The following is a 72,089-nucleotide window of genomic DNA, read 5'->3' as shown; positions in this document are numbered from 1 at the left end:
GCAACCCTTACCTTCCCCTGCTCCTTTTCCTTGCACCTTTCCCCACTGCATTTCAACGGTATGCAGTGATTATATGGAATCCCAAAATAACGAATGCAAATGCAATTGCAACGAATCCAAAACAACGAAAACCAAAATAACGAATTAAGGGGAAAAACTAAAAATGGGGTTGGGAGTGGGAATAGTGGTTTTGGGGGAGAGGGACAAGTGTTAGGAGAAAGAAAGTGGGGTTTGGGTGAAAGCAACCCCCAAAAACAACGAAAAGGGAATTCGTTATTTTGATATTAGTTGTTTTGTATTCATTGTAATTGCATTAGTTATTTTGGGATTCCACATAATCACGTGTAACCCATTTCAACAGTCCAGGTGGGTTTGTGCTGAAATAAACGTACTGAGCACGCCTTTTCTCTTGTATTTCATATACATCTTGTGGTTGCCTTTCCTACTCATAAAAAAGCACTACTGGGCACATCTACACCAATCCTTTTGAGCTTCCTATCTATCCTTTTCCTACTCAGAAAAAAGGCGCTTCTATGCGCGCCTGTTTTCCTGAGCCATCGCGGGATCCTACTTTGCTCTGAGGCAGATAAAGCTGGGCAAACCAGTACTCTTAGCTTCTTAGAGCATATATAAACAGTTCCTAGGTTTCCTAAAAGTATGCTGTTCTCAGAGCTTGGAGGGTTCTGTCCTGATGTTTGCAAGTAGACCTGAAACTGGCCATTTTCAGGGAAATGTTTAAACTCTATATATGCTAAATAAAAAGTAGTCGCAAAGTCTGGCTGACAGGCTTACCGGAAGTATTTCCCTCTGTGCCACTCCCGCCCAAATATTAGTGGTACCTGTGTTGCCTTTACAGCTCGTTCCAGGCAGATCTGGATAACAAGAGGTGCTTGATGTCACATTGACGTATCCGGGGAAACCAGGGCGGGAGGAAAGGGAAGTGACGCTGGAGGGCGGGGATTAGGGAAGTTCCTGTTGGGTAACGAAATAAAGAATACGTTTGCAGTAGAGCTCAGTGTACGCCCTTTCTTGCCGCGCGGCGCTCCAGTCCCTCACGGGACATCACAATGGCGACGAAGGTGGGATGAGGAGCGGCGTGTCCCCCCCTTGTCGAGAGAGAGACACGTGCCGCCCACACGCCCACGACCAGGAGCATGGCACTCGCCGATGCGAAAGGCAGCCGCAGCACAACAAGGCACGTGAAGACGCCGAAGCCTGGGAGCCCCGCCCGACTCCAGCAGGCGCAGGCCATAGGGAGAAACACACAGCAAGAGCAGGAGCTCACCCGCGCCCCCCCCACACCTGATTGTGTCACGAAGCAGAGGCCCGGGCCGCAGCGGTGAATATGCGCGGAAGCGGAAAGCCCGCCCGCGCCTGGAGGCACACAATAATGTACGGCGCCCCTGCAAAGCACATGTCTTCACGTGTGCAACCGCTCCACGCCAGCAGAAGAAGAATCTGCATAGGCAAGGCCCACGGAGGAAGGGGAGAAAGCCCTCATTAAATCACCGCTCGGTGCTTAAGGCAAGAACAGGCACAAGCAAGGCCCATGTGGGGTTCCACACGGGGTGAAGAGAAGCAAAGTGAAGGGCACCTAGGACAACGCAAGTGGATGGTGCTTGTGCCTTAACAGGCAGCCATCGCACTGCAGCAGAAAGGTCCCCACACATAAGGAGGACACGCGCCCGCCATCATGTCAGATTAAGATACTGACCAAGGCGCACAGGCCCCAGGGAATGGGCCCCCAGCACCAACAAACCCGGCACACAATCACGTGCCATACCAATTGCCAGACACGCTGGCAGCACAGATGCCTGGAGCGTTTGATGTAACAGACACAAGCAATATGGGCCCGAGATGGACTAAATGGATCAGAGACTTCGACCTCTACATGGGGGCCACGGGACCCGTAGCGGATGCAAGGCAAGTGTGTCTTTTGAAGCTGGCTGTAGGCTCCGCCACACGTGACATCATAGACGAGATGCCCCAAGACTCTATAGATTCCATACAAGATCTCAAAGACGCCCTGGCAGCCTATTCTGCACCCCACACCAATGTGGACTATGAAAGGCACTTATTTCACACCATGAAGCAGGAAAAGGGGGAGACAATGGACGCATACGTGATGCGACTTCGCACCAAGCTCAAACACTGTGACTTTGCGAACTATTCAAACACTGAGACCCTCATATCCCAAATAATATCAGGGTGCGAGTCTCAAACCTTCCGCAGGAAACTCCTCCAGAAATCCCACAAGTTAGAGGAGATACTAGCGCTGGCCAGGGTTGAAAGAGCCGTTGACTCTCAGGTGGAAAGTTTTGGGAACACCCCAATAGGGGAAAACCTAAACAAATTACACCTAGAGAGGAAATCAGAAGAGCTGTTCTGTTACAAGTGTGGGTTCGAGTACCCACATGAAGGGACATGCCCTGCTGTAGGGCAACGCTGCACATCGTGTGGCGAGGAGGGCCACTTTAAGTCAGTGTGCACACTGTTCAGGGATCGAGGGAGAGAGCGGCCGAGAGACAACACCACCCGATCGAGGAGCCGCTATGGAGGGACGCCCAGCACCCACCCAACTCCAAGCACCTCCAACACCAAAAATCAAGCCCTGAGCGATCCGAGTGATAAGGACTTAGGTGACGACCGGCAGAAACGGAGAGAAAGGAGAAGATTCGTGATGCAAGCTAAACCAGAGAGAAGATCACGATGACACGTACGCTACTTGGTAGAGCAATCACCTACCGAGTCGGATCCCAGTTCATCAGGAAGTGACCAAAAAAAGAAGGCGTATGTCCCACGGCGATGGCTCATAGCCCCACACTCATCATTAAGCTGCAGGAAAGACCAACAGAATTCCTTATAGACACCGGCGCCACTGGCAATGTGGTGAGTGAACAAATATATGCCGAATTAACCCCAAAACCAAAGCTCCAGCCAGCCACTGTCGACATCTACGCTTATGGAGCCAAAACTCCCCTAAAGTGCATAGGACTGTTCAGCGGCCTTTGCCGCTACAAGGGACAAGAGATGAAAGTTCCGATTCACGTCCTGGCCACCGAAACAGACAGCGGCTGTGTTTTGGGCTTAAAGGCAGCCGCGGACATGGGCCTGATACACATACTTTACAATATCAAGGTCCACAAATACATAGACCCTGTCGACATGATCAACAACTTATATCCCAAGATATTCAGGGGAATAGGAAAACTCAGGAACCGACAAGTTAAACTACATGTAGACAACTCTATATGCCCAGTGGCTCAGCCATATCGGGGGATCCCGCTCAACATTCAGAAGAAGGTGGAGGATGAGCTAAAGAAATTGCTGGAGCAGGACATTATCGTAAAAGCCACGGGAGTAACCACCTGGGTCTCCCAATCATTCCCGTCCCGAAAAAGGGGTCCGAAGCCATCAGGCTATGTGTCGACATGCAGCGCCCAAACCAAGCAATCAGAAGGGAAAGATACCCTGCGCCAGGAATTACCGACATGATCCACTTGTTGAATGGGGCAAAAGTCTTTTCAAAACTAGACCTACAGAAAGGGTACCATCAGCTGGTACTACACCCCGAGAGCCGCAACATAACCATGTTCGTCACCCACGTTGGCTTGTTCAGATATAAGAGACTGAGCTTCGGGGTGTCGCCAGCCGCGGAAATCTTCCAAGCAGATGTCCACAACATAATAAAGCACATCCCGAACTGCCTCAACTATTCAGATGACGTCTTGGTGTTCGGAACTGACGTGAACAAGCTCGACGAAACCCTCATGAAAGTGCGTAAAGCCCTACATGATGCAAACCTCACATTAAATAGAGACAAATGCGAGTTCCAAAAGAACACATTAAAGTTCTTTGGCCATGTGTTCTTAGAGGCGGGGATGACCCCGGATCCGGACAAAGTGTCAGCCCTGAATGACACGGCAGCACCAACCAATGTATCTGAACTTCGATCATTTCTAGGCCTAGCCAGTTACTGTAGCAGATACATCAAGGACTTTGCCTCGGTCAGCGAGCCCCTAAGGAAACTGACACACCAGAACGAAAAATTTTAATGGAGCAGTGACTGTCAAGGGGCCTTCGAGACCATCAGAGAGAGGGTCGCAAAGGTGGAGAACATGGCTTACTACGACCCTAACCAGAGAACAGAACTGACAGTCGACGCCAGTCCCGTCGGCCTAGGCGCCATTCTGACTCAATTTGATCCAAAGGAACCGTTACAAAGACATGTCGTGGTTTATGCCAGTCGCAGCCTATCGACCACTGAACAAGCATAATCCCAAGCTGAAAAGGAGGGTCTGATGTCGTATAGGCATGCAAACCTTTCCATTTGTTCTTATACGGAAAGCCATTTCAAGTGGTTACGGATCACAAAGCTTTACTGTTTCTTTATGGCAACCCACAAGCTAAAATGCCTCCACGGATCGCCCGGTGGGGGCTAAGACTTCAAGATTACGCCTTTGCCATCATCCACAGGTCAGGCAAGGGTGAAAACCCCACCGACTTCCTGTCAAGGCGGCCAAGAGTTGAGAGCACGCCTGAACCATCAGTAGCAGACCGCTATCTCAGATACCTGGTCCATCAAACCACGCCGGATGGTGTCAACACGGAGGAACTAGCAAGGGAAACAGAGAATGATCCCGCATAATATGCGAAGGGTTAGAGTCCGGACAGTGGCGAAGGGCCAAAGAGTGAGGAAAAGCAGCAGGGGGACAAACGTGGGAAGACGTAGAAAGATTTCTCCTAGTGAAGGAAGAGCTGGCCGTGTCGGAAGATCACCTCCTGCTCAAGGACTGCAAACTAGTGATCCCAGCAGCCATGAGAACAAAAGTCATCAACCTCGCACATGAGACCCACAGAGGCATCGTCTCCACCCAGTGCATGCTGCGCCAAAAGGTCTGGTTCCCACACATGGATGCCTGGGTAGAGGCCGCACTAAGAGCATGTCCCACATGCTGCCTCATTACACCCAACCGACATCCCGAACCCCTGCGAATGTCAGAACTTCCACAGAACATATGGGAGGAGATGGCCGCGGACTTCTTTGGGCCCATCGAAGGAGGGAAGTACATCCTGGCAGTGATGGACGAATATTCACGATACCCAGAGGTGCAGCTGATCTCATCCACGGCGGCTCACCACGTCGTTCCAGCACTGGACCATATGTTCTCAGCATATGGCGTGCCCAAGGTGCTCAAGACGGATAATGGAGCTCCATTCTGTGGACATCAATTCGCTCAATTTGCGGAGTACTTAGGATTTCGACACAGAAAGGTCACACCGTTATGGCCCCAAGCCAATGGGATGATCGAACGGTTTATGGCTAATCTCAAACATGCCCTACAGGTCGCACGTCTCACGGAGCAACCGTATGAACAAGTACTGAATCAGTTGTTGCGGGACTATCGGGGGACGCCCCACAGCACAACAGGGAAGACACCTGCTGAGCTCATGTTCGGGTGGAACATGCAAACCCGACTTCCACAAGCAGAAGCAATTACACCACGACCAACATTGGACGCCGAGGTCAGGGGGCGAGATGATGCTGCCAAGAACAAAATGAAAGAGTATACTGACACGCGCAGGAGAGCTCAGCCATCCCAAATAGCAGCAGGTGACATAGTGACAGTTTGCCAGCCATCGACCCACAAGCACACGCCTGCATTTCAAGAAGAGCCCCTCCTCGTCACACAAAAGAAAGGGTCAATGATCACTGCCCAAGGATCAACGGGAGCGATAACCCGTAACTCGTTCCACTTCAAGGAGTTTCCACAAGCCGGGACAAGACGTCTGAGTGGTAGAGTGCAGGCCCCACCAGATGAGGAGCCCGGTGACCAGCTGGTGGATGATCCGTGGGAAGCGGATGAATCCGAGCAGGACAGAGTCAGAAACTGTCGAGAGCAGGACGCCACCCGGGGCCCGGACCGACACAACCACAGCGAGTCCGGAACAGACCTCTAAGGTGGATCGAGGAAATGGACTAGAGACTCACCAGACCGCCGGCTGTTGCAAAGAGTTTGGTAACTGTTTAAAAAGGGGGAGATGTCACGTTGACGTATCCGGGGCAACCAGGGTGGGAGGAAAGGGAAGTGACGCAGGAGGGCGGGGATTAGGGCAGTTCATGTTGGGTAACGAAATAAAGAATACGTTTGCAGCAGAGCTCCGTGTCCGCCCTTTCTTGCCACGCTGCGCGCCAGTCCCTCGCGGGACATCACACTTGTGTGCTCTCTTCAGTGCTCCTTTCACGAGGAATGGAGGCCCTGAGTCTGTGTGCTGGCAGGACCGCCTGCTCTTGTGAAGAAACTTGCTCTCTGGTCACTATGGTAACCTTGCAACTGCATGGCTAAAGTGACTGTGGTATGCCGGCTGGTTACCCTCTGCTACCCTATCGCAATGCATCTCAGGTTATCAAATTTGAACATCTTTCAATACTGGTAAAGGACTCCATTTTACAGGACAGAGGCAGTAGCTCGGGAGGTTAAGCAATTGTTAACAAATATGTATTCACTAGGCAGATAGCATTTTGAGCCTTTGCAGTGCTGGTCCTACCTTTCAACCTTCCTGAAACATAATCTGGTAGGGGATTAGTGGTCAGATTGCACGGATGTCAAAGTGATCTCGCTGTGCTGAGCCTGCCGACATAGGTTCGAATCCCAGCAGGGCCAAACTCAGCCTTTCATCCTTCCGAGGTCGGAGCAACGCACACTGTGGGTAATAATAAGCAGCGCTCAGATGCCTGAGGGTTCGGAGCCTATATAAAAAAATGTACACAAAAAAAAGTGGTGTTTGTAAGAGTGCTGTTTCAGATACGGATTTACTGGACTTGTGGGTGCCACACATGTTATGTCAGTGTGGCATGGTGTAAAATGCATGCCAGTTAAGCAGGTGCTGCTTCATACTAGTCATAGATCTATTAATGTGTTAAGGGCAGTGGTCGAAGTGAGCGGGAATGTTGCTCCTCTACTTTTTTAAATTACCTTTTACAGCTCCTATACTTTTATTTTAAAAAGAATCCGTTCCGGAATGGTTTTGTTTTAAAATAAAAGTGTAGGAAGAAGTTGAAACCTTCACTTTCAGTGCACTGCACTGAACGTTCCCTTAAACAACAGGTGCAAGTGTTTGGGGGGTGTATTGTATGTGGGCGGGGTTGTGGCAATGGAGTTTGTGGGGAGCGGGGTCAGGCCAACAGGGAACATAGTTCCACTACTTCTTTTCGTACACTTCGAAAACTGTTTAAGGGACCTTGTGTAGCTCCCTGTGCCAATGTTTTTATTGGCTACCAAATACTGCAAGTGCTTAGGGAGTGCAGAGTAGCAGTATCGTGCGCGTTGAATGTAAAACACAAAACACGCCATTGCTTGATCTGAGAGTATTTTTCAGATCTTAAACACCATTATGAAGACAATCTTCACTCTGCCATTCCAAATAGAAGGTGTATGACGGGTAATGTAAATCACTCGAATGTTCTGGGGAAGTGAATATCATTTACAATGGTCTGAGCTATTGGCTACTTTTCTTGAGTTTAATGTCAACAGTTGTAAAGTAGTTTTCCTTACTCTTAGGTTGTTCTGTTTCGTTAAAAAAATGTAAAAGCCGTCTGAAAACGATGCTTTGTAGGTAGTATGTGCAATGTATGCCAATGATACTAAATGGAGACAGAGTCTAGGAATCCATTCGTTTCGAGCCTCGGGGAAAATCTCACGCTTTAAGTGAGGAAAGCACGACAGAAATCTTTATTCCGCTTCATGACACTTTTCTGACTTCAAAATGACCCAGAGCAGTAAACGAAAGAGTATTGCAACTTGATTTTACTCCTTAGTCTGCCGCTCCACCGCCCCCGCCCCCATTAAAAGGACCTCCGAAGCCTGTCCCAAAGCACAGCTCCAATTAGACCAGTGGTAGTAACAGAGCAATGCCGCAGAGTGGCGCTCTAATATCGTTTCTGCCTGATCCTAAGGTCAACACTCGGTACGCTCCTTTTTGACGCCGGATGCTTTGGCGCAGCCAGATCGGCGCAAAAGCCAATTTTGCGCGAATTATTCGGTGTGAGTATTGTTTGAGCGCAAACTAAAGTGACACACAGAAAAGTGAGCGAGAAAGGAAAGACAGAAGCGAGGAGCAGCAGCTTGGCAAGTAATGGCGTTTGAGGGAACCCGGGGACAGAGGATCGAATGGTTACAGACACTCGCAATCAAGGAAGGTTTCCAATCCAAACAAATGAGGTTTTGGTATGTGATTGCGCCCAAGCATACCGACGACAAAAGCCCTACTGGCTCCACCACGCCAGCTCATCCAGCGCCAAATTGGTCGCGCCTAAACGTCCTGCTGCGTCAACACTAACGTTCAAATGCATATGTTAATTTGCGTAAATTACTATGTGCAGCAAAGTAGGGATTACAGAAAGGTATGTGTTTTACAGTTCAGATATATTTTTACTTGCCTCAGAAAATACTGTTTGAGAATGCGAATCACTTTTTTACACCATAAAAAATGCTATTACTCCAACTTCAAAATCTGAACTGGATCCCTGGACTTAGACCCATCCGATGTATTTGTTACTGAGTGTCTTTGAAGTCCCTCTCCTATCTCTGTCCTCAGAGTCCTGTTTTAAGAAATTACCCCTTTGCATCCCATTTCACCCCAAGTACTTTACCATTTCACCCCAAGTATTTTACTGCATTTTACTGCAAATATGTAGATGTGGGTGGGTTTAATTATTTAGAAACATGGGGTGTGTGGGTTGTTGGGGGGGAGGGGCGGGAGCAAAGCGGCACCACCCCGCTCTGTAAAACGCGGTATAATTACGGAGACATCCCTGCAAGGAAATAACATAGACCCGCGATTTACTGTCCTGATGCACCAAGCTCAGGTCAGACTCCGCTGCCCCCTCGGGTGGAGCAGCCCAGGCGACTGTGTTTCGTGTTCCTCGCTAACTGTATCATGTGACATCTAAAGAAGCAATACAATATAGAAAATGAACCCTTAGATAGAGGATGACAATATACACAATCTTTTTTTTAATAAATAATCACAAATGATTCAATCTTTCTATTTCATTACCAAAAAATTATTTATTAGTAATATTTCTAAAATGCACTCAAAAAAGTGCAACAAACTTAAAACATGATATACAAATCACAATTCATTTAGATCCACAAAATCATTCACCCCTACGTTCCATTCATATCACTTTCTCACACTAACATTCATGCATAGATTTACTGTGACCACAAAGATCAGGTCACATTCCAAGTTCGAGTTGCCTACTGTTTACTGCTAATTCATCCTTGTACAATGTTCACATAAGTACCCATCTCTAAGTGGGCAGTGAGTCCACATGTGTTTCAGGTTGAGAAAGGTGTGAGAAAGTGATATGAATGGAACGTAGGGGTGAATGATTTTGTGGATCTAAATGAATTGTGATTTGTATATCATGTTTTAAGTTTGTTGCACATTTTTTTGAGTGCATTTTAGAAATATTACTAATAAATAATTTTTTGGTACTGAAATAGAAAGATTGAATCATTTGTGTTTATAAAAAAAAGACGAATGTGTATATTGCCATCCTCTAACTAAGGGTTCATTTTCTGTATTGTATTGTATATTTAGCCCGTAGGACCCTAGATTTTTGGGCTACCCCTTATTATTAAAAGACATCTAAAGAAGCACCACCTTGCTGCACGCAGACCGTTTCCCGCCACTGCAGGATGCCCATATAGGGCCAGATTGTCTAACATTTGCACCAGTGCTAGAACGTGAGCAAATGCTTTGATAATAGGCGATGGAACAAACATGTTTTATCACAATCCCTATAATCGTAAAACTTTGCACTAAGGTAAAATAAGGCAGGCTGTTTTTGTGCTAGAAAGGAATCTGTTCACTACATTCTTTTCATGTTGGTCAGTTCCATTTTTCCCCTTGTGAAAACATGTTTAGATAATAAACTGTTGGGCTTAACCTGGTTGCTCCAGTTCGTATTATATAAGCAGCCATATTGGTGCTAAATTACATTGCTGTTTCCATAGCTCTGCCATACCGCTCCCACTGAAAAGATCCCTACCATGTTACACTACTGCCATGCTCTACCTTACTGGTCACAGCCCATTGATCTCTAGGCTGCCAGCCTGTGTAGCCTGCTTACCCTTAGCTGGACCAGTTTGCCAGCACATTGCCTTAAACCCACTAGACGCTTAAGTGCCAATGACGAGTATGCTCGTCCTTTTTGCATAGACTTGCATAATAGCCTGGCACTTAAGGGATCCATTTATGTTTGATGTCTGTTCTTGGTTATCTGTTTCTAGCATTATCTCTTGTTCACTTTCTTCACTAAACATTTCAAAATAATTTTTCAAACAAGACTATTTTATTTGTTCCTTATGATGTATTCATAGGAAGCACATGTTCGTTTTTGGCCATTGACGATTAATTAAACAAGGTTGAACTTGCTTTAGTAAGCATACAACATATCAATTTGATGGTAAGGTTTTAAAACTTTACATCTGCTTTCTTGGAACCCAAGATTAACCCACGTAATGCCTACAATGTTACTATGAAGGGGTGTTCTAGTAAATCTACTAAGTGCCACATTTACAATGAGAAAGTGTTTTACTCTTAAACTAATTAAATGGGCTGAGAGTGACTTTTCACTTGTAATTTCACAAAGATCTTGAAGTTGACATTTTTCAGCTTTTGTTATGTATGACATTGTGTATCTACTCACTGCCATTGAATTGTCTGCTACAAATTGGATATCAATATTTGCATTCCACATACGTACAATATTAGGACAGAAGTCATTCATGTTAATGCTCTAAACATCTTGCTTTAATTAATATGACATTTTTGGAGTTTTATTTTTAACATGGTGTCTAATAGCTGAAATGTGATAATTAATGGCTGTTTCTACTTGTTCCTTTCTATGAAAGCCAAATTGACATATTTCACAAAAGCAGGAATTTGATTTGTATGTTCTTTTACAGTAAGATGTGCATTTGTGATTTTAGAAAAGTATTACTTTATCATCTAATACCTTGGCTTTTACTAGGGTTGGGTATTGTTCATGTAAGATACTCTTCAATAAAGTTACTTCATTTTTTTGAAGTATTTTCTTCAAACCTTGGAGCATCTTCAACACATATAACCATGTATATGTGAGGTGCACCTGAGTCTTGATATTCTTTTTTCCAAAAGTAATGGGTAACTTTATCTAATGGTGAGGACTGTGGGTTTAAAATAAAGTTGCACATGGTAAGGAAGTGATGATGAAAATGCATTTGCTTCTTTTAAAAAGTCGAATACGTTTTGCCACGCTTCTCCTGCATGTTCTGCACAACTTAAAGTTACAAACCATGTCGGTGGGACAAGGTTTCACAACATACAATTTAATTCTGATAAACGCCTATACCAATATTTTCTTGTTCCTTCCATCCGAAGCCGCATCGAGGCGAAGGCCAGAGGACAAGGCCAACGGCGCTCTCTGCAGCTCCGCTGCGAGAGCCAACTTCAGGATCCCACAGTCCCCACTTGTCCACCTGGGAGCTCGCCCCCCCTGCTGCCGCCATTAAGGCACACGCGGCCCCGATGCCCGCACTCAGCTGCACACCGAAGGAGCAGCGCCCCGCCCACTCACAGCGCCGCCGAATTCCAGCTGAATCTGAATCAGCTGTTCAGCCTGCCAGCCCCTCCTCTCCCGCTTTAAAGGGATAGGAGGCAGACCGGCAGGCGAAGCCGCATCGAGGCGAAGGCCAGAGGACAAGGCCAACAGCGCTCTCTGCAGCTCCACTGCGAGAGCCAACTTCAGGATCCCACAGTCCCCACTTGTCCACCTGGGAGCTCGCCCCCCCTGCTGCCGCCATTAAGGCACACGCGGCCCCGATGCCCGCACTCAGCTGCACACCGAAGGAGCAGCGCCCCGCCCACTCACAGCGCTGCCGAATTCCAGCTGAATCTGAATCAGCTGTTCAGCCTGCCAGCCCCTCCTCTCCCGCTTTAAAGGGAGAGGAGGCAGACCGGCAGGCGAAGCCGCATCGAGGCGAAGGCCAGAGGACAAGGCCAACGGCGCTCTCTGCAGCTCCGCTACGAGAGCCAACTTCAGGATCCCACAGTCCCCACTTGTCCACCTACCTGGGTACTCGCCCCCCCTGCTACCGCCGTTAAGGCACACGCGGCCCCGATGTCCGCACTCAGCTGCACACCGAAGGAGCAGCGCCCCGCCCACTCACAGCGCCACCGAATTCCAGCTGAATCTGAATCAGCTGTTCAGCCTGCCAGCCCCTCCTCTCCCGCTTTAAAGGGAGAGGAGGCAGACCGGCAGGCGAAGCCGCATCGAGGCGAAGGCCAAAGGACAAGGCCAACGGCGCTCTCTGCAGCTCTCCGCTGCTCGACGGCGCGCAAGGCGCAACTATGCTGTCCTACTCAAGGTAAGGCCACTTGCCTTAATATCTGCATGTCCCACCCATCAGGGGGGAAGGCCCTCCCTACTACTTTGCGCACAGTGCCATGCAGCTTCAGGAACGCACGACTCCGGTCGCGCACCCGCCCCACTATCACCTACACCCCGAATATAGTAGACCATAACCTAAAGGTAGGTCTCAGATGTATGCCGCCGTCACGCAGGCACAATTCCATCCCGACTTACCCGGATGACACTCTTGTGCCCCACAGGCCTGCCTGGCACCATTGTACACTGAAGCCGTTGCACCTCATCTCCACCCAAACTCATCAGACGCCCAAATCAAAATGCCCATTACTAACACTGTCGCGGAACTACCATCCTCGCCCAGGCCAAGTGATGCTTACAAGCCCATTGTTGCTACTACTGTCTTTGCTGCACTTATACCTCATGTGGATTATGCACCGCCTGTTATGCCGAGTGATGCCCCCATGCCTAATGCTGATATTGTTGACATTGTCGATACTGCTGCCCTTATGCCCAATGTTGTTGCTGCATTGCCTGTTTTGCCTAGTGTTGACACCACGACCAAGTCCAAAAACATACTACCCCCTATCCCTGACCCACACACTACCCCCCAGACCACCCACTTCCATCAAATCTCCAATGGTCCACACCCTTAGTTGCGCCCTGCTCAACGCTCGCTCCGTACCTGCCCACGCCCTCGACATGAACGACCTGATCATCAAGGACAATCTTGACCTCCTATTCCTTACCGAAACCTGGCTTAATGAAAGTTCAGGCCCGGCACTATCTCTGGCTATTCCGTCTGGGTACTCCATATTCAGGAAGGACCGCACCTCTCAGAGAGGTGGTGGCATGGCCCTCATCGCCAGGGAAACCTTTGCTATTAGGGAAGTGGCAGGGCAACTCGACCACAATAGTGACTACCTCCCACTCAAAATTAATGTTTCTCCTAACTGCACCATAACTGTGCACATTGTCTACAGACCTCCGGGTCCTTGCACTGACTTCCATGACACCCTCATTTTCGCACTGTCCAACAACATCAAAAAGACCTCCCAAGTCATACTCTTGGGCGACCTCAACCTGGGGCTCAATGACCCTAAGGACCCCCATGCCAAAACCCTCAAGAATGCCCTATCCACCCTGGGCTTTGCGCCAATCTATCTCTGACTCCACCCACATCAAAGGGCGCACCCTCGACTGGATCAGTCAACATAGCTGCTCACTACTTGTCATGGAAAACACGCCCATCCCATGGTCTGACCACCATTACATCCAATTCAACCTTCGCACCAAAAAAGAGACCAACTCACCTCCCGCCCCTTGCCCAGCTACTCTCGCCAGGAGCTCCCGCCAGCTCACAGTCGAGAATTTAGCACCCTACCTCCGCAACCCGGCCTTACAGGCCCCATTCTCCAACAACCCAGAAACCCTAGCCAACACATTCAAAGAAGTCATCACCCAAGCAGTTGACGCCGTTGCGCCACTGTCCCTCAAAAAAGCCAAGAAAACCATACACGCTAATTCATGGTTCTCCAAAGAACTCCTTGTACAACGTGCGCAGAAGAGGACTGCCCTCTCCACCTGGAAAGCTAACCCATCTGAAACCACCAAAAATGCGTTCAAAGCCATCTCTAAATCCTACAAAACCAACATCACCCTAGCTAAAGCTGCCTCCTTCAACGCGAGGATCTATGACGCCAAATCGGGGTCAAAGGAAATCTTCACCATATTCAGGGAACTGGAAAAACCATCCTCTCCTCCTCCCACTCTCATCAAAGATGACAACTGGTGCAATAGCATTCAATCCGCAATGCTAGACAAGCTTAACACTCTACAAACTAAAATCCATGGCCACCAAAAAGCCCTTTCCCGCCTCATAGCTAACCTGCATAGTCACCCCACCATACCCCCCACCACTAATCCTTCCCCATCTTTTGACATCAAAGATATTATTGAGCACGAGGTCATCGCCCTGCTCAAGTCCATCAAACCGTCCAACTGTAAGGGAGATGCCTGTCCAGCTAGTCTCATTAAAGACTCAGCACAGATCCTTTTGTTTTACAAAGGTAGCGGGCGCCCCTCTCTCGCAAGAACAGACATGATAACCTGTTCAGTGGTTATTAACCACTTGAGAGTTCGCAGCCACTGCTTTTACTAACTGTGCCTTTCACAGATGGGAAATATCCATTTGCATATCAGTCTTTGTCCTGCCCAGGGGCAGTCCAGCACCGAAATACAATGGCAATTCCAATCTGAACGAGAGTACCACCAGCAACCCCATACACGTGTTTCACCCTTGTTGGGGATCATCAGTGAGGTGAAGCTGATGCCTCTCTAAGCACAGTGAGAGGGAGACCACGTCTGGTTGCCCCCAGGAGACCTAGGGTTACCAATCCCAGGTTCCTTAAAAAATAGTTTTACAAAGGTAGCGGGCGCCCCTCTCTCGCAAGAACAGACATGATAACCTGTTCAGTGGTTATTAACCACTTGAGAGTTCGCAGCCACTGCTTTTACTCACTGTGCCTTTCACAGATGGGAAATATCCATTTGCATATCAGTCTTTGTCCTGCCCAGGGGCAGTCCAGCACCGAAATACAATGGCAATTCCAATCTGAACGAGAGTACCACCAGCAACCCCATACACGTGTTTCACCCTTGTTGGGGATCATCAGTGAGGTGAAGCTGATGCCTCTCTAAGCACAGTGAGAGGGAGACCACGTCTGGTTGCCCCCAGGAGACCTAGGGTTACCAATCCCAGGTTCCTTAAAAAACAGTTTTACAAAGGTAGCGGGCGCCCCTCTCTCGCAAGAACAGACATGATAACCTGTTCAGTGGTTATTAACCACTTGAGAGTTCGCAGCCACTGCTTTTACTCACTGTGCCTTTCACAGATGGGAAATATCCATTTGCATATCAGTCTTTGTCCTGCCCAGGGGCAGTCCAGCACCGAAATACAATGGCAATTCCAATCTGAACGAGAGTACCACCAGCAACCCCATACACGTGTTTCACCCTTGTTGGGGATCATCAGTGAGGTGAAGATGATGCCTCTCTAAGCACAGTGAGAGGGAGACCACGTCTGGTTGCCCCCAGGAGACCTAGGGTTACCAATCCCAGGTTCCTTAAAAAATAGTTTTACAAAGGTAGCGGGCGCCCCTCTCTCGCAAGAACAGACATGATAACCTGTTCAGTGGTTATCAGCACAGATCCTAGCTCCATTCCTCACAGCATTCATTAATTCATCCTTCCGGTCTGGCCATGTTCCAACTGGATTTAAGGAGGCCTGGGTACACCCACTCCTCAAAAAACGCTTGCTGGACCCAACGATCCCGGGGAACTATCGACCTATCACCACTGTACCCTTCCTGCTGAAAATTCTGGACAAAGCAGCTTACCTGCAAGTTCAAAAGTTCCTTGAAGAAAACCGTCTCCTCCGCCTGCGGCAATCTGGCTTCCGCCCACGACACGGTACCGAAACGGCTCTCCTGGACCTAAAGAACCAAATGGACGATCTAAGAGACGCAGGGAAACCTGCTCTCCTTCTGCTCCTTGATCTATCCGCCGCCTTTGACCTGGTGGACCACAACACCTTGTGCCACCATCTAGCTACCCAAGCTAGCTTTTCCCCCAAAGCTTGCGAATGGATTACCTCCTTCCTCCAAGAAAGGGCCATGAAAGTCTTCTCTGACTCAGCCTGTGCCACCCCTAGCCACATCACCTGCGGTGTGCCTCAGGGCTCATGTATCGCGCCCACACTTTACAACCTCTTCACGAGGCCACTGTTCAGCATCCTTGACTCGCTGGGCATCTCGTATACAAACTATGCGGATGACACCCAGGTCCTCATCCCACTCACAGGCGATTACCTTGCGGATACTAAAACTCTTACCACCATCTACTCCACTATCCAATCATGGATGGCAGATAACTGGCTATGCCTCAATAGTGAAAAAACCAAACTCCTCCTCATAGGAGCACCCTCCACGCTGGGGAACCTCGGTGAACAGTACACTTCCTTCACTATTGACAACATTCCCATCAAGGTCTCCAATCACGTGAAGACACTCGGAGTCTACCTAGACTCCGACCTGTCAATGGATAGACAGGTCAATGCCATTGCCTCCTCCTCAGCCTATTACTCGAAAGTCCTCAACGCGGCCAGACCTTTCCTGTCACGCCAGAATTGCCTCACCATTGCTAGGGCAATAATTGGATCTAGGCTGGACTACTGTAATGCACTACTCGCTGGGACCTCCAATAAGAACCTGGCCAAACTTCAGCGAGTTCAAAATAATGCACTTAGGGCGGCCACAGGCACCGCGAGAAAAGACCACATCTCCGAAGTCAGAAGACAGGCACACTGGCTTCCGGTGAAAGAGAGGATTGTTTTTAAAACACTCGCCCTCATCCACAAATGCCTCCATGAACTTGCTCCACCCTACTTGACCCAAAGAATCACCAAGCACTCTGCCACCAGACCATTAAGAATGTGCTATTCCAACACGATTGTCACGGCCAAATCACGCAAGGTGCGCGCCGGTGGTGCCAGCTTCCCCACTCGGGCCGCCACCCACTGGAACGCACTGCCACCTCACATCAGAATGATTGAATCCCACCAAGCCTTCCGCAAAGCTGTTAAAACCAAGCTCTTTGTATGAAATGTACCTGACTGCATTCTGTTACTGTATTACGAATATCATGCCTCACCTGCAACTATGCCTGTAATTGTGTATCCATAAGACCTCTGGTCTCATGCATATCTGCTGAATTAAGAATCCAACACTTACTTGTAACAGCGCCTCAATGTCCATGGGCTGCTAGTGCGCTATACAAATGTGAATAAGTAAATAAATAAATATTTACTAAAATGTTTGTTTTTCTACTTTCTCAAACTTGATCTTAAGCTTCAACTTTTATTTTAACTTGTGTAGTTTCGGTCATATTTCAATAACATTTTCCGGTATTAAGCATATGGGAAACTTCATAACATAGTATTGACAATTCACTTTCATAGAGCAAATGAAACATATATTAATGATTAAGTCTAAATCTAGGATCTGTTGAATATATGCGGCTTGTTCTATATTCTGAAACTGATATTTGTACCAGTTTGTCATCTAATCTTCTCCCTGTTCTGTTGGGATCAATTGAGAAAAGCATATTTCTTCTAATCATTTATCCAATGCACTTAGCAATGTGCCTACGCTTGCCTCATTTGAAATAATTCTAACCTTTTTGGAATGTAAAGGGTGGATTGTATGTTCTTGTCATGCCCCAGGAGCATCTCACAACTCCCTACTGACCACGGAAGCCGAATGGTATTCAACCCTTCCGCCGTGGTTGACATGGGTTCCTGTTTTTTGAGATAACTGCTAACCTCAAGACAGCTAATGGGGGGAAGAGGGTGACAGGGAAGTTGTGGATAGGGAAGGGGGGTCAGGAAAACCAGATTGAGGGTTAGGGAACTCTGGTTGGATAGGGTATGGGGTGTTGAGGGCAGAGACATACAAAAACATATACCTTGTGTGTACTATTCTTGTAGGCACCCTATGCATAGACACTCCACACTTAGACAAGTGAACACCTGAGCATTAACAAAGAACATGCCCCCCTTGATCAAGGACACCTTACACCTCCAGAGCACACTCCTTCTTATTTAAGAGTGTGGAACACCATGGTACCTCAAAACAATGAAAGCAAACAAACAGTAAGCACATTGAGCAGACACATAGAACAAGCTTAGCGTGTGGCAGATCTTAACTCAGAACTGATATTGGCTGCATTAGAACATCGCATCACATACATGGAGGCATGAATAGTAAAAGTGTATTTCCCAACACACAGCAGTGTTCCAGGAAATGTAATCCAGTGTTAAGGGTTGCTACATGAACACGTGCACAAGTAAGTGTTCATGGTTGCCATTCATTGTGTGCTTCATTGTGTGCTTCGTGAAGCATTTAAAGTGACCAGCCTGTCTCCCCACACCCTGCCTAGTATTTAGTCTTTCACATATGCCCCCACCAGTATAACACCATAATATGCAACTTAACTGATGCTTGGGGAGTTCATCTGAAATCCCCCCAGGTGATGCAATGTGGGCGTTGATCTCTGTACTGTCGGTTAGCAAGCCCACTGCTCCAGCACGCCAGCAGGTGGAGCAGGTGGCTGGGAAGCGAGCAGGAATGGAACTTCCGGGTTCCCCACTCTGTGCTGCTGCGTCTCTTAGATCCCGGTCTTCACCAAATGAGAACGCTGCTCCTGACTCTCCAAGCCCGTGCCTCTATCCGCGAAAAATCACCAGCAAGTGGCACAGGTCGGGGAGGGAGCTTATCACAGCTCCCACGGCCTTGCGCACATTACGCACGCGTTCAGGACCAAAAGCCTCATGGATTTGTGGTTCAGAGCAGTCCGTGGTCCCAACACACCACACATTCAGGGCTTATTAGCCCGTGAGTTGTGACTCCTGCCACAACACTCCCCATGCAAGACACCAGCTCCTCATTTCCTCACAGTTCTTCATACAGGTTTTCTGCATTTTGTAATTCAACCTTTTCAAATTGTGTCTGTTTTTCATTTCCATTTTCAAGGTTTGAATTCATATGTTCTTGCATATTTATGTGTTCATAATGTTTATTATTAGCTCTTAACCATGATAAACACTGGTGGACTTTATGTAAATCAGCAATTTCTTGCCAGAATTGGTTTATTTTTAGTTGTGAACCTGTTTACCCAACACTAGGCCCTTTAAGACGGGGTAGCAATACTTTGAGATGGATGGGGATGCATAAAATACTCAAACATCAATAATCAGACTGACTCAGGAAGTTGGCAAAGTACATCTGTTTTATTTTCAATTATCTAAAACAGGGAGTATAACAAAAATCAGCGAACATCCGCTCGATCTTCTCACTCAACGAGTTTCATAAAAAATACAGTTTATATAGCAAAACCATGTCATCATTGACGTCAATCTACATGGCAAACAACAAAAACCTACTTGGGAAAGTGGTAGGCTTAAAGGGAACATCTCGGTCAGCGATCCCCAACGTGTACCTCGGGAGCAACATGTTGCTTGAAGCACCCTAAATTGTTGCTCGCCACTTGCTCAGGGCCATCGTGTGGAGGCCTAGAAGGTGGTGCTGAGGGTATGAGACTTCAGTCGCAATATAGCCAGGACGGAGTCTTGGACAGTGCAAGAATGTTGGCCAATGAGCGTGCTGTGGTTCGAGGTGGCTTATTTTTATACATGCAAGATTTGTGTTTGTTGCCACCATGCAAATCATTTTTCATTAAGTATGTTTACTTATTATAGCAGTGTCATTGTTAAGCCAAAACGTGTCCGGTGATGCTTGTGGTCTCATTTAGAATGGATGCAACCAAGCAGTTCGGGCTGGACTGCCCCTTTTGGGGTGGCACCAAGGCTGATTTGCATATGGTCTTTCCCCTTTTGTAATGGATTGGCAGGTAAAGAACGATGGTCTGGAGGTCGGCTATAGCAATGCCAGAGGTAAAGACTATTTCTAAAACTTCCAGTCATCACCCCTTTTGCTTTGCTATTGTTAAAACCCTGTCATCTTTAGATACTTTGCCCAACTAACAAAGGTATTAATGAGTAACAATATTGAACCATGTTTGTGTCCTGGAGAAAATTGTCATATGCTGTTCCTTTCTTTGTATAGCTAGCAGGAGCAAAATGGACAAATGTGTGGCATGTATACCCAACTTTCCTTTATTAAATCATTTGCTTGCATTATATTTATCAGAAAAAATGATGTCTTATTTACATGTCATAGTGGAAAAGTGGTCATCGTTTGATACTCTGCCCATCTGGCATGTGGATAATGGGCAGATAAGGTAAATGCATGTCATACTGTTCATAGTTAATTTGCCCTTTATTCAAATCCAATTAAGTTACTGTTAAGTTTAAATTAACAAGCCAATTAATTAATCTAAATACTTACTTAACAACACCACACCCCTCTATGAAGTGGTCATCAAATGCTCAAAGTTTTGACCAATGTTTGCCACTAAGTGTTGTGTAAAGAAACATTTTGGGTAGAGAAAAGTGGCTTCAAATCCTTCAGAAAAGTATTATTTTTATTCCTTACCACTTTTTCACCAATGTAGCGGTTCTCGGGAGTTTTAAAATGCACTATTTGCCATTACAGGCCAAAATAATTCTTAAGAGGTAACCTCCAGTAATCTCCGAAGTCCCAGTGAAGTGATCTTTAAAGCCTACCATGTAATGACCATTATTACTCAATCCATATTTATTGAATCATATTTCTCCATTAAGATAGCAACATTTAAAAACATGTATCATATTTCATAAAATGCACATAGAACAAGCTCTAAATAAATTAAAAAGCAGCTTTACCATATTCAAACAGGTTATACAGAATATCCTGATCATTACAATTCATTTGATAAAACAGCTCCAAGGCATGTCCATGCTTACGCAAAATAGAGAAGCAACAAATTACCAGAAAATTAACCAAACTTTCATCGATTGCTATTTTGCAGGCACACATTGTGCTTCCTCCTGCACAGCCACATTCTTAATTTAATGAGGGGTGGGTACATTTACTCGTACCATTAGTATCATCCTCCTGCATTCTGGGCATTTTATTTTACAGATTTCTCCTTGTCTTCTTAATGTGTACGTAAGCTAAAGAGGTTAGCATATGTTTATTTTGGACATCTGCCTCTCGGACAAGCTCTTGGTTTAAGAGCTATTTTGAGTTGACTTCATATGCCAAATTTTGTCATGATCTCTGCTTCCAAAGGGTCAGGACTTACCCAACTCCCTTGGAAGCAGACCCATAACCCCGGTTCCGGGTGCCGGCCAGTCCCAATTGGGACCTTTTGGACCCTGTCCTGGCGCCAGTGGCACCAGGCTCATAAATATGCCCAGTCCCAGCGCTGGAAGCGCCGGGCTCATAATGCTTGGGTGGACTTAACTGCAGCAGACCATGCTGCTTACTTACCTGCCAGTTGAGCCCCTGATCCTCTTCTGTTTGGGACTACTTTTCCTGTTGGGTAGGGCAGGAGCCACTCCCTAGGTTCAGAACACTGGAACTCTTCTGGAAAGCAGCAACTCTTTTCTTACCTAGGCGAGGCCGTGGAAGGAGACACCTAAGCACTACAGGAGGCTATTTAAACCACACCCGATGGATGAATCTTGCTTTGCGTTATTCTGCATTCTCTGCAGCAGAACGCTCACCGTGTCTTCTGATCCTGTGCCTAAGGGAACAAAGGCTTACCATCCTGGAATCCAGCCTTCAGCAGCACCTATAAAGACAAAGAAAGAACAGGTTAGCACTACGGTCTTCAGTGGCAGCGCATCTCTTACCTGGTCCAGCGGCTGTCACCAACGCCTCGCGCTGCATTCCGGCATCTGAAAGACAAAGGCTTACCGACTCTTTGCACGCTCCGGAGGTCTTCGCGCTGCATTCCGGCATCTGACAGACAAAAGCTTGCCGGCTCTTCGCACGCTCCGGAGGCCTTCAACGCTGCATCCCGCATCTGAAAGACAAAGGAAGGTGCGTTTAGAGACATTGGGCAACTTTACTACTCACGTGCCATCACTCCTTCCCACGCCGAAATCAGCGGGTATCCCAGCACCCTTCAGCTTCTCTAAAGCTCCGAACTTGTACCTGCAAGGTAAAAGAGACAGTTAGTGCGCATCGTGAAGCAGGCAACAAGCGCTCACTTACTTGCTTCCAAGCGCTTCTATTCCTCACGCGGGTTCGATCCTCAACTCTCTTCAGCCCGCCATCCGCCATCGCGGGAACCCTGCAAAACAAGAGGTATCATTACAAAAGAACTTTACATAAGTCAAAAGCCATACTCACGTGCTCCTCGGCACCGCTCCACAGCAGCCACGCCTTACGCACTTAAAGACTTTTAAGACATTTGAAGTGCCCAGAACTTACCGTTCGAGCAGTAAACGACGGACAGCAGTCCTCTGAGGTCAAGAGGCCTGCACCCTTATCCAGTGAAGAAACTGGTTACGGCACCCTGCCCCCGAGGCAGATGGAGAGCTCGGCGTTCACCTACCTAAGGTGAGATCGTTAACCTTTGGGGTCCTACAGGAGAAGAGAAAGGGAAGAGGAGAGAGGCACCCAATAACCCCAGTTCATTAATCCCATATTTTCTATCTGCAGACATCTTACTCTCCGAGTCAGACACACAGTGCACAGAGGTCCAGCCTGAGGAACCAACCGTGTGTTACACATCACCTTTGAAGACACAGCATTCACCCAGTCAAGACCGGCGCCTCTGCGGGAATCAGGTGAGCGTTACAGAACGCAAAGCCTACCGCAAAACTCCCACCCAGGCGCTATGGAAACCTCGGATACCGACCAGCTAGCCCAGTTGCTTGGGGAACTAAGAGCAGAAGTGCATGCAGCCCGCCAGGAAACGAATGCTCTAAGAAGGGAACTGATTATTTCCAAGGAGCGAACAGATGATCTCGCTAGACAATTGCTACAGTCACAAGCCGGACAAACTCAGTTGCCCGCATCAGGGGCAAATCATCCTTCAACATCCTCTACGAACCCAGTGCAGATCAACCTACCCGGGAATGTGCCTCTGGCTCCGCCCGAACGATTTTCTGGTGACCCAAAGAGGTTTGCAGTATTCATTAATCAGTGCCGCTTGCACTTCTTATGCCGGCCAGCAGCCTTCCCAACAGATCAAGCTAAGGTAGCTTTCGTGCTTTCGTACCTCAGTGGCAGTGCGGCAGATTGGTCGATCCCTCTAGTTAATCAGGATGATCCGGTTCTCCATGATTTTCAAGCTTTTCAGCTCAGCATGGAAAAACTGTTCGCAAGACATTCACTGGGGCAGGCCTTGGACAATGAGCTCCTTTCATTACGACAGGGTAATCAAGACCTTTTGGCTTATATTGCGTCTTTCAACAGACTGATAGTGGAAACCCAATGGCCTGAGGACAAAAGGATTACGCTGTTTTATAGAGGTCTACGTGGAGAGCTCAAAGATGTGTTAGCCCAAGTAGTGAATCCCCCGCAAGACTGCTCGGACTATATTGACTTAGTCGTTCAAATAGACCACAGACTACAGTACAGGAAGGCCGATCGTTCCAAGTTTGATGCTCGAGTGTTTTCCAAACCACCAACTCCTACCAAAGGAGCAGACTCCGGGGAACCCATGCAAATAGGGGGCCTGAAAGGACCACTAACCCAAAAGGAGCGGGAAAGGAGAAAACAGCTGCAATTATGCCTCTATTGCGGAAACTCGGGGCACTTTCTTCGAGACTGTCCGGTGAAACCAGCCAAGAAGGCAGTAGGAGCTGCAGTTACCAGGGTCACAAACTCTAAGCAGGGAAACGACCTCGCCCGACAAGAATAGAGGTCCTCTTGCCGAGCGTTAAAACCAGTTCCGTGACCTCGCATTTCGTGATACCTATGTTCCTCATTAGCCCTGAACGTCCGGATCGATTACATGCGATTGAAGCTTACGTCGACAGCGGTGCCATCGGCAATTATGTGGATCATGAAATGGTATTGAGGATGAATACCATCCTTTGTCCAAAGGCTGTAAAGGACGTCATTACTACGGTGGATGGTACGGAGATAGCTTCCGGACCAGTAACGCATACCACCCAAGAAGTGACGTTAGTAAGTCAAGATGGACACTATGAGAAGATCGTGTTCGATGTGATCAAGGCCCCTCAGTTCCAGATTATTCTAGGAATTCCTTGGTTAGAGAAGCACAATCCTCAGATCGATTGGCGAGCAAGAACGGTTCAGTTTCCAGAATGTGTCTCCATTTGTTACCCTCGACCTGATGTTGCACTGGCAGCAATTTCTTCGGAGGTTCCCCAGTTACCTCCCGAATACCTAGAATTCCAAGATGTCTTCCGGAAGGATCAAGCTAACTCTCTACCTCCTCATAGGTCTTATGACTGTCAGATAGACCTGATACCTGGATCTACCCCTCCTTGTAGTAGAATTTATGCCCTCACCGAGCCTGAGAATCTTCACCTCCGACAATACCTGGATCAATACCTAGCAAATGGGTTTATCCGTCCTTCCAAGTCCCCTGCTTCCTCAGCTTTGTTCTTCGTTCCAAAAAAAGAAGGGGACCTTAGAACTTGTATAGATTATCGCGCCCTGAACCAGATCACCGTTAAGAATAGATATCCGTTACCTTTGATCCCTGAACTCCTGGACCAAGTCAGAAAAGCATGCATATATACAAAGCTGGATCTTAGAGGAGCCTACCACTTGGTACGAGTAAAAGAGGGCGATGAATGGAAGACGGCCTTCCGCACCAAGTATGGGCTATTTGAATATCAGGTCATGCCCTTCGGACTTTGCAATGCCCCGGCCGCCTTTCAATATTTTATGAACGACGTCCTCAGAGAGCTCAGAGATGTGTGTGTCGTTGTCTATATTGACGACATCCTCGTTTATTCTTCATCGGAAACTGAACATCGGAAACACGTGAAAATGGTCCTCGAGAGGTTGCGTCAACACAAACCTTTCGCTAAATTGGAAAAATGTGTTTTCAACGTGACTGAAGTTGAATTCTTGGGATTCATATTATCACCTAGCGGAGTGCGTATGGATTCAAAGAAGGTCGATGCAATTCTCAAGTGGCCTTCGCCATCCTCCGTAAAAGGTGTTCAAAGCATGTTAGGCTTCGCTAACTTTTACCGCAGGTTTATCCCCGAATTCTCTCGAATAGTCCAGCCCATCACCGCCCTGTTAAAGAAAAACAAACGTTTTGAATGGTCTACCGAGGCGGAACAAGCTTTCCAGAATTTGAAGACTAAATTTATCTCTGCACCGATCTTAAAACATCCTCGCCCAGAACTCCCCTACGTTGTTGAAACTGATGCTTCGAGTCTTGCCATGGGAGCAGTTTTATCACAAAAGGACCCAGTAACCAATCAATTGCATCCCGTGGCATTTTGGTCCCGCAAATTCTCGCCTCCTGAAATCAATTACACTATTACTGATAAGGAACTTCTGGCTATCAAGTCCGCCTTTAAGGCTTGGCGGCATTATCTTCTGGGGGCCCGACACACCGTTACTGTGATCACAGATCACCGTAACCTGCAATATTTGAAAACCGCGAAAGCTCAATCCTCTAGGCAACTCCGTTGGGCACTATTCTTTGCCGAGTTTGACTTCATAATTACCTACCGACCTGGTACGAAAAACGGTAAAGCTGACGCCCTTTCTCGGATGGGAGTGGAAGAACACTTGATCAATCCTAAACCTGTACCTATCATTCCCGAACAAAGAATTCTGGGTGTAATCGCCACACAATCCATTGAAGAAGTTAAGGATAAAGCCAGGCAACTGGTAACTCCAGCAGACATACAGAATTGGCATCTGCAGGGAAAGGACTTTACGGTGAAGGACAATCTATTGTATTTCAAGGACGGTTATACCTGCCCAGCACAGATTTACAGAAAAAGGTAATCTCCTGTTATGACGATTCTTTAATGGAAGGACATCCCGGTATGGCCAAAACCTCGGAAAAGATCAAGCGCTACTTCTGGTGGCCGTCTTGGAAAAAATATATCAGAGACTTTATAATGTCCTGTGGAGTATGCGCCCAAAACAAGAGCCAAAAGGAAAAACCAGCCGGCCTCTTACGCCCTATTGACATCCCACCTCGCCCTTGGCATACGCTTTCTATGGACTTCATCACCGATCTACCTCCATGCTCCGGATACAATACGATCTTAGTAATCGTGGACCTATTCTCCAAGATGGCGCACTTCATTCCACTCAAAGGCTTACCATCAGCAGCAACTCTGGCCCGAGAATTTCTCGAAAACATCGTCCGACTGCACAGTTTTCCTTCGGTTCTAATTTCGGATCGAGCAAGTCAATTTATTTCTCATTTTTGGCGAAGTTGCTGTCGGTCGGCTCAAATTGATGTGAGACTCTCGACCAGCCACCACCCCCAAACCGACGGACAAACCGAGAGGACCAATCAAACTCTGGAACAGTATTCACGCTGCATGCTGCAACAAACTGAAAAAACTTGGAAAGATATCCTTTGGATAGCCGAATATGCCTACAATAACTCTGTCCACTCGGGAACCGGGAAGACCCCGTTCTTTCTTTTATACGGTAGTCACCCTCGAACCTCGGATTTGGATCCACTCCAAGATCTTGGAACACCAGCAGTAGACCACCTGCATTCTACAATCACCCAAGCCTTTAAGGAAGCCGTTTCTCACCTTCAAAGGGCTAAAGAACAATACAAGAAAGGAGCAGACCATCATCGGAAGGAAGCCCCCCAATATCAAGTAGGAGATCAAGTCTGGTTATCCACCAAATATCTACCTCTAAAAGGACCACGCACATTCAACCCAAGATACCTTGGTCCCTATTCAATCACTACCATAGTAAATCCGATAGCGGTCAAGTTGGACTTGCCCCCTCACATGAAGATACACCCGGTCTTCCACGTCTCTCTACTAAAACCCGTGCAACCTAAAACCCGACTAACTAAATCTCCAAAACCTATCCTAGTTGATGGAGAACTCGAGTTTGAAGTCAAAAGTATCCTGGATTATAATATCTCCAAATCTAAACTATTTTACCTGATTGACTGGAAAGGTTACGGCCCCCAAGAAAGGTCCTGGGAACCTGCAGAATATGTCCACGCGCCTCGTCTAATCAAAAGATTTCATCGAACATTTCCTAACGAGCCCAAACCCCCGGAGAAGCCCAGTTTGGGAGGGGCCTTGAGGGGGGGTGCTGTCATGATCTCTGCATCCAAAGGGTCAGGACTTACCCAACTCCCTTGGAAGCAGACCCATAACCCCGGTTCCGGGTGCCGGCCAGTCCCAATTGGGACCTTTTGGACCCTGTCCTGGCGCCAGTGGCACCAGGCTCATAAATATGCCCAGTCCCAGCACTGGAAGCGCCGGGCTCATAATGCTTGGGTGGACATACCTGCAGCAGACCATGCTGCTTACTTACTTGCCAGTTGAGCCCCTGATCCTCTTCTGTTTGGGACTACTTTTCCTGTTGGGTGGGGCAGGAGCCACTCCCTAGGTTCAGAACACTGGAACTCTTCTGGAAAGCAGGAACTCTTTTCTTACCTAGGCGAGGCCGTGGAAGGAGACACCTAAGCACTACAGGAGGCTATTTAAACCACACCCGATGGATGAATCTTGCTTTGCGTTATTCTGCATTCTCTGCAGCAGAACGCTCACCGTGTCTTCTGATCCTGTGCCTAAGGGAACAAAGGCTTACCATCCTGGAATCCAGTCTTCAGTAGCACCTATGAAGACAAAGAAAGAACAGATTAGCACTACGGTCTTCAGTGGCAGCGCATCTCTTACCTGGTCCAGCGGCTGTCACCAACGCCTCGCGCTGCATTCCGGCATCTGAAAGACAAAGGCTTACCGACTCTTTGCACGCTCCGGAGGTTTTCGCGCTGCATTCCGGCATCTGACAGACAAAAGCTTACCGGCTCTTCGCACGCTCCGGAGGCCTTCAACGCTGCATCCCGCATCTGAAAGACAAAGGAAGGTGCGTTTAGAGACATTGGGCAACTTTACTACTCACGTGCCATCACTCCTTCCCACGCCGAAATCAGCGGGTATCCCAGCACCCTTCAGCTTCTCTAAAGCTCCGAACTTGTACCTGCAAGGTAAAAGAGACAGTTAGTGCGCATCGTGAAGCAGGCAACAAGCGCTCACTTACGTGCTTCCAAGCGCTTCTATTCCTCACGCGGGTTCGATCCTCAACTCTCTTCAGCCCGCCATCCGCCATCGCCGGAACCCTGCAAAACAAGAGGTATCATTACAAAAGAACTTTACATAAGTCAAAAGCCATACTCACATGCTCCTCGGCACCGTTCACAGCAGCCACGCCTTACGCACTTAAAGACTTTTAAGACATTTGAAGTGCCCAGAACTTACCGTTCGTGCAGTAAACGATGGACAGCAGTCCTCTGAGGTCAAGAGGCCTGCACCCTTATCCAGTGAAGAAACTGGTTACGGCACCCTGCCCCCGAGGCAGATGGAGAGCTCGGCGTTCACCTTTGGGGTCCTACAGGAGAAGAGAAAGGGAAGAGGAGAGAGGCACCCAATAACCCCAGTTCATTAATCCCATATTTTCTATCTGCAGACATCTTACTCTCCGAGTCAGACACACAGTGCACAGAGGTCCAGCCCGAGGAACCAACCGTGTGTTACACATCACCTTTGAAGACACGGCATTCACCCAGTCAAGACCGGCGCCTCTGCGGGAATCAGGTGAGCGTTACAAATTTGTCGCATCCCACCCCCTATCCAAATGGATAGTTGCCTTACAACCCACCATACCACAAGTATGTTTCTTTGCCAGGGGCGGCAGGCAATAGCACCTACACTGAAATTAAATTTACCTTTATCATTAGCAGAAAATCCCAGATGTGCTTTTGCAAAATAAGTACAAAATCTTAACTTGCCCCACACCTTCAAACTGAACATCCCCAATTCAGCTCATAATGCGCTACCAGGTTTATCTGCAGGGAGACGCGTTATTTGACACAGGAATTTATTTTGCAACCCCTTCAGGACATAACAGTTTGAATCGTCCTAGATTTCATTGCCATCAAAATCATGAACAGACCTTCGCCTTATGTACATCCTAGGCTCTTGTCCAATCAGAATGCCCCAAACCTGAGATAAAAATGTAAAAAGCCCTTTAAATTATGCCCTTTCAGCTGTCATCTTGAAATGATTCACCCAAGCACTGCTCTTTAAGAGTAGGCTCAAATAAAAATGAGACTGCCCCCTAATCTCTACATTCATTTAAAAACTAGCTACAAGGTTTCACCCTTCTTACGAACATCATCATTTTTGTTTTTATCATATTTATTTCAAACTATAGTTCCCCAAAACATTGTTTGTGTTTAGCAGGCCTTGCTGGAGACCTGTCGGTGTTAAGTCCTAAATAGCTTTGTCTTCGGCTTAAAGGAGCATGCTATAAAATGTACCCTTCGGAGAGAGTGGATTATCTTTCCTAAGAAAAGTACTAGAATCAATGTCTGAAAGGAATACATTGGGGTCAATTGACATCACTGCTTTTCACCTTTATTGGTGGGGGGAAATGTATAATTCCCCGATCTTGTATATCAGACATATAACTGTGATATGCAGACATCTCAACATCTAAGATTTAATAAAATATTAGGGACCCCAATAAAATGTAAATTACCCCAAACTATTTTTCTATAAATCAAATAAAATTTTACAAATCTTGAAAGCCCAAAATCTCCCTCCCTTTACCTTACCGTATGTTCTCCATGATGGTGCTCAGAGAGAAGCCGTGGTCCACTGTACTAAGCCCTCTCCTGAAACCTGTTTGAGAGGGCTTCAAAATAGTGTTACTTTGAGTCCCCTCCTCCAGTCTGAGCAACAAACATATGCAGAATATCTTACTGGCGATGTCCAGTGAGGAAATTGGCCTATAATCATGGGGGGCTGGTGGTCCAAGGACTACTTGTCCAAGGAGATGGCATAATGCCTGTCTCGGCAATTGAATTAAACATAAAACAAATTGGTGTCCTTCGAAAAAGCCCCCACTGTTTCTTAGAGATTCTACATTCTGTATCGAACCATGGGGCCTCCCTTTCTATAACCTGGAGCTCCTGAACTCTGGGACGTTGTTTGCCAATAGCTTTGTGCCAGATAGTTTCAACCAAACACTCCAACAAACTGACACTTTCCTTTGTGGCTGCTGTACTGTTTAATCGTTTTAATAGAATATCTTAATTTCTTGTGATCTAGTCATTCTTTCCAATGCCTCTTTGTCAAGTTTAGGTATTGCCAACCAGCCCCTCTGGCCATCATACAGCTTCATGGTGCCCACCCTGGCCATTGAAAAATTAACTCAAGAGGCTAGTGTTCACTCTTTTTTCAATCAGAAATGCAAAATATCATAACATTCCTGAAGAAAAAACAATCAACAATACAGTAATCAATGACTGCAACAATATTTCTGATCTTGTATGTTTAGGAGTAGACCATTTGCAGTTACGATCCCAAAACATCTGTATGCAGAATCCCAAAGTGCACCTGAAAATAAGTGCTCCATTTGTGACCAATTTTACTGTCCAAACATTTGCACTAAATTTCTTTAAACATTTTGTTCGAGAACTTAAAACCCCTGTTTATTTAGTCCTGCTATATTTTTTATCAACTTGGCTGGTCCTAGGTGTCTAAAAATGCACTACTGACCACTCAATTTCCTTAACATTTCCTGTAAACAACCACTTCTGTCAAATGAAGTTAAGGGCCTTGCAAATTTACTTTACAAGAATTGCACATGGTCTAGATAAATATGAAGTACTGTAAATTAGAATGTTCTATAAACAGTCTTAAGTTTATTACATTTCTAATTTGTGTTGCAATCATTTGTCTGCCAACTGAGCACCAATATATGTTCCGTAGAAAAATGGATGTTGCTTACCATTTCATTTGATCTGCACATTTTGCTCATTGCACACAAAAGGTTGGGGAACCATGATCTAGGTATATGTTCCATACTTGTCAGGGAAAGTGTTTGGGTCTCTAACATCAGGTGGGGCAACTAAGCCCTCTTCTAGTGCAAGTCATTATGAACGTCATCTAAAACACAATGTCCCATCGGTTACATAAACTATAGGGCTCTCTATTACGTGGCCATCTATAATTGGTTGGCACCCTTGTAACGCTCTGTAATATTCCACACACTCTAGCAGCGTGCAGGCTGCCACCCAGGTGCTGGTGGGCTGGTCATGACCATAGCTTCCCACCTAATTAGCCTGCCATTTATCATCACTCTTGCCGTCTGCCAGTCAATTAGCCTTTGAACATTGGCCTTGGAAATGTTCTCTGTGCCTGAGAATAAAAGGGAGTATAGGCATACTTTGTCTCTTGGTTTTGATACAGCTCAACTCCGTATGTATTTTCATCCGACCATGTGACTGGAGACCATATTTCAGAGCTTTTCTGTATTTAAAATACTATTAAATGATGTACCTCGGACGTCTTCAATGTTCTTGCACCTCACCTCAGACACAAGTTTGTTCTTTTCACACGTTTTGTAACTTCTGCATGAACATCCAGGCTCACAGTGGCCTTGACTTCTTGGTGCTGGGCCAGCCAAGCCTTTCTTGAATTCACCTCCATCATTAAGTCATTTTCCAACTACACCACACTGAAAAAGCCTTTCTATTCAAGGGTCCAGACTCTGCTAACATGCGTTGTGGAACATCCATACTCTATACATTCCTATGTATATATGCTCTTGCATCGCCGCAATCTATTCACTACGTAGCCAGCCTTAGAAATACTTTTCTCTACTTGCGTTTACTGCATCTGTACAATTGTAAAATGACTGCATTTTCTCCAATTGTTTCTGTAGCATGAGCATCTTCATCTCAAGCCCCAAATGTTGTTAATTTTTATCACTTTGTCTTCAGATCTCATAGCATGTTTACATTCGGCAGCCTCTTGTCTCTGTTCTGGATGCATCAATTCTGCTTTACATGATGTCACCAATCAGCTTTCTCGCTCATTTTCATACTTCCTCCGAGATTTCATTCAAATAGCCATCATATTGTCGTGAGTGCATATATGGTTTCCTTTATGGCTACCTTACTTCCATGATTCTTTGCAGTATAGGCATTCTTAGAGGTACTGCACATGTTGCACACTGTGGTTCCCAGCATATAGGCAGCATGAGGGCAGAGCTTTGTGTGGGGGTACTTGGCTCCACCTCTACAGTTGGCACTTATTTAATTAATACTAACAGTGTGTTTTCAATAGCATGGCTTACCCCTAAAGCTTCCACATGAACATGCATGTTCAAAGGAACGTTTTTCACATTGCCTTTACAAGTTTTAGTTAATTTTTTATTTTAATTTTATTTTAGTTTCCATTATTTACATTCAAAACATTACAATGAAAATTCAGTTATAAATTATATACAGTTCCCCAAACTTATGTACAATCTGCCCCAACCACCCCACCCCACGATACATATCTTAGGTCCATAGTTCAATACAGTGAGATACATTACCCCAAATCTTCTCAAATAAAGCATGTTTCTTATCCCTCCGAAATAACACTCTTTCCATCTCTGCCAAATTATGCATTTCAGCAATCCACAACTCTATAGTAACCAGATCAGCTGTCTTCCATCCTCTTAGAATTACATTTTTCCCTACCATTGCGCCACTAAAGATCAATTTTTTCTGACATGTAGTCAGATGTCCCAACAAGTCATCACTTCCTAGCACAATTGTCGTAAAATCAAGAGCAATCCTTTCATTTAGAACTTTTTCACAAATGTTATCATACTCAAACCAGAATCCCCTCACTCTTGTACAGTCCCATAACATATGTTCTAACGTGCCGGTGTTATGCGCGCACGCCCAGCACTCAGAACTGTCACTCAATCCTCTTTTTTCGAACCTTTCCGGGATCCAAAAAACCATATTTATGATCTTAATTTGGCGGAATCTTTCGGTTAATCCTAGAGAACAAAGCACGACATTCACACACATACGTGACCAATGGTCCTCCATAATGACCATCCCAATCCTGCGACTCCATTCCTCTCTCAACGAATCGTTACTTTTATATTCCGCCACAATCAGTCCATAAACATGACTTACCAAACCACAATCTCCCACTTTTGGTTTCTGCCCAAGCATGTACATGTGTAGCCTCACTTCCATGTTCACCTCACCAATAGCCTTCTTGATTTTCCAATAATCTGCCATACAAAAACTAAAAATATTGAAGGTTGTTTGTACTTCCTTTGCACTCATCCATTTCCCATTTTGGAAGCTTTAGTTAATTCATTCACTGGTCTTTTCCCTGACTTTGTTTGTCACCGAATAATGGTTTGAAAAGGTTGAATTAATCGAGTATCTTCATATGAGTTTAAATCTTGTATTATTTCGGGATTGGGTTGTGGTTTTGTGTGATTTACAATTAAACGCATTGACAATTTAATTTGCTCCAAATATTTAGAATATAAACACTCTTTTACATATTCATTCCGTGGTATTTCTTCTTCAAGAAATAAATACATTATAAGGCCAAGTCACATTTTATTGTTTATGTCACAAGCTTTTTAATCTACATTTACAAATTGAACTGACCTTGTATTATGTGTGTGTCTACAACATTCACATAAATCTAAGGGATGTTGGTTAATTTCACAGTTGTATATTTGAACTTTGTTTATTGTATTATAAAAACCTTCCATACTGCAAAGATGTTGTAAGTCAATTTGTAGGCTATTGTTTTCATTTCTTTCATGTAAATTCCAAAGTATAAGTCTTGTATGTCATGGCCAAGGTTTACAATATTTATATCTTTGCGCTTCCATGCTTTTTTAATTGTAAAAGTAATTCTGCCGGTTGTTTAGCAATGTGCCTTTTCAAAACTAAGGGCCTGATTCACAGAAGTGTTTTATAATGGCGCAATACCATAGGAAAATGTTCTGTGAATCAGGCCCTACATGTCTAAAGGCTATATTATTTGCAGCATGCAGATTTGATTAAATGTACTATTGCTGTGATTTCCAGAAGAACAAGAAATGTTATGTCCTCGTAATGCTGCATATTAGCCCTGATTCATGGATTATTTGCACCAAAAAAAAACAATATTTGTGTGCCATTCTGCCCGCAAATCCCCATTTGTTAAACAGGCATTTCGCGCAGAATGGCGCACAAATCCGTTTTTTTTCGGCTCAAATAATCCATGAATCAGGGCCATTGTCTCTTGTAACAAGGACAAATTTGTTTCAAAATGTGTATTTTGCCTCTGTTTTTCCTGTGGCAATATTTAAATCCTAACTTTTTAAAATATTTAAAGTGTAATTCTGATACCTCAGATGTTTCAATACATGTCTGTTGCTTTACCAGTTCACATTTTGCACTTCCATTTGGGTCTGCAATATTTGTTGGAATATTTTCATGATTAATTTAATCATGATTGTTTCCATTTATGCATTCTAATGCTTTCACCTTTGTAGTGAAAGTATATACCATATTATTCTTCACTGAGTACATTTCTTCTGCAAAGGGATGATCTGAAGAGGAAGTATATATCAATTTAACTAACATTTTGGGGCTGAGTTCTGGTGTAAGTTTTACTTATTATATTTGTTTTGAGCTTAGTAAATCAGCCCAATATATATATGTATATATAAATATATGTTTCTAAGCCTTGTGGATCTGGCTAGAATCACATGCTTTGCATTGGCCCAAATCTAGCTGTAGGTGTAGAGTATTGCACATGTTATTTTCGAAGTTCGAAAAGGGATGTCGACTTGGCGTGTTTGTAATATTATCCCTAGTGTGATGTCGACTGTACCCATGATCCCTCACGTGTCGAGTTCCCTCAGATTATTTCTTTCTGCCATTTTAGTCGGATGTCTTTCGCAGAGTCTGCAGCAAAGCTACCTTCTCAATTATTTACTTGTCTTAACTTATTTTGACTGTCGCCATTCGACAAGCATCTCAATGGTCACCGACTACGACTGCCGAAAGAGACGGGCGATCCGGCGACAGGCTTCAGCCTACCTCAGGTTTCGACCTAGCAGTAGGGAGAGTGGGGGGACTGATTACATTCCCTCCAGAGAATGCATACCTCTGCTGCTTACATTTACTGCTTTTGTCTCAGTGCCTTTACAAATCGCATTGACAAAGCAGAGAACTCCCTTTGAATTCTGTCCCAGCTGCAACAGAAAATATCTGTGGAAGGAAACTCATTGAGTGTGTAATGACTCTCTTTTCTGAGAAAACCCAGGAGGGCCATTGTGCGTCCTGTAAGTTATTTAGGCAAAAAAAAACCCTAAAGGAACGATGCACTAAGCAGTGGGTAGCCCATGCAATGAGGGTCAAATCAGAAACTGCTGCCTGCGCCTTTGGGTCAGATCCTGAAGGCCAGGGCAGTGACGCCTCTGTGTCGGAAGCTGAAGACAGTCTAAGGGAACCTTCCAGCTCCTGTGTGTCAGTCCACAGCCCCAAAAGGCAGTTGCAGCATGCTGTTAAGGGGAAAGCCTCTGGAGACAGAGACGCACACATGCACACATACACATAAGCACAGAACCCCGAGCCGCTCTTTGTCATAGCTGTCGAAAGAAGGCTGCACGCCAGTGGAAGGAACTTCATGGCCTACTGACCATATGCCGAAAAAGCTAGCTGGGCTTCCGCAACCATGTGTAGCACAAGGCGACAAACAAAAACAGGCACCTATAGGCTTGTGTAAAAGTCCATCGACAGATGTGCCACAGGCATTGAAACACATGTAAAAAAAAACATAAAGGTCATGCAAGTGAATGTAAACACCATAAGAACCACGTTTCTCACATTCTCATTCTGTCCCTGAAAAGGTGCCACAGTTTGAAGAGGCGCATTCCCCTTTATCTCAGTCTCTCTAGAAAAGAGGACCAGAGAAGACGGTGGGGCTATTGTGTTCCCCCTATCCGAAACACCTAGAACTGGGACATGGACAAAGGAACGCTTTGAAGAAACCATGGACAAAGTTTTATCTTTTGTAGTCGTTATGAACAAATACCGAATTAGACAAAAAACATTATATTTGGATATGGGATAACCCTTGGAAACTAGCCAACCCTTAGCGAAATCACCAAGGCGCCACATATCAGCCACACATAATGTCTACCAGGATGATCCTAATGAAGGCCCTAACACATTTGATCAAGAAGACCGAGATGTAGGCATTATTGAGATTCAGGATGTTGATAAACCTGAGAGTGGTCACAGCTCCTCAATTGACAAACAATTGTTTTACAATGATTTATTAAAAAAGGGGTGTTCATCATTTCAATATTCATAACGAAGAAACAGTGGACAGCACTGACTTTGTGGAGGATATTTTAAATGAGAAAATATCATTTAGCCAGACCATTCGTCTATTGCAATAAATAAAGAAAAGAGTTGCCCCATCACTTTCTACACCACTTAGGCAGTTTACCCCAGTGTTTAAGCCGTCTCTATCTGACCCTTTATATATTAGAGGACATTCAAAACCAGATACCCTTGAGGTCACCACCACTAGAAACAGAGTCAGTGTTCGACTCTCTAGCTCTGAGGCCCCTCCCAATAAGGAATGCAAGTGGCTGTATACCTTAGGGAAGAAAATAACTACATCAGGAGCATACATAACACAAACTGCAAACGGTACCACACTGCTTGCAGGACATAAAACCCAGGTACTCAAACATCTTGATTCTGTGCCGGAGCCTATATAGGCACATCTTGTAAAGATCTCCACAGAAGGCAAACAGGTTGTCCAGAATATATTGACATTTTTTTAGACTGAGCAGACACTTCTGTGAGAGTAATTGCCGAGGGGCCCCTGCTTAAACGCCATTCGCGGCTCTGGGATTCCAGGTTTAAACTCGAACCTCAAGCAACGTTAATCAATATGCAAATACTAGATTCAGTCCTGTTTGGAAAAGCAGATGACATTCTGCTTGAGACTATAAAGAAAGTGCACGAGACTGTAAAAACATTAGGCCAGATTTCAAGTAAGCATTATATGTTCAATCAAGCGCCTTCAACACGAGGTGCATTTTCCGCAGCCAAGGCTTTACAAGATCCAATCAATCTGGATTTGGAACATCTGTCTCTTCCTAACACAGTCCACAAGGACAATCATTCTCTTACCAATCAAACCAATCAAACCAACAAAGTTTTTTTTGGTAGAGGCAAAGGACGTGGAAGAGTTGCAGCCTTTAGGGACTCTGTAACCCCCGCCAGCAAATGATGCTCCAGTTCATGTACCCTCCCATGGTTCCCCAGTAAGCGGTCGCAGATCATCATTCACCCACACATTGGAGGGAATACCATCAGATCGCTGGGTGCCTTCAACCGTGGCAAAAGGTTATTCAATCGAATTTCTCAAAGCACCGCGCCATCATCCTCCTCGTACAAGAAGAATGTCAACAGAACATTTCCTAATTTTAAAAGAGGAGATTTTAACTTTACTGAAAAAAGGAGCAATAGAGCTGGTAGCACCTCTGGAGGAAAATCAAGGTATTTATTCAGTATACTTCCCTATTCCAAAGAAAGATCTGACAATGCGCCCAGTTCTAGACCTCCGCCTTGCAAACACGTATGATAAGCCACAAAAATTCAGGATGACTATGCTGCAGGAGGTAATTCCTCTGCTAAAACAGAGGGATTACATAACAACATTTGACATGAAAGATGCATACTTTCATATTTCAAAGTTGCCAGCACACAGAAAATACCTAAGATTCAAAGTGGGAGAAAGCCACTACCAGTTGAAAGTGCTACCATTCGGCATAGCCTCAGCTCCTCGAGTTTTTACAAAGGTCATAGCAGCAGTGGCCGCACCCTTATGAAGGCAGTCCATTGATATGTACCCTTACCTAGACGACAGGCTAATAACAGTTGACACACCTCAAATGATTCAACAAAACACTCAAGTCTAGTGCCTGTTTTGCTTTCAAAATATGTATGGGGCCTCAGATTAGTAATACATACCCCCTACACATGGTGAAAGTTCTTGGGCACAGGGAGGCAGTAAAACAAACTTAGACCACTTTACAGACCCTTTATTCACAGTTACAAACAAACAACACACATGAATTGATGCTACTTATAACATATAGATAAACATAATTACAAGAATATAATCTAATACATCACCGTTAATGCAGCTGTAGAGAACACCTTCATCTAACCTGGCACAACACTGCAAAGCCCCAAAGCAGGTAGGCAGAGAGAACACCTCTGCTAACAGGTCTGGAGACTGTTCCTTCTATCTCAGCGGATTACCCCACTCTTCTTATTTCGTCAGGGTCTCCGCCTTCCACAGGTTACTGAATGTCTCTGGCCGGAGTGACAGACAGCAAGCATCGAAGGCACTCTTATTGTGGAAAAATCCAGACAGTGGAAAATCCCATCTCATGCTACTGTGTTCCCGTTCCCAGCACCCTTATCAGTGCACCTGCTCATTTCAGCCTCTTCTCGTAGCTCGTCTTTGAACAAGCAATGCAAAACTATCCTACACAATGAACTCATGCGCTTCTCACTAGAATACTGCTGGCGCTGCTAAATTATGTTTGCCTTCTAAAAGTGTTCATCGCAAAATGCAGACTTTGAAACAAAAGACGGTTTCTGAAACCGACGGAAAATCTTCACTGAATTAGGAACACAAGAAATACAACAAATAACCAAAAGCAAAACAATCATAAAAATGCACATAAATGGACTGCGCATGCGCGCGCGACGCATGCGGGACTAAACTCAACGGCTCCCGGCGGCCGCTACTATTATCCTGATTTTTCTCCACTCCACGAGAACCAATCTTGCCTCAACTGCCCGCCAACGGTGGCGGACCCACTAGAGCTGCTGTCGCTGCACTCCGAGGGAAAACCGGAGCGGGAGACGCCAGAACCAGCCCGCGGACCGCCGGCGGATAACTCGCGGCCATCGCGGCCCGGGCGGGAGAAGAGGATCGCCCCTCCCCCCCGGAGACGCTGAGTTCGCTGTGGCTCCCAGGCGAGGCCGATGCTTGGATCAAGGTCCCGTGGCGCTCTCCGGGCGAGACGCCGACTGCCCACACACCTCCCGATCCACTAGTGACTCTGCATCGCCAGCCTTCCCAGCGGGGCCCCCTCATCAGCAAGACTACAATACCCGGGGTCGAGCGGCAGCACGAGCCCAAAGCTGCACTCCCCTGCTGAAGGAGGACAAGCTTTGTCCCCCCCCCCGCGACCCCCTTTTGGCAACTAGCCTGCTGCAAGAGGACACAGAGCACAGCTGCACCATAGACCCACGAGCCACAAATGCAGCCACACTGAGAGTGTGGGGAACCCCCCCCCGGTCCAAGGTGGACCTCAAGACCTGGCGTAAACGGCGGAACTGCCCTGCCCCTCTCTTGGGACCACCCCGAGTGGCTTAAACCATCGCCCGAAACGCAGTACTCGCGGAGGGCCACCCTATGTAGTGGAGACAGGCGAGGGCCAGCCCATAACGACGGTGGTAAAGGGGCACAGTCCTCCCCACTACTATACACCAAGCCACTAAGCGAGGCTGAGCGACGACACTGCGGCCATACCAAAAGTAACTTTGGCGACGGCTCGCAGTGCGCACCTTGCGCGGCCTATACACACCCGTCTGCCCCGAGGGAGAGCAGCCAGATCCCAACGACATAGAGCCCGACCGAAGCATGGGAAAGGAGAAAACCAAGAGGCAAACACTACAGAGCAAGATGGATCTCTTCACCGTGGGGGCCCTGCCCCCGCGCGAACCTCAACCCCCAGAAGAAGAGAGTAACCCTGGAGAACTCAGAGACCCTTCTATCTCTTTGTCAGATCTTATGAAAGCGATTGGGGACTCGAGGACGTCCTTGGAACTAAAAATAGGTGGCCTATCCTCTGAGGTGTCCCTTATACGCCAGGACCTCCGCAACTTGTCGACCATGGTGGGGGAAGCGGAACAGAGGGTGTCTAACACTGAAGATGCGGTCCATCGCATGGAACAACAGCTCACTGCGATTGCCCAAAAAGTGACCCAACTGGAAAACCGCGCCGAAGACAGTGAGGGGAGGGCGCGACGCAATAATCTCAGGATCCTCGGAATACCAGAGAAAGAGGAAGGCCCCAGCGCAGAACTCTTCCTAGAAGATTGGCTCACTCATATCTTTGCCCCGAAGAAGCTATCCAAATTCTTTTCGGTGGAAAGGGCACACAGAGTCCCCACCGGCCGACCAATACCGGGTGCCCCGCCCAGAACAATGATTGCACGCCTACTGAATTATCGCGACCGTGATGCGATCCTACAAATGGCAAGGGCCATGGGCCCGATCACATACAACGGCTACAAGGTCGGTTTCGATCCTGACTACACGAAAGAAGTCCAAAAAGCCCGCCAGTCCTTTGACTCCGTCAAGAGGAAGCTCCAGTCACTATCCATCAAATATGCCCTCTTCTTCCCGGCATTGCTAAAAGTCCAGTATGAGGGCGCTACTCACTTATTTTACAACCCCAAAGATGCATGGGACTGGCTTGAAACTCATGTCCTCACGGACCCCAGTGGGAGACGCGTGCTACCGGGCCCACCCGCGCAGCGACCCCGACCTGGGAGACCCTCGCCCCCTCACCCCCTGTCCGATGCGGAAGACGACGCGTCAAGAACTCCTACGGGAAAAGGATGAATACCCGGTACTGAGGGGCCCAAACTGCAGATTGGTAGAATGGAAATGAGCACCTAGCGGCTGCCGCCCCTAAGGCTGCGCACGCGTTATCACAGCCGGGTTATCCCAAAGAAGTTTATAAAGTTATAAGTTCAATGTTTGGGCGACAGGTGCTCCCAGTTGGGGGGGAAGTACAGGGTGGGGGGGATTCAAGGACTGTAAAGAAACCGAATCAAGAAACAAGAAGGCGAGACATATAGTAGCACTGGCAAAGGAATCAAATACAATCTGTGGGCAAGACCACAGACATAATCATCATCCGGGCAGCAGATATACCAACCCGAGACGACCCCCGGACGTCTCCCCCGAAAGCACAACGCCATACATCTCTCGAGTGCACAAGACTACCATTGATCCTCGATATCCGGATATGCGCCCCACGCAGATAGAATGGACTCCAACAAGATAACTGTGCTCTCCTGGAACGTCAACGGCCTCGGCTCCAGCATAAAGCGAAGACTAGTGCTCCAGTACCTTAACCGTCACTCGCCCGATATAGCCCTTTTAAACGAAACACATCTGCTTGGTACGAGCACACACTTCTTCAAAAGATCCAACTACTCCCACGCCTACCAGGCTGGATTCACAACGGGAGCCAGGGGCATGATGATCCTGGTTCGCAAGCGAGTCCCCCTGCAAGTCAAGAAGGTCAAGACCGACCCCCGGGGCCGCTATGTCATGATACTGGCTGACATCTGGGGCGAGAAATGGGGCCTCGCTGCAATTTACGCACCTCCCTCACAAACGAAAGAACTACTCTACGAGCTACAGAGCCGGTTACTAGAAGATGAGGCCGATGTATGGGTGATTGGCGGGGACTTTAATGAAGTAATGAACACTGCAGTCGATAGATCTCACAGGAGGTCAGGTACTTGCCCTACCCCCACACCACTCGCCATGTTCGCCGAAGCCCTGGGTATGACGGACGCATGGCGCTCGCTCCACAACAACGAGGCTGGGTTCTCCTTCTTCTCAGGCGTCCATAAGTCATTCTCCAGAATCGATTATGCCTTCATCCCCCGCAATATACAGCACAGGCTCCTCGACGCGGAATTCCTCGCAAGAGGTATCTCTGACCACTCTCCGCTCCTACTGTCCATGAAGAACTCCGGCCGTGGTCCGGATCGTAATTGGCGCCTGAACACGTATCACCTACGTCTCCCCGAAATTGCGGAGGAATTGGAAAAGAAGACAACAGAATATTTTGAAAACAACGAAGGATCAGTGGACTGCCCGATCTCACTCTGGGAGGCGTATAAGACTGTCCTCCGCTGGGAAGCTATCTCGGAAGTTTCGGCATACCAAAGACGACAAGCCCAAAAGATCAAAGAGGCAGAAGCGCGTGTCCTGGAGTGCGAACGGCGAACCCTAGAACACGGCACCCAAGAAGCGAAGGAGGAGCTGATCACAACACAAGAGGCCCTTCGCAACCTGGCTCTAGACAATGCACGAACAGCCCATTAGTTAGTCTGGAGCCAAATCTACGAACAGGGCGACAAGGCGAATAAGACACTGGCCTGGTTGGAAAGGCGCGAACAGGCCAGGGGACATGTGCGGGCAATAGTATCTCCAGACGGAACGCTCCTCACAGACGACTCGGACATTGTTGCGGCATTCGCCGCCTACTATGAGAAACTCTACACTCCACCGGCCGAGAGACAGTCTTCCGAACCCGCATGTTACCTTGACCAGATCAAGATCCCGAAGCTCTCCCAGCGCCAAACAGACCTCCTGAACGCCGAAATCACTGTCACTGAGGTGCAAGAGGCGCTCGCACAGCTCCAACCTGGGAAGACCCCGGGTCCTAATGGGTTCCCTACAGAAACATGGAAATGCCTTGGCGGGTCATTGCCCTCCCACATGCACCGTATGTTTCTACGCAGCAAAGAGCTGGGGGCACTCCCCCCGGACCTTAGGAAGGCATGCATAATCGTCATACATAAGCCTGGGAAACCCCCGGAGGAATGTGCCTCCTATCGCCCAATATCCTTGATCAACGGCGAAGCCAAGGTCCTCACAAAAACACTAGCCAACAGACTGCCGCAAGTTATAGAGACCCTGGTCCACCCCGACCAATGCGGATTCATGCCCAACAAGTCCACCCGCATGAACCTGCGCAGAGTCCAGCTGGTGCTAAGCAGAGCCAAGGAAATACCAGCCCCATTGGCCCTCCTGACAGTGGACTTTGAAAAAGCATTTGACTCTGTAGAATGGGAGGCTTTGTGGGCAATCATGGCTCGGATGAACTTGGGGCAAACGTTTATATCGTGGGTTAAACTCCTGTATGCACAACCGGAGACCACGGTAAGGGTGAACGGCAGATATTCTCGATCATTTCCCCTGGGTCGTGGTACGAGACAGGGGTGCCCCCTCTCCCCGCTGCTTTTTCTTCTGGCCATAGAACCTCTCGCAATTGAGCTTAGGAATAACACTAATTGGTCAGGGTTTGCCTGGCCGGGGGGGGGGGAGGACCGACTTTCCCTATACGCGGACAACCTCCTCATATACCTCAGTAACCCACGCACATCCTGCCCGATTGTCTCCCGCATCCTTAGAGAATACCAGCGCTTTGCAGGCCTTAAGGTTAACGAAACCAAAACCATTTACTTCCCGGTCCAGGGAGACGAGTCTGCGATCCCTGAATCCTGCCCATATCACGTCTCCATTAGAGAACTCAAATACCTGGGCATAAGACTCGACCTGACACTGGGTGGGTTCCTGCAACTCAATTTACAACCAATAATTGACCGGTTCAATAGGGGCACCTCCCACTGGCAATCACTCCCACTATCACTAATGGGCAGAGCGGCGCTATTCAAAATGTTGACCCTCCCCAGACTGTTGTATGTACTTCAAAACGCCCCCCTTGCAATCCCCCGAGACAACTTCGCACTCATAGACAGACGCCTTCGCACTCTGCTGTGGGGAGGGAAACAACCCAGGATCGCCCTTGAAACGCTACAGCGATCAGTGTGGGAGGGAGGCATCGGTCTGCCATGCATACGCACCTATTACCTTGCAGCCCAGATTGGGGTGGTAAACGACTGGATACACGCAGAGCCCACACTCCCCCACATCCGCCTTGAAATAGAGACCCCACTAACCCCACTACAGATTCTGTACGCCACCCACGACCAACCCCCGTTGTTACCCAAAATGACACGCCACATTAGCCGGGCCTGGCGGGAAGCGCACAAATTAATAGGCTGGAAAGGTAAACCAACACTATCCCAACCCCTATGGCACAACGCACTCCTCCCGGAAATTGTAAAGATGGGCCCCTTCGGTCACTGGTGCGTGAAAGGGATACACACACTAGCGCATGTGATACAGGACGGCCACCTCCTTGACTTTGAGATCATGCAAGAGCGATTCGACCTCGCACCCATGGACCGGTTTCGACACGCGCAACTGGCCCACACCATCCGCACCCAATTCCCTGATACGACAACCATACCCCCCTATACTCCCATTGAGACCAACATCCTTTCGCAACACATTGACACCAAGGTCACTTCCACGCTCTATCAAGCCCTCAACTCCTTTGGGGCGACGCAGCTAGATGGGCTCAAGGAAAAATGGGAAAAGGACATAGGTCAAATGGAACCAGAAGACTGGGTAGAGGCATTGATGTCCCCTAGAGAAATAGGCATAGACTCCAAGCTCAGGCGTATACAACTGAGGATCCTCCACCGCGCATACTATTCACGCACTGACATGGCCAAATGGGGAGGACTGGAAGACGGGACATGCCTCAGGTGCAAAACAGAACCCGCCACATTTTACCATATGTTATGGGACTGCCGAGTCTTACAGGTCTTCTGGGAGAACTGTATCAACAAGATCGCAGCCACCCTGGCGACAACAATCCCCAGGGACCCCAAAATGATACTGCTGGGAATCCGAGGTGAAGTGGATCTCTCGAAATATGAGAAAATATTTCTGACACTGGCATTGGGGGCAGGCAAAAGATTGATCATGGCTAGCTGGGGCTCTGCCGACCCTCTATCCGTGAACCGCTGGAGCAATGAGCTGGACAGATGCGCGGCCGCGGAGCGCCGGATTTATAATGCACGGGATTGCCCCCGCAAATTCGGGAAAATATGGGGTAATTGGTTGGACGCTAACTGAAATCTGCCGTTGAAAATAGACATGTACAGTTGTTAACATTGGTTACCTGCCCTATCCCACACATGCCTGATGGCTCCTGACCCGAATGGGTTTCTTTTGCTTTTTGAAAACTGCCTTGCTACCATGCTCTGATGTATACCTTTGATTCATGTTTGTTTTGTTGTTTATGATCCTAAAACGTAATAAACAGAATTATTAAAAAAAAAAAAAAAATGCACATAAATGTGTAACGTAACTCAATAGGAATCCAAGAAAGAAATTGATCCCACCAGCTCCTGGTTTGATCCTGGATCACTTGAGAAATCAGGTCCTTTAAACCACTAATACGTTTTTCAATAGATCGAGAATGATCACGCAAGTCAAAACAACAGATACCCCCTACCGCATTACACCCCAGATTATGTTTTAGAAGCAAATAATCAATGGAAGCCCTGTTCTGCAAAATGGCTTTCTTCAAAATTCTGTTATCTAAAAGCAATTCTTCCAGAGCTTGAGAGGCCTGATTTAGCCCCTTCACCACTAAACAAGCTAATCTAATCAGGGATTTATAAATCCCAGCAGCAAGTCGATCACTTGGGGCGAAAGACTGTTTTCTGCATTTGGCCCCCGAATGTGGAATGCCCTTCCTCTGAATTATTTACGTCTTTATTCCTTGTCAATCTTTAGGTAGCAATGAAAAACCCATTTGTTTGCTTAGATCAGATGTTTCTATCATTAGCCATGGCCTCTGTGACACTGTGAGCATCCGTATTAGACTATCTCTGTGCCTAGATGCATTTGTGCCTGGTACCCTCAAGGGTATGCGCTTTATACATTCTCAAATCCCCACACACCCACCAATGAAAATGCAAGAGCTAACACTTCAGCTTTTGACAATAAATGCACATGAGAATCACAATCACGTGATAACCCCATGTGTTCAAAAGTAGATCTCCCCATGGGATGCAAAGCAGGTTGCAAAGGAAACATAGTCAGTCCCAATCGAGTTAAGCACAAGGGCCTCCAGAAATGTTAGCAGAAATGTAAGTGTAGGTAACGTTCCCACAGGAAAACACCCATCCAGTAGGCAACTTCACATGTTTTAAATGGCTTGCAGCCTTCACTGGAAAATGACATAACATCGAATTCGAAACATCACAACATGCCTTAGCAGGTCACGAACACAACCGTTCATCAAACTCAGTACGGTTCTGTCCATTGGACAAGTTCAATTGTTTTGAGAGAATACTCAGATAACTGACTGCGCCAAAGTAGTGTTCAAAAGTGTATTGAATCGTAGATGCCCTTGGTGATGACACGTGTTTCGGCTTTTAAAAAGCCTTCATCAAATCAGGGCTTGTTTCTCAATACAAGTCAGTTTATAATAGTCACAAATGACATTCAAAAATAAATTCCACATATGAGCATAAATACAGTCCAAAATATATAAATGCACATTAGATGTTTAAACCATGTGACTAAAAATATATGTTGATTCACATATTCACATTTTGAGCAATAAAAACACAGAAAGGCAGGGGTTGGTGACGGGGAGGATTGTTAGGTTAAGACAGATGCAAAAATAAAAACAAAAGAGAGAAAGGAGAAACGAGACAAAAAAGTTGGAGTAAGTTGAGCCTTGTAAAATGAACTTTCGCACATCTGTCTATCTGTTCAAAATAAATACGTTATTTTATCTTCTTGTGTAAGTCTCGGATAAGCTCTTATGTTGCCGCTTTCAGAATAACTGGGTTGAATCCCTGTATGTGAGAGCATACATTGATGGATGTATAATAGACATCTCTACTGACTAGAAAAATCGTTCTAGTCTAAGTGCACTGAAAGCGCATATAGTTTCAGACATTATTTAGCCTCCTTGACTATATGAATTGCATCTAATTTGTCCTCTTGCATACTAAGAATAAATTACCTTTTTGGGTTATTTCGCTGTTTAGACCAACTCTTTAATGACAAGTGGATATACATTAGTCTCATATTCATCATTGGGAGGTACTAGAAAAACAATGTATGTCTTACGGAAAGCTACTCAAACGAGTTTCATCATTGTCTAACTCGACTGCTTTACGTGTGCTATGCCAGTTATAACTCAGCACTTTGAGATCCAAGTTTAAAGAGAACAATAATTTGCTGACGGTCTCTTACCATTTGTTCTTATCCGATCCTGTTAGTCTGCACGCGTCGGCTGGTAACTGGGACGCCTAATGGCGCCTGAGTCGTGTATTTAATGTTGTTGTTACGTCGTCATGGTAACATTTCCTCTGACGTCTGTTTTTAGTTTCTAGTTGCGCTAGTATCTGATGTGCGCCATATTTTGGGACTAGTTTGTTGTATTGCCATTGATTATGTACCTAAAGTCCCCCATTAGTTTAAGAAATATATTAGAGAAATAGTTATATCTGATGAGTATAACTGTTCATGGTTAATTTTGAATTCGTACATTTGATTGATACATGGTTTGCTTTATTTAAAAGTCTCTTCGTGCTTAAGAGCAATATTAGTCCATAATGGATCAAAAAGTAAAATCATGATGTGGTTGATTTGGTAATTCTAGATTTATTTTTGTATCTGTCTTAACCTAACAATCCTCCCCATCACCAACCCCTGCCTTTCTGTGTTTTTATTGCTCAAAATGTGAATATGTGAATCAACATATATTATTGTCACATTGTTTAAACATCTAATGTGCATTTATATATTTTGGACTGTATTTATGCTTTGCACATATGTAGAATTTATTTTTGAATGTCATTTGTGATTATTATAGACTGACTTGTATTGAGAAACAAGCCCTGATTTGATAAAGGCTTTTTAAAAGCCAAAACACATGTCATCACCAAGGGCATCTACGATTAAATACACTTTTGAACACTACTTTGGCGCAGTCTGTTATCTGAGTATTCTCTAAATACATTAATCGACAGTGGTTTATTTGGCTTTTTAACCACCACTCAGTAATACGCGACAATTGGTTATTATGACCTGAGCCAAATTATTTTCTATGTTCAACATATTTGTGTCGCCTTGATTGACCGGCCCTCTAAAGCCAATACTTCTTTACAAGTTCATTTGTTGACACTTGGCAATGTTTTTAGGTTCACAAGTCATGCTAAAGCACACGTCTCCATGCGCAACACTGTAAGTCACAATGTGCGTCACATTCCTCAAACTTTTGGCATATTGTCATGTACAGATATATTTAGTTCAAACTCACATGCCCTCAACAGCCACAAATCAAGCACACTTTGCACTATGTCTTTTGCTAATTGAAATGCGTTCTCTTGCTCCTCTCCCCATTCAAAGCCAAATTTCTTCCATGTCCCTTTTGCAGAGAGGGACCAATATTTTTCCCAAATGTGGTATATGCTGTCTCCAAAAACCAAACCACCCAATGAACTGCTAAGCCTGTTTTTTGTTTACGTGGGTAGCAAAGTCAAGTTTCTTTTGTTTAGCCTTCGGCACCATTTTGCGATGTCCATTGTGCCACATAACACCCAAAAAGATCACTGTCTCTGCTGGAACTTGGATCTTGTCCGCATAAATCTACCAGCTTTCCTTTCTCAATCCTTCCATGATTATTTCAAGGTGCATCCGCACACTTTGCTCATCTTTTCCCTGCACTAAAATGTCAGCAATTTAGTGTGAAATCTGTACATCAGGTTTGCATGGTATTTTCTCTAAGTGTTCTGCAACCAGCTGGTGACAGATGGTTAGACTATGCACATATCCCATAGGCAAACATTCAAACGTATGTTGCCGTCCATTTGCAAGAAAATGCAAACTGCTCTTGACACTCTTCTGCAATTGGTACGCTGAAAAATGCATTAGCCAAATCAGTTTCCACATACCATGTTCCCTCAAACCTTTGCACGTTCTCAATTAAAGTAACAGCATCCGGGACTGCGGGTATTAAAGGAGGAGTATGCTTGCTCAATTTGCAATAATGAACAGTCATTCTGTAACTTCCATCTGTTTTTTGATCGGCAAGACTGGATTGTTCCATACCGTAGTCACGAGACGTAACACCCTTGCCTCAACATATGCCTTGATAGTGTCTGAAATGTCCTTGTGCCTCCCAGGAATGAGGTATTGTTTCATCAAGACACGTTTCTTAGGCAAAGGAACCTGCACTGGGAGCATCTTCAATTTTCCTACAATAACTGGTGTACAAGTCAATGCACTCACTCAGAATTGATAGGTTTTGCCTTCTAAACCTAAGGTCAATCCCTCCAAAATGTCAAAACCAATAATGTAGTCAAGTATTGGAACAATTAACACTTGATATTTCTGTCGTTTTAAATTACCAATTTTCATGTCAACGCCCGTCTAAACTGCAGGTGTCTCTTTCCCTCCCAGGCCAGTAATAATAAAATGTCGACCTTTAAATCTCAAAGGATTTCCATGAATCAATGAGGCCTCCACCCCGGTATCAATCGAAGCAAAACCTTTTGGGTTTTCCGAGATTGCTGAAAAGGTTTTACCTTCACATGAGGTCGCCTGTCCACTTTAAGCCGGGCAGATGCTACCGGAGTTTGACCACAATCCTATTCGTATTTTGAATGCGTGTATTTTAGACTCAGTCTCCAACATTGCACTCACCACACTCCACAAATCAGCATATGTTGGCTAAGATGGTGAAGGTATCCCTAAGGACCCCTCGTCCACCTCCTCCTGAGGTGGCCCGGAAGGGGAAGGGTACGGATCTTGCTTATTCACAACCTGTCATTTCACCTGTTTGTATCTCTCTTCTCCGTCAATCCCTCTTTTTTGTACAGCTTTTACATTTCTCAGGTTTCAATCCCATAAATTCTTCCCCCGGCACGCCATTTTTTAGTTGCGCCAAAAACATGTCATTCCTCAATATTCGAGAATCTCGACTATCAGAACTTTTACCCAGAGTGTGTCTATCACTCTGCCCCACTCTCTCCCTTTCCCGTTCTCGGGGCTTTTCCTCAATTGTATCCCATTTGCCCAGGTCTGCAGGTCTGCTAGATGGCATCTACCACTTCATCCATTAATTTGCCTGTCATTCCCACCAGCAGAGTCATGATGACATTTTTTTATGCAGACGTGGCATTTCAAATGATCGAATTCCGTGCCAAAATGGATAGCGCCACTACTCCCATATGTTCTGGATCGTTTATATGGATCGCTTCCTTCATAGCATGCTGTGTGAGGCCCCGATTCATGGAATAATTTGCACTGAAAATTGGGTACTTGCGTGCAAAGTTGCACGCAAGTACCCATTCGTCAATTCATGGAACACAATGCGCAGGGCTTACCCGGGACTTGCGAGGAATCGGCGCCGGTACAACACATCACTGCGACACCACAAACGCCTTGCGTGAGACACCAAGCGAAGGGCCAGCCAGGGCTGCGCAGCCACCTAAAAAGGGGGCAGAACCATGGAATGGGGAAGAAAACGCAAAAAAATGTGGGCATTACGAGGGACGTTGCACAGTCAAACAATCGCCCCACTCATACGTGTGCAAAACAACTGTATTCATGGAATTGAACAGAGACCGCCGGTGCATGAAATAGCATGCACACATCCCAAAACAGCGACACCATGCGATAGCAGGCGTAAACATCAACGTGTACACAAAGAAATGCATAAAAAGCATGCGTGATGAACAAATGCTTGTATACAGCCACAATGAATGTACCATTTGTTGCAGGAGTGATCGTGGGACACCGCAGGAGGAGGAGGATGGCCAGGGCCCGGATCTTCCACCCAAGGATCAGCCTTTTTGGGATTGATTGATTGATTGATTGTTTATTTATATAGCGCCTATACACAATGTGTTTCAAAGCGCTTCAAGGAAGGAGGGAACATGGGAAAATACAGTTACATTCAGTAAAAGTCCTTGAAACAATAAAGAATGTGAAAAATAACTATCCTAATAGGCCTGTCGACATTTCTGATGGTGCAAGTGCATAGAAACAAGTAAGGCAAGAGGTAATGGAAAAGAAGGAGAACAAAGCAAGCAATTACATTACTATGTCTGATGACAATTGATGTAATGCAGGAGGTATACAAGAGGAGGGGTAGGAGGGAGGGACAGGGGGATATGAGTGGGGAGAAGGAGATAACAAGGCACGCTACTGAGCAAATTTGTCAGTGACAAATTTAAAAAGCAGGGGTGGGGGAGAAGGGAGAAGAACAAGGGGGGGATGAGGGGAGACAGACAAGCTGCTATCAAAAGTCAAGGGAACAGATGATAGGAGTAAGTGCTAGGAGGGGGAAGGCTGAGAGGAGGGAGAAATAAGTAGGATGGGAAACCAAGGATGGGGGGTAGGAAGATGGTAGAAGAGGAGGGAATTATAGGTGGGAAAAGGGTAGAAGGCAGGTAAGGGGGGTAAGGACGGGGCACACAGCATGGGGGCTCACAGACTTTCACAGGAGGGCATGGGGGCACACAGACAATCACAGAAGGGCATGGGGGCACACAGACAATCATGGGAGGGCATGGGGGCACACAGACAATCACGGGGGTTCGGCGATCCGGCGTACCGTGGTGGACAGCGGTAGACAGGGCCTCATTGATGGCCTTCAGTGTGTGGCCGGCTCCCGCCTCCCGGTTTCAGCCATTGGCTTAAGGGCCAAAGGCTACCAATGGGAAGAGGGGCGGGAGCTGGCCAAAGGAGCAGGAAACAAAAACATTGCATTTTCCGGCAAGAAAGGAAAACGGCTATCATGAAGGGCCTTAAATTATGCTGGCAGTTGGCAGGGCAAAAGATATTAAATACACAATGCCAGGTTGAAAAGGCGCGGAGCGCAACATGCTGCACATAGAATCCCAAAGTACAGAGACACGAAGCGATTCGTGTAATTACCGGCAAACATCAAGGTCGAACGTCGCCGCACTCGTAAAATGTCCAAAATGTCTCTGTTTCATTTCCCAGCAGTGCGCAGCAGGGAGAAAAGTCCGGCGCAGTTGGAAGGTGCTGGGGGGCTGATGCCTGATGACCAGGTCTATGCCAGATATAGGTTCCCTCCTCATATCATCCTAGACCTGGTCACAGAGTCGGAAGATGACCTCAGATCACCCCCCGCCTTCGCTCGCAAGCACTGATCCCCTTGCCAAATGTGCTCACTGTTCTGCATTTTGTGGCCACTGGCTCGTTCCAGCGCACCACCGCAATAGTTGGTGCCATTTCACAGGCCACGTAGTCATGCTGCCTACACCAGGTGTTGGCAATAATAACAGCACGTCCTTCTGTCTGCCAGCATATCTATATGCCCAGAACACCTGCAGAAAGGCAAGCAGTGGTTCAGGATTTTTATGGTGTGGCGCATTTCCCAAAAGTGCTAGGTGCCATTGATTGCACCAAAGTTGCTCTGCATCCACCTCGAGCAACAGAGCATATCTACTGCAACACACTGGTATTCCATCAATGTTCAGGTTGTGTGTGATGCCAAGGGCATAATTACTTAAGTCTATGCCAACCATCCTGGCAGCACCCATGATAGTTACGTCTTCAGGATGTCCCACCTACACCGGATCATGGAAGCTAGGAAGCATGGGAACACATGCCTCATTGGTGAGTAGGAATGGTAATGCACATGCATGCATGTTGCACACAGAAAAATAGACACTGTCAACAAATGACAACCATTCTCACCTCTACAGGAGACAGTATCTACCCTCTAAGCACATACATGATGATGCCAATATGCAACCTCAACACACCTGCTGAGGTAAGACAACACTGCCCATATTGCAACTCAGGGCATAGTGGAGCACACATTTGGAGTGCTCAAGTCATGTTTCTGTTCCCTTGACCACCTTGGTGGTGTGTTGCTATATGCACCACCAGTAGTCTGCAGGATCATTGTTGCTGCATGTGTCCTACACAATGTTGCAACACGGTGTGGCATCCCAGTGGACATGGTGGTGGCATCCCATTCACACCCACAGGCCCGCCGCTTGCGTATGGCTGGGCAAAGGGCATGTGGAGAGACTGCCCGTACCCAGCTTGTGCAATCGTATTTCACCTAAAATCCCTCCCCTGTGGAGTGCACATGACCCAGCTACATCCCAGGTGCCATTCAATGATGACAATGGGCCAATCCACTGTGCTCACAAATCCACCCTCAGAAAGTTCCCTTGCAAGTGCTAAAAGACCTTGAATCTTGTGTTTACAAAAGAACGCCACTACCACCATGCCAACCAATCAATTAAATCACCTCTGTGTCACCAAAACCATCACATATGTAATGTAAAATGATAATTTGACTGTGGTATGGTATGTTAGGGGATGGTAAAGTTTATTCATAAAAGTAGAAACTTGGTTGGCTCTAGGTTTGGAAGCGACCTTTGCTGAGCTCTGATGTTCCTTTTAGATAGCTGATAGGATTCATGTGTCGCAAGATCACAGGATCTGTCGGGGTCTAGCCAGTACCCCAATTGTTTGAGTAGGAAGGAAGAGTGTTCTCCTGGCTATCTTGCTTTAGTAGTTTTAAGGATGGTTCTAACACAAAAAAAATTGGAACTGTTGGACTGAATTGAAACAATAGAAGCTGTTAGATCGGACCCAGTGCAAAGTGCCTTTTTCAGGGGGAGAAGAAACTAGGGTGTTTATCAGGCTATTTATTGAAATCCCCTGACAGAAAGTTTCGATCGAACTTCCTCAGAGTGAGATTAAATTGAATCCACTGTGGGGCAATCTTAGAGAAACGAAATCAAGGGGTCAAAGTGAAAAAACTGTGTTCTATTTGCATAAACCCTGCCAAGCAAACACTAAAACATCTGCGATGGACTATGAAGGCTCATGGATATATCGTTCAAAACTATTTAGGAACTTTGTGCGCAGAGAAGAAGATATCATATCTGGCTTTTTGTGGGAAAGACTAATTTCTGGCACAAATGTTGCATTATCATCAGCTGCTATAAAGGTGGTAATCAACTGTGAAATAGTTATCTAAACCGGTTTTATTTCGGGAAAATATACCAATACAACATAGATCACTGAGACTACATCTGAAAGTGGCAGGGTACGGTGAAGAAAACAATTATCTCACTTTTTGAAAGAAATATGTACATTTTGTAATGTAAGGTTGTCAGTTGTTGTTAATCGTGTTATTTAATTTTGTAAAGGCTTATTTAGCCAAAACAAATAAAAATAAAATTAAAAAAAAATATGGCACATGGCACTGCAAACTATTAACAAATACCTGTGAAATCGGCATGGTCATGTGTCTCTGTAACATGCTATTACATTGCATGTCAACAGGTAGACACACATATTCCACACCAGTGTTGAACTGGCACAAGGACTGCACAAAATGTGAACATGCCCTAAGTGTGGAAAAAAAGAAACAGTCCTAGTTGAAGAATGACTGTAAGAGTAACACCTAGACAAGGTCTGTGAAGTGGAGAGAGTAATTACATGTAGTTACATGAGATAGGACGAAGGGACAGTGACACACAAGAGGGACATGGGCATGGACCCATGGAGTGTGTGCTGAGTGTAGGAACGTAGCAGGGATCAATCCTCACAACAATTGGACCTCAGTATAATTGCCATAGCTACAACAGGGATGTGCGCAGTCTAGAAATATGCACTGTCACTCATGGCACACTGTGGGGTGTGTTGGTAGTCTTCTTGGAAGTTCTCTGTAGCATGGAACTACCTACGTACATGTGTGAATAGACAATCTACACCATGCAGTGCATGAAGTGTAACTCATGCTTCAGACACAAGCACATGTCTAGCAGAGCAGAGTCACTGACATCACTGATGCAACTAACTAGATGGCACGGTGTGGTAGCATGTTGCAGATGTTGGTTGGGTATTGTAGAGGAGGTCCCAACTATGGCCTGCACCCCACCCACTCATGTAGAAATGCCAGAAGCATACTTGCCAAGATATGTGACATATAAGGAGCAAATTAACCAACAGAGAGCCACGGTGGGGTTCTGTCAAGTACCCATCAGAGGGACATGTATACCTATTGAATCGCCAATAACCAGGCAACCGTGGGCTGCAAGGTACCCACTGAGGCAACCATACCAGCAGCTGATACGAAATGAAGATTACTTGCAAACAGTCCCTGAAGAGTCCCAGAGAGCCCTAATGGAAGGCAATTGGTGACGATATAAGAGCCTAGACGTGACGTACAGACAACCATAAAACGACAAGCAAAAGAAAGTACACAAGGACGAACTGTAAAAGAATAATGATGTGACAAACGTATAAGAAGGTACCACGTTGCAGCACAAAGAACGTACCCAGGATCGAATTGTGCAACTGACTGAATGCATGTAAATAGGCTTGGAACGCAAGAAGCTAAGTAAACGGCACTGCTTGCAATGCTTAGTAGAAGAGTAGAGCGGCATGCGCCAATTATATCTCTACCTCAAAGATGCACGCTATACGAGTGCGACTCCATTTTGCAAAGCAGAACTAAGCCCAGGCTGCAAGGGGGCCACCAAGGCTGAGATTCATATTCCAGCTAAAGCCAGGAGGGAAGAGCGGAATCGAAACTCAGCAAGAAGTAGCTCATGCTTTGGAATTCGAGGTCAACTCCAGGAAGGGAAGAGAGTGGCTACTCTGAAGAATCAGAGTCTGACTGCCAGCCAGTGAAGGTCGAGATAAGAGGCCCCAGGCAGGTGGCTGGGCTGAACAAAGAATCAAATATACGAAAAGAAGGAAAATGAAGCAGATTCACGGTGAACAGTCACGTGACCAGCCAAGGGCAAAGAGGTACCAACGTCTGATGTCACCCAGACCCGAGGATGCCATAACATTTCCTGATAAGAAATACAGTTTCGAGGCCATCCTCAGCCAACTAATTGACACATAGCCCTAAAGGTACTGATTGATCTAAGGGAGGCAGGGTGAATCTTGGGGCACTCTGCATCTGGGTGTCCATTCTGCATTCTGCTAATTAAAGTGGAGATTTATGTCTAGGGGTGTAACCCACCCAATCACAATGGACCAAATAATCTAGGGTCCTATAGCTTACAGAACCAAAAAGACGTTGTAGTTGTAGTGACGTCTATCACGAGTGATGTAGTGGGATGGGCGTAGACACCCACCCGATAAGAGTTATCCAATCCGCATGCTCTGTTACCATATACAGATATAGCACCTCACCTATACTTAAGTTACCTTTCCGACCAATAGAAATTGCATGACAAACCTATGAGTTTTGCACGTCAAATGATGATGAATTTTGCCCATAAAAGCTGCTGTCTGAATGAAGAAGTTGGGAGTTGAAGCGAGACAGGCGATCGCATCATTAATGATTAACATTTGTTTCCCCGTTTTTTGTACCTGTCATTAAACGGACTTCCCTTTGCCAAACCATTGAGTTGTCCTTATTGAAGTGTGTCGGAGTAAGTTAATCCTGCATCCTAACCTCCTCAAGGTGCAGCTATCTTGTCTTAAATGTACTAGAGGGTGAGTTCTGACCTATGGGCCCGTCAGAGGATGTTCTGCCCTGCTGTACACTTGGTAGTGTGAGGATGGATCGACCATCAACTATTGATTGAATAATATTAAGACACCCATAGACCGACGGCACGAAGTAACTCTAGGCCTTAGGCAATATCACAAGTCCTTCACCATTCGGCTGAGTAGACTGAGAAGCTTCCTGTGGACAATGATAGAAGTAAGTCCATCAAATCTGCAGTAGGTCTGAAGGAACCTGCCTTTCCAAGCATAACCCTTCTCATTCCCACGGGCAGCGGATCGGAGGAAAAGACCGCAAGAGGTGGTAACAACGGAGGGGTTGGTGATCCCGAAGTTCCAGAGAGGAAAAGATGCGAGCGGTGAGTGAAACAATAAACGCATTACTTTGGCAAATGTCTTGTAGGCATTAGAACAAGTAAGGGAAAGGTAACGGAGAGTGGCGGAGAAAAATAAAAATAATCAGAAGTAAAGAAGACTGTATATACATAAGGGGTTAATGACTCGAGTATAAGGGAGAAAAAGTAAGGTTACCGGGAGGACACCCGAGAGGAAAAAGTAAGGTTACCGGGAAGACACCCCAGAGGAAAAAGTAAGGTTACCGGGAGGACACCCGAGAGAAAAAGTAAGGTTGCCGGGAGGGCACCCGAGAGAAAAAAAGTCATGTTTGTTCCTGCGCTTTAATACAGCGATCAGAAGAAATGTGAACTCAGAGCCCACATAATAGGGGACGATTAGGCTACGGTGACGATTAAAGACGGCACAAATGGAGTTCGTTTAAACCCCATGTTGGGGTATTGATTAGAAGGCAGGTATATGTGTGGCCAGCTGGTGTCCGTCTAGTCTGTCAAATGTCTGTCATACGTGTCCTGTTATGTGTCAAACGTAAAGAACTGTATCATTGATTGTTTGAAATGAAGTTTGGGTTTTATGCGATTCCACATCTAAATTGATGTTCTTGTGTAAATTGATGATATAAAATTTTGGTGGGAAAAGCCTGGATTGGAGCTTGCGTATTGGTGCTCGCTCATACTATTGGAAGGATAAATAACTGCATAAGTATTGTTGGTAATGAAATTGGGAATGGAGGAGGTTACCCCACTTGCACATATGTGTAAGCAGTTACCCAAGCATGCACCTAAGCTTAAAAAGTACAGTACTGAGTGGGTTAAAGGTACCGCTCACAAGATGTTTATGCCGTGCCCACAAAATGGGTCCTTATCTAAAGCCGTCTTACAACACATGACGACTTACCTACATTCCACATACATAGGCAAAAAGCTAGAGAAACGCCTCGCTGTTTTAGAACTTTGGAAGATGTTCGAACAGGCGAAGGAGGAAGAACCACCCGCAGAATGGATATTAAACGTATGCACAGAGGGGGGTGAGATGCCTACTGCGCCACCAGCCCCACTGGAGCCAGTCATCAAGGGAAGTAAGTCAGAGGGACTCTACCCGCTAAGAGAACTAAAGGCAGCCACGGGGTATAGCAACCCCGCATATGAGTTACCTACGTACAGTAGGGACAAAATCAAAGAGAAGGACCAGGAAATTAAACTTGCCTCTGCAGTCCCGAGGGACAAGGAGAGACGCTATGATGAAGGGAAGGACCAGGCACAGAGTTGTGCACCTCTCGTTAAGGAGAGAGAGGGAAAGAAATGGAAAGGAAGTGAAGACAGAACTGATGAGATAGCATTCGCAAAAGACGAATGGATGGGAGGACAGATATTGTTGAAACTTGATGGAAAAGGAATTGATGATGTAAGACCGAGAGAGAAGTCTGATGAGACGCAAAGAAGGGAGAGAGGAAAGGAGAAGGAAATGAGGGATGAAAGAATAAGAAGAAAGGATAGGCTGAAGCGAGAACTACTATATCGCGAAGAGCAAGAGAAACAGCTCGATCGCAAACAGAAGGCAGCCTATGACCAGTACAGACAGAATAAGCAAAGGTTGGAAGAAGAGCAAAGAGTATGTGAGAAGAGGGTGAAGAGAAGAGAAGAGGAGGAAGTTAGAAGGGCAAAGGAACAGAGAAACGAAAGGATGAGGGAAGTAGATAAGGCTAGAGAAGAAGTGAGAAAACGCAAGGAAGTAGATGAGGAAATAGAACGTAAATGCAGACAGAGGGCACGAGATCTGGAATATTTGGAGCGGGAAGTTAAAAAACCCAATCCTGTTGTAGAATGGGAAGACATAGAAGAATTCTTTCCTGCAAATGACTCGGTACCAGGTACGAGTGGGACAAATATTGAGGATGACTTCGACAACAGAAGCATCGGGGAAATGATTGATAAAATAAACGATGAAATGGGGCTGGAACAGATTTCCCAAGAGTAAAGGGAAGATGACCGCTTGGAAAGCACTCAGCTATATGAGACTGAGGATGTCACCCGAAGTAGTGGGAGCAGGGGACTGTCCCTGGATAGGCTAGAAATTAGAAAGAATGAAGAAGATGCAAGGAGTTGCGTGAACTGGGAACAATCAGCGTCTGACTCCGGTGAGGAAATGGAGGACGAGACACACGAAGAAGAGAGACAACGCGAGAAGCGGCTCCCGCGGAACCAAGGGGTACGATGGTCAGACACTAGCGAGTCCGCACGTAGGGTATTGGGGTTCGCCGCGCAGCCTGGCTGACATGAGGGAATACCCCGCGGTCAGAGGGGGGAGCCAGCACATGCCTATGTTGACAGATTGGACATTGCCAGGTAGACGGCGATGTGGGAATGTTACCCCAGCGATAGACAGGAGAGCTATGGGGAAAGAGAATGAAGACTGCGCATTTCAGTTCCTGCTGCTAGAAAAGGGAGGCGCAAGACCACAATATATTTCATGGCCACACATGGATCGAGAGAACTTAAAAAACAAGCTTCCAATGCTGACTTTGGGAGCCGGGAAATGGATACACGAGTCAGAAAAAAAATGAAAGGGGGTGTCACGTTGGCTATAGGGGACATTAAAGGTCTCCTGATCGCCATACTGGGTGAGAGAGCAGACGATTTATGGAAGTGGGCTGGGTACCCTGGGGTAACCATAACTAACACTACCCATGACGGAGCACCATTCAATAATTGTAGAGCAGCAGTGTTGAAAGGGCTATGAGTGCTGTACCCACACTTCCGATATGGGAGCTATAATGACTCGGAAAATGAAAGAGTCAGACGATCCCTTGATTTATATCCAGAATTTTCAAGACGGGTGGGTGCTCGAAACGCATGAATCTTGGATGAAATCTATCCCTGTATTCTACCACATATTGTGCCAAGGGTTGCCAGAACCGGTGCAGAAACAACTCAAGAAATTGGTATGAGTAGAAGCTAAACCTTGGGCCGAAATACAGTTGAAAATTGCACACTATTGTAGATTGTTGCAAAAAAATAAATTAAAAAAGGAGGCAACTCGTAAAGGTGAGGAAGCGAAGCTGGTGCAAAATAAACTCTCAAAGTATGCTCTCGAGGGAGCCATACTGACATGCTGACAAACCCAGCTCAGTCAAGCGCGCAACAAGTGACTGAACCATTGCAGAATAACCAGGGTAGCTCAGGATTTTACCCGAGGGGTAGGGGATTTAGATGAAGAGGATGGCAGAGTAATCAGGGAGGAATTCAACGTAATCAGGGAGGTTTTCAGAATAATCAAGGTGGCTTTCAGAACGCGCAGATGGGCAGTCCAGCTACGCCAGATGGACAGATGGCCCGCCCACCGCCAGTGTGTTGGCTGTGTGGAATGACAGGACATGTGGAGCGCATGTGCAGAAGTCAAGGCATGTGGCAAAATGGTCAAGGGTTGGGAACAACAAGGCAGTGCACAAAATCACACAGTACAGCAGCAGGCGCCAGGCTTGCAGCAAGGTACTCCGCAAGGGGTTCAACCCTCGAACATGGGGAATTTGCCACAGGGGCAATGCCAACAGGCACCGCCGCAAATGTCACAGGGCACTAACTCTGGAGGGGGAGTCAACCCTGATAATGGGGGAAGTTCACAAGTATACAGCGGACCAAACCTATATATACAATAGGACAGCTCACGGGAAACTCTGATGTGCTCTATCCTATCAGTGACACCAGACCCTAACAGGAGACCTAGGGTAAATGTCGTCATAGGGGGGAAAGAATATTCCTTCTTAGTTGACACGGGTGCAACACGTGTATGCATATGAGAAGGAAAGTTTTCCTTGTCTGGCCAGGCCATAGACACTCAGAGTTTTACAGGAGCTCACGGCAGAATATCCTTTACGGACAATCTCCCAGTCTATGTGGGGGAATGTGAGATGAACGTACCCTTGTTATATTCACGCCAGACCACAGTAAACATTTTGGGTCGAGATTTAATGACAAAGTTGAATATGACTAAATCATTCACAGAGGAGGGCATAGAATGCTCCACTCCAGGAATGTAATATTCTAACGTGTGCGAAATGATCAAAGCGTACTCCGGAAGCACAGCCATCAGAGCTATACCATTAGAACCGGAAGTCTTCGCATATGGCTTGCGTGTGCTTATGGCGGGATTGCCAGGCCTCGCAGATAGAATATGAGAACCCATGATGAGTTTCTATTCAGACCAAGGATACCTATGCATGAAGAAGAGGGACAAGTATTTCCCTTATCGATACATATTGAAGCAGCAAGAGGGAAGGTAGTAATGGTCGAAGGGTACGATGATGAAGGCAGACAATGGTGTGCAATTATCGCCATTGAAAAAGGGTACCAAGTGACTGACGTCACCGATGATGATCTGTTCGAAGAACACCCTGACTCAGAAGAGACAAGGATGGAAGTAAGTCTCATATTTTGGGTCAAAATGATCAAACGAGAAGTGCCACAGAGAATGATGTTGGCGCTGATCTGCCCCGCATATTTTGATGACGACATGGCCCAGGTGCCTGTCTCAGTATGGACTACAGGATCCTATGACGTAGGATTCCTGAAAGGAGCAGGAGAAGTGAAAATTAAATTGAAACCAGGAGCAATTTTACCAAGGGCACGACAATATCCCATGTCCAGAGAAGCGGATGAAGGGATTACGAAGACAATTTCTGCCATGATGGAGCAGGGCATCCTTGTGACGTCAGAATCACCATGCAATACAGTGATTTACCCTGTCAAGAAATCAAAGTGAGGGTCATGGCGTTTAATTCAAGATTTAAGAGCATTAAACGATCTTGTTGAAGCCGAGTTCCCTATAGTCCCTAATCCATCTACGATCTTGTGTAACATACCGATCGAGGCAAAGTACTTCATGGTGATTGATTTGAAAAATGCTTTTTTCTCAATCCCGCTGCACTGTGACTCACAAGATCTGACATTCTTCACATTCAGACTAATGCGCCTAAAAAGCATGAGGTTGCTGCAGGGGTCCTGTGAGTACCCGTCCATTTTCAACTGAGTCTTGCAAATGGACCTAGGCAACGTTACAGTAGACAGTGTTGTTTTGCAGTATGTGGATGACATTATGATCTGCAGCACCACTGAAGAACAATGCAGGCGCGATTCTATCCAGTTGCTGAATATATTGGCTGAAAAAGGATATAAGGTTGACAAGGAAAAGTTACAATATTGTCAACAAGAGGTGCTGTACATAGGCCAGCTAATCTCGCATGAGGGGAAAAGGATCACCCCAGAAAGGGCTGAAGCTATCATGAACATGGCTAAGCCACTCACGATAAAACAAATGCAGAGCTTCCTAGGCCTGTGCAACTATGTTAGGGCATGGGTCTTCGATTACAGCTCATATACCAAGCCCTTGCTCCAGGCCCTGAAGAAGGCATGAGCGACAAAAGAACAAATTGAATGGACTGAAACAATGGAAGAGGGGTTCACAGAACTAAAGAGAACAATTTGCATGACTCCAGTTCTCGGGATTCCTAATTATGCAGAGGAATTCTACCTGTTCTCGCACACGAATGGCAATGTTATGACAGCAGTACTCCCTCAAAAAACCTTGTTGGGATACAAGCCCTTGGTGTATTACAGTGGGAATCTGAATCCAGTAATGAGAGGCCAGTTCACATGCGAACAAAGCTTAGCTGCCGCAGGGTTCGCCATAGAGAAGGCAACAACCATTGTAATGGGATGCTCCATGACATTATATGTTGAACACTCAATATTTGCCATATTAGAGAAACCAAAAGGTACATTGACATCTCAAAGGGCCTCTGCCTATGAGGTGATCATATCGAATCCAACAATCAAAATAGTGCAATGTAAAACAGTGAATCCAGCCTCTTTCATAGCTGAACCAGTCACTGAAGGTGAGCCGATACATGACTGCGCAAACTACGAAGAATTCTATGATGAAATCCCCAGGGTAAAAGAACATGCCCTGGTGGGAGGTGAGATCGTTTTCATTGACGGTTCCTCGAGAATCGACCAAGAAGACGGACAAAGATATATGGGCGTTGCCATAATAAAACATATGGCAAGAATTTCAAGTACTCGTTAGTGCACGAATACCATCTCATTATTCAGCACAGGCTGCAGCAGTATTGGCGTTGATACTCGCCATAGAGAATCATGCAGGCCAGGAAGTAATGGTGTACAGTGACTCCGCCTATGTGACGTCCACAGTGCACGCAGGACTAGCACGCTGGAAGAGGAGGGGCTACCTCCGAGCAGACGGCACGCTAGTGCAGCACGCAGCCTTATTGGACAGGCTGATCAAGGCACTACAGCTCCCAGTGGGCATAGCAGTCGTAAAATGTGCCGCCCATACTCACGGGACAGATTTTGTGTCACGTGGAAATCATGCAGCAGACACGGAAGCCAAGCGTATGGCATCCAAAATGAGACAATCATGGAAGTAGAAGTGGCACGCACCCATGAGCGTATGATGATAGCTCGAGCCACTCCAGAGGCTTATAGTAATATGGGGCAAACTCAATTGATGGAGCTTCAAGGGGAGGCGCCTCAGGACGAAAAGAACCTGTGGAAACGTCGAGGGTGTTCTTTAACCCCCTCGTACAGATTGTGGAGGCAAGACAGCACTGGTAAACCAGTAATGCCTGTAGCCCTACTAAAGATATCACTAGAACAATTACACTACCTGTTCCATATGACAAAAGAAAATCTAGCCGCAACACTCGCAGAAGACTGGTTCATACCGAATTTAGCAGAGCAGGTTGCATTTTTTATAGAGAACTGCATAATTTGCCAGCAGTTCACAGCTGGGCACACATTAAAAGTAGTGAGAGGAGTCGTCCTCCGGCCAAATGGGCCATTTCAGCACTTACACGTCGATTATGTCGACATGATTCAAGCATGCAACGGGTACAGGTACTTAATTGTAGTGGTGTGTCTATTCTCTAGATAGATAGAAGCAGGGCCCTGTACACACCTAGACTCAACCTGTGCTGCCAAATTCCTGGTAACATTCCCTAGATGGGGGGTGTGTGAGGTGATGAGATCAGAAAATGGGGCTCATTTTTTAAATACAGTTTTTGAACAGATTAGCTTGTTGCTTGGTATAAAGCACAAGTTCTCGTCGGCGTATCATCCAGAGGGAAATGGTATATGCGAGAGGCTCAATGGCTTGTTAAAGGAGAGGATAGCCAAGTTGAAGCTTACTCTAAAGAAAGGATGGCTGCACTGTCTACCACTGGCATTGTATGCACTTCGGAACCAACCAGGCTCGGACCATCATCTCACGCCACATGAGATAGTCACGGGAAGGAGAATGAGGACCCCCTTTGCCCCATGAGATAGAGCTAGATGTGATGCCCAGTCTACCCGAGAGGTCCTGGGAACCGAATTGTCAGAATATCTGAACTGCATGACATCAAGCCTCGCTGTCATTACAGACCAACTGCAGCGACGACAAAATGGGTGCAGCACAACACCAGACCCAGAGGGAGATGCTGAAACAGACACAGCTCAAGGACTACGTACGCCAATCATCTTCCCTGGTGACACAGTTCTTGTGAGAAACCACACAAGGAAAAGGTGGGACGAGCCAAGACTCAACGGCCACTTCATCATGGAGGACTGCACTCCCTCAGCTGTGAAACTGCAAGGCAGGAGAGCTTGGATCTTCCTAAATGACATTAAACATTATATCGGTGAGATCCCCTTTAGCTGCACTCCACCGCGAAGAAACTCCAGACAACGGGAAAGAACCTCAGCACGTGCAGATGAGAGCTATGATGAGGAAGAAGGACACATGAGCAGGAAAATCAAGACAAAGAACTCGGAAGTAAGTTGTGGCTTAAAACTGGACAGTTCCTCCAAGCAAAGGGGGATAAAGACATAACGAACACTCTGTGCATTCTAGTTGCAGGGTAAAGAAGAGAATCGCACATCTAAGCCACATCACACTGATGATACCAACTTTTGAATCAAGCCATAATCCAAGCATTATTAGTAAACAAGACTTTGATGAACTAAGAACGAAAGTTAAGAATATCACACAGTCACATGAATCAACCAACACCCAGGCTTTGTTTTTCAGAATGTATGACATTCCCCAACAGGAATATCACAAGAGATGCGCTGTCCTGTTTTCAGTTACTACTAGAGACATATCCATCGCTTGTAGGGGGAGTCCAGCATCACAGACTTTTTCCAAGATCCTGCCAACAAGAAGGTGATCTGGCAACTACTGACTGTCATCGCAGAAGCCTTCATTGTCCTACCTGAGTATGGGAATATTGACACAGATGCTTCCTCCATAGGTGATAATAGATGAACTTACTTATACGCTTTTCTTTCGTATCATAGAGGAGTGCCCAGGACTCATCGGGAGAACCACAGATACCCTAACATTCATCCAAGAAACAATGAATACCTGAACAAAGTGTGGATCTAGCTAAAGCACGTGGTCACAATCCACGCAGCGGCAAAGTACAGAGACTGTTCTCGGCGAAAGGAAGGCTTGTGATCCAGAACCCAGCCAAGCAGGACAAATGTCCCTGTCACCCGAGGACAGTCGCCTGGTGCACAATGTCCTGTTCCATCTAGTCACTGACTATCCATAAATGGTGGGAAGGCCTGCAGATGTTGACGTCATCACCTTCCTCAGAGACCGAGCTAATGTCGCACATATGGGCACACTCCTCCTCGGATTCATGCTCCAGGTGGAGCTGTCCAACGTTCAGCGAGAGTACCTGAGAAGATTCCAGTGAGACCGTCCGCCGTGGGACCAATCGAGAAGAGCAAGGAAGAGAACTTCATTGCTTGTTTTTATTTTTATTTGTTTAGGGTCATTTGACTCCCATTTTGATTTGATTTTGAACGGTACAATTTTTTCAATTTTTTCCAGATTTCCATGTTTTTCATTTTTTTCAATTTTTCCCTTATTTCACATTTAAACAAGATTTCAGCATGTCTTCCGGACTAAGACAAATTCGGGGAGTGGACTGGGAATTGACCTATTTTGAATATGCTCAATGAGTGTGACTCACCAAAGAGGCTAGTCTAATCTTTTTCCATAGTCTAGCAAGGGAACTACATCCCACAACCAGAGACAATCGTCACCCTCGAGAGGGGGGACTCTTATGAAGCACAAGACACTTTACGTCGAAGACCTCCTGAAAGGCCATAATGGAGTAAATGAAAAGAAGAGATCGTTATAGAACTTTAACTATTGATATGATTGAAATGGGGGCCCAGAACAGTAACCTAGTCCTCCCACAAGCGGGGGGGCGCCCCCAATTCCCTGGAAGAAAATGCTGCAAATTGTCTTATCGAACGATAATGTGCATATGTATAGTTATTATTATTGTTTTTCTGTCATTAACAATCAGAACTGCATTCTTTATTGGTGCACGAAGCACTCCAATTTCAGTGCACTCACCAGATAATGTACGTACAAATCCCACGAAAGCACCCAGACCCTATATAGTCATTCCGATTCCTAGAAAATCTGACGATAAAGTAAACGAACTAGAATTAAATATAATTAGCAGTGATTCATACACATTTGAGGTAACGAATGAAGAGAAAAGCTGGAGACAAGGTCAGCGCGGAATGAATGAAAACGTAGCAATGACCACTACACACACACACATACTGAATGCACACGAACAAGGGCAAGTGTCAATGGCTACAGAACCTCGAATGATGGCAACAGAAAATAAGAGGCTGCCTACCGAACAACCAGTTCCAGAAAATAGTGGAAGCAACCAAGAGGAAGCAAGCGAAAGTCCAACTGAAAAGGATTATAACCAAAGCACTCAAGAAGACAGAGACTGCTACAAAAGAATTCGCTGCAAAGACACAAATGCTGATAGACCATTTGTTCCCGGTTATAGCCAGAGCAAAGAAAGTGCATAAGGAGCTGAAAAATAGAACCACAGTGACTATCGCAGCAAGCACATCAGTTCCCACGAGCACCAGGCCCACGATGAGGCCGCACGTTGGACAGACGATACACAGATGGTGGTTTAAAGGAGCCCCACGGGAGAATGCAAGAGGAAAAGAAGAGACGCACAAAACCGTCTCTTACCACAGTGATACAGGTAATGAAGTCTGCTCCTCCAACAAGCATGCCTGAGAATCCTCCAGCAAGAAAAAGTCACATAGATGCATTTAGAGACGTAGTTATAGCTAACTACAAAAAGACATTAAGAATCAAGAGAAACCCACATGAAGACAACAATGAACTAAACGATTACCTAGACAGCACAGCACATCTAGGAAACAACATTTGGTACCAACACATGAAAGAGGTCGGAAGAAGAAAAGCTGAAGGAGAATGCTACATCTGCGCACTCCTACCGTACAGCATGGGAAAGTCCAAGATCTTCGTGGCTGTAGAAATTGATGTCCCAACAGCACACTGTTTATCACACGTAGCTATGTGCAACACTAGGGGACAATTCATGGGGAGAGATGCCTCACTGATATGGGCAACAGAAACAGCATACCCTGATGAAGATGACTATATCCAAGACATCAAGACAAGAAACAGAGCTCACACCAGGAATCACGTGATTAGGTATCCAAAGCCAGAAGCACAAGGAACAGGAACAAGATGGGAGATAAACCCAAGACTGAACGTCAAAGGGAAAAAACCTCCAAAAGAAGCGCAAATATGGAAAAATAGAGGCCAGATGCAGATTTGGGGAACAGTGCTTTCCCCAGACAGATGGGAAGCAGGAGTAGTGATATGCCGAGCATGGATGGTCCTTGGAGCCTGCAAGGAAGCAATAGAAAACTCTCAAAACCTGTGCAAACCCCTATGGGCAAAATTGGTGAAGTTACTACCATGGGTCGAAGATAGAGGGGGACCCCTACAGGTAGTGCCACTGGAAAGCCCGAAATTATGCTTTAAGAACAATGACACAAGGAAGATGGTAGAGAATCAAAACTGCGGACAAATCTTTGAAGCCCCGGGAATGACGCAAGGGACCGCAGTAATCATGGACCATTACTGGGCATGTGGATCCAAGGTATACATACGACTACCGAAAAATTGGGGAGGCATATGCACACTAGTGAATGTCCACGTTCCTGCACTAGTGATCCCGAAAAATGACCTGAGTATTGACGCTTTCCCGAAAGCAGATGCTCATTTAAGGAAGAGGAGATCTGTAGAATTGGTATCCCGGATGAAGAGAGAGATTTACTTTTCTGCCAAATCAGAAGAAGCATTCCATGTAATCCCATACGAGCCTCACCTCAACAGTATTCACAACATTGCTCTTGCCCCACGTCCAAGTTGGAGTAAATACAAAATGGTTGCAGATAACCAGATGGGACTTATTGCAGACCATCAACACTACCATAAAAGGATTCAATGCAATCAAAGAAGAACTGAGAGCAATCCGATTGATGACCCTCCAGAACAGATATGTACTTGACATGATTGCAGCAATGGATGGAGGTGTTTGCACAAACATCGGAGAATCATGTTGCACATTTATACCTTCACATGATGAAGAAAATGAAACCTTAACAGAAGCCATAAGTATGCTGGCAGACCTGCAGAATCAGATGATCAAGGAAACTGACGTAGTGGATGATGATAGCTGGTTTGGAACACTGTTTCTATGGGTCCCACAATGGATGGCAGACATATTCAAAATTCTGGGAGCCCTGCTACTAATGATACTACTAGGATTTTGTGTTATCAAGATAATCGTAACACAATGCCAGAAAACGGCAAAGAAAGCCATTGGGATGAAAATTATGGTCGATGTCGAACCAGGATGGGAGCCCAGAGACCTAACAGATGAGGAAATAATAAACTTTGTGAAGGCCAGTGAATTTGCGCCAGAAGAAACAAAGTTTGCATACCCCAGAAACGAAGAAGGTATGAAGGGAAATGGATTTACTGCAGCCCAAATGGGCAATGCCAGCTAATGACCTGGAACAAAGACAAACACTTAAAAACAACAGGAAGTTGCGAAAAAAAAGTTGGGCCTAATTCCAACCATCAAAAATGGTACACACCAGAACTAACTAACCTTAAAAAGGAAAAAAAACTCAGGGAAGTACAATGGCAAAAAAATCCAACAGACGACAATAAGACCAGTTAGAAAAATCATGTAAGAACAGCATTAACGAAGCCAAAAGGAATTAATTCAATAGTCAAATTGAAGCATCCTCAAATTCAGCCAGAAAACTCTTCAACTTCCTGAAATCTATTGATAAACCTCAGGCTTTGGTCCCCAATTTTAATCCATCCCAATTAGAATGTGAAAACACCCAGATAGCTTTCGCTAATAAAATCACCAAAGCTAGAGAACGAATTTCCTCTGCTCTTGAGACCCAATCCCAACCTAACCCCTCAGTCGAATTGACGACTATCAAGGAAAAAGACAAATTTCAATTTCAACAAATTTCTGTCAATGTTATGATGAAAACATTGGCATCCATGAAACCATCGTCTTGCGCTGAAAACAAGCTCCCCTCTAAGAAAATACTTGAACAACCCGACATCTTTGCTCCTCTCTTCACTAAAATTGTAAACTCATCTTTCCGCGACAAAACAGTTCCGGAAAACATTAAAAAAAGTCACCATTACCCCACTTGTAAAAAACCCAATTTAGACCAATGCGACCCTAACAACCTGAGGCCAATTACGAATTGCAACTTCACACTTAAAGTAATGGATAAAATCGCTACAGCTCAACTACAGGAATACGTAGAAAAACACGAGTTACTACATCCACAACAATCCAGATTTAGAGCCGTACATAGCACAGAGACAGCAATGCTAGATTTACAAACGAAAATGTTGGAAATCATGGACAATGGCAAAACCGGTTTACTAGTGCTTTTAGATCTAAGTGCCGCGTTCGACTTGTTAGACCACCGGCTATTACAACAAGCTCTTGCTAAAACTGCAAATTACTCCAAGGAAGCAATAAGCCGGCTCACCTCCTTCCTCGAGAATAGAATCTCTCGTGTCCACTGGGGAGACAAATTTTCCACTGAACATAACATCTTGTGTGGAGTTCCACAAGGAGCTAGCCTGTCACCACTGCTCTTTAATCTTTACATACGCCTCCTGTGTGAATTATTAGAACAACACCAGGTGTTTTTCACTAACTACGCTGACAAAACCCAGCTGGTCATGGAATTGAGCGGTGATTATGTAAAAGACAGTATGACACTGAACACACTGTACAAGAATATTGAAGAGTGGATGAACAACAATTGGATGTGCCTGAACAGCAATAAGACTAAGTTAATGGTATTTGGATCCACCCAGGCGCGTGCCAAACCTTCACCGACTACCAGGCATTTCAAATCAATGAATCCAGCATCGAAGTAGTTGGTAAGGTTAAAACACTTGGCATGACTCTGGAAGCATCTCTTAACGCAGACACTCAAGCGATGTATGTTAACAAAAATTGTAACTACAACATTAGACTCCTTAAAGCAATCAGACCCTTACTCAGTGAAAGGAATTGCGCCGCTGTTGCCGGAGCCACCATTTTATCGCGTTTAGACTATGCTAACGCACTTCTTGCAGGTGCCAACAAGCAAAGCTTGCACAAGTACCAACTGATTCAAAATCATGCGATAAGAGTTATTAAACAAAAATCAAGGAAAGATCATATTAGCAAAGCCAGACGTGACCTACACTGGTTGAAAATGGAAGACCGCCTACAATTCAAGTCCTTTTGCCTAACCCATAAATGTCTATATGGCAAAGCACCCGCATACTTAAAGACCAAACCCACACCCTACAACCCTACCAGAACACCAGAAGCCAAGGGATTGATAACAACCTTGAAACATAAAAAAGAACTCGGATTAGGAAGAGCCTTCCCCAACCGTGCGGCAGCCAGCTGGAACAAACTACCGACTTATCTCAGGCTGGAAACAAAAATCTATTCTTTTCGCAAAAATCTTAAAACCATGATCTTTAAATAATTCCAGATAGGATTCCTTGACTTCCAATTGCTTAACACCACCTTATTGTGACTTGTCCCGTCACTTGTTCGCCATTTCTCGTCTGTTCTTGTCTCTACGTATGCACCCCGATGCTTGCGAGCAGTCGGCGCAATACAAATAAACAAATAAAATAAATAATAAAATAAGTACCCCAGGTAAGAGGTACGCGATACACAGGTGCACCCAGAGTATTAAAAATGCATACTCGACTCACCATTCACCTCTGGAAATACAAAGGTCGACGCGTGTAAGCGCAGAGGCAAATCCCCATCCAAAAGATAATGGGTACCTGAAGGGAATTATTCTCCATCAAATATAACACCATACGTTCGTAACCTCGACCTTCACGCCCACGACTTGTGATGCATGTCGAGTGACTTATATGGATTTGTCAATGACGTGAATGCGTAGGCATTCTGCATAGGCACGCAGAGTATGCACTCGCAGGACGTAATGTACGTTTATCCCATCACGAGACAAGGGCCTTTACTCAGCTGCTGGCAACTGCCATTGCATGATGCACACCGCAGTACCTCCTGCACATACTGCTGCTTGTCTTGTCTCCTCTGGCCCTGCTTTGCCCCATTCACCCCAATAATGCTGCTGCATGCCCGGGTGTGAGTGCCTGCCTAAAACCTGCACTGTCTTCTTTTGCAAACTGCCACACTTTTGCCTGGAATCCTGTGTTGGCCCTGCAACCTACACCATACATCCAGGGAATTACAACTCTGCAAAGACCACTGTTTTTCCACGACACTCATCCAGGACCCAGGAAGCCCATACCTGCCTCGGGGGTGCCATGTCTGCCCCATCTGCGTCATTTTATATGGATTCCTCTTGGTTAACCTCTTTCCTAGAAGGAAGGGCCATGAAGGTTTACTCCGACCAGGCCAATGCAGCTCCCACCACCATCCACTGTGGAGTGCCCCAGGGACCTTGCACCACGCCAACAATTTACAACTTATTTACGAAGCCACTTTTTGACATGCTGCACTCACTCGGTATAGCCTAAACAAACTATGCCGATAATACCCAAGTCCTCCTCTCTCTCACTGGCTCCCAAGGAAATACTGCCCAAGCTCAACCAAAAATATAACCACTTCAACATCGACAACACTAACATACCAGTCTCCACTTCAGTAAAGACCCTTGGAGTCTACATTGACTCGACCCACTCAATATCGCGACAGGTTAGCGCCATTGCCTCTGCCCACACTACCACACTGATAAATGCTATAAAACCCTTTCTCACCTCCCAAAATCGCCTCTCTATCGCCTGTACCACAATAGGAGCAAACTTGATTACTGTAATGCTCTCCTTGCAGGCACTTCAGCAAAAAACCTCAATAGGCTCCAAACAGTACAAAACGACGCGCTACGCGCAGCCCTCTGCATCCCCAAAAGAGACTGCATTTCCCAGGCCAAGCGAGCCGCCCACTGGCTCCCAGTAAAGGAAAGGATCAACTTTAAGATCCTCACCCTAATGCACAAATGCATCAATCTCACTGCCCCATCCTACCTATCAGAAACCATATCCAGAGACACT

This window comes from Ambystoma mexicanum, chromosome 6q (genome assembly GCF_040938575.1).
Source record: "Ambystoma mexicanum isolate Mex_15411 chromosome 6q, UKY_AmexF1_1, whole genome shotgun sequence".
NCBI lineage: Eukaryota > Metazoa > Chordata > Amphibia > Caudata > Ambystomatidae > Ambystoma > Ambystoma mexicanum.
Note: the sequence above shows the minus strand (reverse complement) of the source record.